General features: G+C 42.8%; 2 protein-coding genes across 5 annotated transcripts; one reads left to right on the top strand and one right to left on the bottom strand.

Annotated features, from left to right (window-relative positions):
• Window positions 1-8,075: 8,075 nt before the first annotated feature.
• Window positions 8,076-10,884, top strand: cited4b (Cbp/p300-interacting transactivator, with Glu/Asp-rich carboxy-terminal domain, 4b). Its single transcript, XM_047599505.1, has 2 exons — window positions 8,076-8,322; window positions 9,237-10,884. The coding sequence occupies exon 2, from the start codon at window positions 9,246-9,248 to the stop codon at window positions 9,990-9,992; it is 747 nt and encodes a 248-aa protein (XP_047455461.1). The 5' UTR covers window positions 8,076-8,322; window positions 9,237-9,245; the 3' UTR covers window positions 9,993-10,884.
• A 7,545-nt stretch (window positions 10,885-18,429) lies between these two features.
• Window positions 18,430-40,324, bottom strand: LOC125016840 (polycomb protein SCMH1). 4 transcript variants are annotated; one of them, XM_047599575.1, is made up of 17 exons: window positions 40,123-40,324; window positions 39,438-39,562; window positions 37,614-37,682; window positions 37,232-37,309; window positions 37,012-37,082; window positions 36,692-36,926; window positions 35,440-35,528; window positions 34,940-35,186; window positions 31,780-32,024; window positions 31,298-31,510; window positions 30,692-30,818; window positions 27,907-28,107; window positions 27,583-27,753; window positions 27,070-27,192; window positions 21,299-21,430; window positions 19,360-19,487; window positions 18,430-19,265 (listed from the first exon to the last, which is right to left on the bottom strand). In XM_047599575.1, the coding sequence occupies exons 3-17, from the start codon at window positions 37,636-37,638 to the stop codon at window positions 19,146-19,148; spliced, it is 2,205 nt and encodes a 734-aa protein (XP_047455531.1). In that variant the 5' UTR covers window positions 37,639-37,682; window positions 39,438-39,562; window positions 40,123-40,324; the 3' UTR covers window positions 18,430-19,145. The 4 variants fall into 4 exon arrangements, with proteins under 4 accessions (XP_047455531.1, XP_047455530.1, XP_047455533.1 ...); XM_047599574.1 differs by having other exon boundaries at window positions 39,442-39,562; XM_047599577.1 differs by having other exon boundaries at window positions 34,940-35,183; window positions 39,442-39,562.
• Window positions 40,325-72,089: the final 31,765 nt, after the last annotated feature.

The following is a 72,089-nucleotide window of genomic DNA, read 5'->3' as shown; positions in this document are numbered from 1 at the left end:
GGGTGAGTGGAAAAACAGGAAGAGGACAGGCGGACTATAGGCAGCTTTAGTGGGCAGTGGATTGGCCTGTGTACGTGTGTGTACGCGTTTGTGTCTGCGCTCAGGCCTTGTGCATGTGCAGACACAGCATGTGTGTTAAGCTAAGACATGTGCTCACCAGGACATTGCTCAACACTTAAAGGCAATGGTGGTGTAACGCAGATAGGCGTCTCGGTCAGGAAGGAGAACTTGTTGTTTCCTGGTGGGGACGTCTGTCAGCGTGTGTGTAGGAGTGGGATGTTGCTCTACCATTAACAGACCTCATGAGGGGAGGCCAATGAGCAAAGGCCACTGGGGGAACTTCAGTCAGTTGCAGAGCTTTTGGGGGAACTCAATAATGTATTATTTGTGTTTTCTTGGTAGAACAGCATGATTCCCGAATGTGCCTCTGGAGAGGACGAATATCTCTGAAAATGTACAGATCCCCCAACTATTACAGTGGATACAACAATGTGCCTTTCAGAAACTGGTTGTACTTTTGTCACCACCCCAGAGATGCAGAGAGTTCACCCATTCTACCTTGTGTCCGGCGCTTAAATGGAGCACCACTGCAGCTCAAGCAATATGTTTCTTGTTCACTTTCTCTCCTAATTATTTTGCTGCTGTCAGAGATGTCGTAACTGACTGCTTGAATGCTAACTGTTTGTCCAAACAGACTTCTGCTGTGAATGAGTCATTTGGTAAATATAGGGAATGACAGCACCGACTTTCAATTTGGGCTCAGCTGTTTAGCAGTGTAGTTGAAACGCACAAGCGCACGAACACGATGACAAAGGCGCGCACGCACACACAGCTGTCAGAGGTTTGGGTGTTCAGAGGAGACATTTGAATTCTAGAGAGCATACATGTAGGAGTTGAAATTGCAGTGGGCAAACATGGTGTGACATGAAACCTTGGCTCGGAAATAGGTCATGTTAGGGTGTTTGAAGTGTTATTGCACCGATGTATCAGTAGATGAGAGCCGCTTTAGCTTGACAGCCAGAGAGGCTCCCCAGATGGTAAAGAGAAAAATGAAATTAGGCCCAGAACAATCTGGATTTGTAGTGTCCACAAAAGGCAGCTATGTGTTTTGTAAGGCTCAGCTGCAGTCAAAGCTGTCTTACAGCTCACTGTCAGATTTATGCCTAGAGATTTATTTTGGAGAAGTGAACAAAGCCTACCTCCAATTCCCCTGGCCGACACCGAGAGATATCTGTTTACTGAGGAGGTGTGTGTGAAAGAAACAGACTGTAAGGCCACAGGTACCCGTGCACGCAAATGTGCATGTGTATCTTCCCGAGCATGAATCTTCGTTATGGGGCGTTATGTTTGTTTGCAAAGAGGAAAAAGTGTCAAATGGGTGCTCTAGATCCACACAAACCTGACTTCTCCTGACATATGTGAGTCAATTAGCTGACTGAAGAAAAAAAACATCCCTGCCCCCTCTCTCCCATTCCTCCCCTCTTCCCTTCCTCCACCAAACAACTCCAACCAACCAGCCAGCCAGTTGGGTAGCATAGCAGCTCCTGTCTGCCCTGACTGGTAAGAGGCACTGGGGGGAAGGGTGCTAGTCAGGGCCAGGGGTGGGAGGGTAGTGGGGGTGATGAGGTTGGATGTCAAGAATGTGGCTCATGGTCTGCTCTTTTGTGTGCTTTGTGCAAGATGAATAGGCCCATGGCAGGCTTGGGTGCTAGCCGGCCACAGTTCCCCGTTGACTTGTGTGTCAGAAAGGCCTGAAGGCCCTGGCCTGCCCCTCTTGAAATGAGACAGACAGATAATGGTGGCTGCTGGGTGAACAACTTAAACGCCCACTATGCGTGGACGCAACTTTTTCAATGTGTTATTTCCTGCTTGGCTCATTCCTGTCTCAATATTGTGCATAGCTTTATCATCTCTCTTCTCCTCTGTCTGTCTCTATCTTCCTATCCGTGCCTCCCAGAGCCTCCTATCAGGATAGTTATTGTTTGCTAAGCTGGTGTGGGGGCTGTTCTTTTTTGGTGCCTGGTGCATCCCATATTCCATTCCCCAGTCGTCCCCAATGCCCTGCACGTCCTCAGGCAACTGCTATGGAAATATGCTTCAGTCACATTGCTAATTATTTAAGAGTCGTCACCTCATTAACAGTGCTGGGAGATAATGAATGATTAATAGGTCATTCTTCACATCATCACTGTGCTCTGCCACTCTCTCCCACTTCCTTCTTCCTTAATAGCTACTTGTTTGACAGGTTGTGATGGCTCTTGTTGTCCATTTAGTCTGTGCATCCCCCTAACACTCCAGGCTGTGTGCGCATGTTCTTAGAGGTAACTGGTATTGTCACTAGTGGCTGTAAGACAGGAAGTGTGGTGAGGAGGACTTGATTACTGTTTGTATCAACAATGATCCCTGAGGCTGATAAATGCTGAAGAATGCTGTTGCCCAGAAATGCAGGCAGTGGGCTCGTGTGACTGACTGTAAATGCCTGACATTACTTGGTAATGAGCCAAGAGTAGATGCATGACACCAGAGAGGACTCCAGTCAGATATTTGCATTAGGTCATCACTGAAGGGTCAGCCATCATGATAGGTAAGCTTACCATTCCCAGATATAACAGACACGTTTTTTTTTGTGCTGTATCTAAATGAACATACATAGAGGAAGAGACTTGTAGTAACGTGATGACAAGACACATCAGGTTTTATTGAAATTCAGCGAGTTGTAAGAATGTCAAGTGTGAGGTAAGGCGATTTAAGCCGTTGAGTATTGGGGAAAAAAACTGATTGAGCAAGAGCGTTGTTTATTTGCAGCGACAGCAAAAATAAGTAAAGCTACATACACTACAATACTTTCTCTCATGTTTCACTCATTTGTTATGGGAAGTATACAGGATGGCTACCTAGGCAACCACAGTCTGGGACATCCACTAGTGTCCAAGGCCACGTTTACACAAATACAATTTTTGGTGAAACGGCATAAGACTTTCACGTTTCTGAATCCAGGTCCCAGCGGGGAAAAGACAAATACGGAGCCTGTGCGGATTCTGTTTTTAAAACACGTGAATGCTAGCCCCCGATGTCTCATAACAGCAACAACATCATCGGTGGAGTACAGGCTTGTGACGGTGCTGCTTCACATATTGACCCTTGTTGGTTGGCAATATATGCTGTTACTCCACCACTACAATGAGCCAAAAAGGATAACGCACTGCATGTTTACATACGGTGAGCAAGGTTGATGTGCATGCTCTGCTGTGTTCTGATGGATCGATGTTTGCGGAGAAATTCTCGAAAAGACGCCAAAGCGAAACAAGCAAATTGCCTTATATGTGGACAAGGCTTCAGACATTAAGTCCTGATCTTGAATTACCTGGTTAGAACTCCTGACTCATGATATGTTGTCTGACTACACCTTAAGGGAAAGGTGTTCATAACTGCACCACACTTGAAGATGGCGGCGAGGAGGCTGGCTACACATAGATGGGGTTAGGGAATGAAGGACAATGTGACAGATGGCACGAAAATCTCGCATCTTTAGCGAAACAATGTGCTGGCTTGCGACATAAGTAATTGTTTGGGAAATTACAAAAGAGTGGGAGCATGAGAGAAATATTCAGGCCCTACCTTTCTTTCACGCCTCTGCCTACCTGGACCTCTACTCCGCAAATGAGTCACAATTTACTGCTTAAACCTCAAATTAACAACTTTTGGCTTGTCCTTGCCACACATGTTTCTGACCTCAGAACTGCGGAGGCTGCAACCAGTAATTTCTCCAACATAACCAGCAAACACCAGTCTGGAGAAAGATAGTCATTTGATTGGCATTGCTATTAAATACGTGTTGTACAGGGGAAACAAATGTTCATGTACTTTCACTCAAGCATCACCCCCCACTTGTGGCCTCTGGTGCGCGAATTGCAGCTACCAGGTTTCTCCCCCTCTCTCACTTCTAAAGTCCCTCACCCACTTCTTCATACAATATACTTGAGTCAGACCCTCCCCCTCTACTTCCCCCTTAGCCTTGACTCAGGCTTATTGCCCTCTCTCAGCTGCTCAGCTGAACACTGACAGTTGATTGGTGGTTGAGAGGAGAAGGAAGCCTTGGGAGTATTTATAGAGACTCTCTCATTTACCAGAACAATAACAGCCCTCCCCCACACCGAGTGAGAGAGTGGCAAACTGACTTTTGGTTTCGCATCTCAAGGGAAATGTACATACTAGGACACACTTTGTCCTGTTGAACGGGTAGACTTTCAATTTGTGTCAACCTCATGGCAAGGATGACAGCAGACTGAAAGTTAGCACAGATTACACATTTAATACACCATTCATGTTGGGAATTCAGATTTAGAGTGCAAACTACTAAGATGTTTTTGAAATGTGTGTTATCCATTTATATTTAATGTCTCAAGCATTTATACCAGCCTGGACGACTCCAGTGAGTGCACCAACTGAAAAGACACACATTCAAAAGTCTCTTAAATTACACACAGCAGAAGTAAGTAGTTTAAAGTTTGTTTTGATTCTATTAGTTTTTCTTTCAGCTAAATACTGGAGCCCACGTGCACAGGATCCTTGAACATATGGTCAATTAAGTTTCAGGTATTTACAATTCATGCATTGCATGAGTTGTGTCCATATAATGACATCAATGCAGGGATGTAAGCAAGACAAATTTGTTTTTTTGAATGTGGCAGCCTCTCCTGAGTACTCAATCAAATAACTCCACCTCCATAAACCCACATGTCTGGCCTCTATACAACTGTAAGATTGGTAGTCGTTACTGGCAGAGGCTCTGTCGGGAGGATTAGTCAGGTACAGTAGGTGCTATAGGATTGAGTCAGCTGGTCTTAGATCCGTATTCATTAGTTGGTGGTGACAGAGATTAAAGATGACTTCTGTGAATGCTTTAGTGTAAACTGGTGGTTGACTACTGTTGCTCAGTGTCATTAGTCTGTCCATCTGACCATGTAGTTCTGTAAAGGCATCGTAAACTCTTCTGTGGTTGCAAAATGTAGAAAGTGGCATCTCTGACTGCATTCAGATTTAATCATAATACGCATGCAGGATGTGGCTTTAAGCAAGTATGATGTTTAATGTTACTACTTTATATGTTTTTCTGAAAGAAGTGTCTGCATGCAATGATTGCATTCAGCTGAATATAGTGCATCTCATCATCTTTTCTTTTCTCGTCAATTGTAAACCATTTCCTAATTAACTAATCCTAGTGAAATACATGGGTCATTGGTCGTAGCTTGAAGGAGCAATAATAAATATTATTCAGAGACTATCTGGCCTGCAAAAAAGACTTGTGAACAGTATGCCAAAAACTATATCTTGTTCAATCACTTCCTCGTTCCTTGCTCGCAAGATTTCTTTTCCACAACAGACCTTTACAACCAACGATGACCCTGGGATCGAGTGGTACATCTTCATTCCTAGGAATTCCTTTTTGTTTACCTCACTGTAGTCCAGTTAGTGCCTTTGCTTCAAAGGTGGGTGGAGTAGAAATGAACAATGGTCAGTCTGCTGTCTCTCTTCAAGTCTGAATTGATCTCATTAGTCAACATCACATGCGCTACTAAGTTGTTAGAGTCGCTGGAACTGGTGCAACCATCTTAGACGGTGGGAATTACACACCGAGTCCCTAGGCAGATGAAGCACAGGAGACGGTAGAGCTGAGCCCTTTTCAGAAATGAAACACGTGACATCACTGACTCCTTCGTGCTGGTATGATTCAAGGGACAGCTTTGTATCATTCAGGAATGTGTGACGTTTAAATGAACATTACTCATGGCTTAATTCAGACATGGCAGCACATGTAGAGGCATAATTGCGTGCTAGTGTAATATTTGGCACTTAAAGCACAACATTGTGCTGGGAGAAGAAAGTCAGAGAGAAGAGTGAATTTAAAAAAAGAAAAAGTGATAATAAGGATGAAGATTGTTTTCCATTTTCACTCATACTGCATCGCTGATGAAACATTTTTTCTATAGCTGGGTTAACAGTGAAACTGCTGACACATTTGACACGAATTGAATCAGTTAATATTATTCAACAGTAAAACTGTTGCGTGCTACTTTGTGACATCAGTGCTTGCGCTAGAGTTGAGTAACTTGATGTTAGGTTGAGATTGGTAAATCATTCCTATTTATCCACGCGCTGTTCATTTATTGACCCACACAATGATGAATGAATATTTACAACCCATGGAGAGAGTACTATGGTCACATTATTACATCCTATGATTACCCCTGCCTCATGTGCTGCTGCAATGTTTACATTAATCCACCCCATTCAATACAGGCTAATACCCTGGAGCAAGTAACAAGTAGGTCTTCATCATACTCCAAGATTGATTCATATTGCCAGCTGGTTTGCACAGGCTTCTAAACACGAGGCAATAATGTGCAGAAAAACAAGAAAACCTTCCAACAGCAGGAAGAAGAGCTCTTTTGTTGCTACACTGCACAAAAAGTATCTGTTTTACTTTGCTAGCACAGCCTGTGGAAACCCTGGTGGGTTGATTGCTATGAAAAAACATATACTACACAGTCTTCTGACAAAGCAGTTGTAGGTTATCTTGTTGTCTGCCCTACCCAAAAAGGTGTGAGTAAGGAAGGTAAAAGCTTTTTTCTAGGAGGGAGCGACTCAAAAGTTTAAATGAGAATGCATGAATACAAACATGTGAATCACCAATTCTTGAAACCAGTTGGGGGGGAAAACCTGCACTCATCCTGCAACTGCAGCACTTTTATTGCATGTTTTATAGTGTGGCACAGGGGTGTGTCTCAGCTGTGTCTAAACACTTACAGGCTATTGCTCCTATAAACACAGTCACAGGAACTCACAGGTCTCACTTGGTGAAATGCAACATGTCAACATGCACACTCACATAGAACCATAGATATTAAGAAATGGCAAGGTGTGTGGAGGCTACTCCCACAATCATGGTTGACTAGTATTTCATAAAAACATCTTGCATTTAAAATACTGTAAAGTGATGTTGTTTGTGAGCTCCAGAGGGTTTGGACACATTCCCCGTGCTGCTAATGCAAATGACGCCATTATGAGCTCCTTGGCCTAGGGATAAAAAAAGATAATGACATGCATTTTAAAATGCCTGTTTGCTGTATTGTCAGAGGAACTTTCTCACATTTGTTCTGTCCATTGCATCACAGTCTGTGTTGATTCTATGTTTTGTTTGGACTGACTGGCTGGGTGAGTTCCTCCAAAGCACCTACACCTGGGAGTGGCTTATTAACATTTGCTTATAGTTGTCGGACAATGTCGAACAATGACAAGCGCCGGGCCTGCGGTTGCCCATTTATAGAGAAATTCCCTGGACAATAGATTGGCCGGCGCCCCACAAAGTGGCTCCATTCATTTGCAATTGGAGGCAAGAGGTTGTTGTCCTGAAGTGGTCAATCTGGGAGGCGCGTTCGCATCCGAGGAGTCGATGTACACGGATGCAAGCGTGCAGGTATACACGTGTAGGCTACTTAAAGTCACGTAAACACCCAAATGAGGCAAACACACATCCACGCACGGCGGCAGTTACGCTGGTGCTGCAGCCCGAGAATAGCACACCGGCTACATTCCTCTGCCCTCCCTCCGCTGCCTCACTGAGGGCAGCACACAGCAGACGGGTAGGTCACATGGAGCAAAAGTGATCTCAGTGATCTTGGAGATGAAGTGTACACACGCAGGGCGGCAATGAACCTGCACATGCAAGTACAAGTAGGCACAGACATAGTGGGTACATAGATTTTCTTCACCAATGGTGACATCTATCTATCTATCTATCTATCTATCTATCTATCTATCTATCTATCTATCTATCTATCTATCTATCTATCTATCTATAATACAATAGCATTAGCTACTTATGAGTAACTGATGTGGACAAACAAGATGTCTAAATAATCTTTCAAAAAGAAACAGTGGGGAGGAGGATATTTAAATTGGCCACAGTGTCACAACTCTCCAGCAGCCCCCCCTTTTTTTTTTTCTACGCCCATGCACAATTATATTAAGTAGGGCCAATAGGAACAAAGAAGAGGCAGGACCGAGGCTCCACCTCTCCCCGACTGCCTTCCTCTGAGCTTTTTAGATGTACATAATCCCTGAGTTGACCCAGAAAATAGGCAGTCGTTTCAAGATCTGATGCGGCAGTCTTTGTGCACACCGTCCCCGCTTGAGCATGAAGCGTAACCCCGTGGAATACATACAGTAATTCAGAGGAGCTTCACCTTGCAGAGGAAAACACTTTACAAAGACGGAGGCGAAGCAAAGTCGCGCAACTTTGAGAAAACGAAGAGGATACGGGTAAGAGATTTCTTTCTTTTCTTTTTTTTTCTTTCTTTCTTTTCTTTTTTTTTTTTTTTTTTTTTTTTTAAATCGGGTTTATTCGCTGGGACTGTGGTGGTCTCGGGGACTGCCGCTGCTGCTGCTCCATTGTTTGCGTTCCCTTGTTCCAAAGTCGAGATGAGCAAAATGGATAATATTGTGGTGCTGCGTGGGGAAAACGGTCGAATAGAAACATTTTAAACAAATGTATCGGTGTGATCGGAGCAAACGCGAAGCTTGTGGTTGATCGCGGGGCTTGTTAGAATTGTGGTGATTCAGCTGTTGGGGAGATGTTGCATGATGTCAGTGTTCTTTGTTGCAACCTTACGTGCGTAAAATGTAACAGATTTTTCCCCCCTGCCCCATCCGTCATGCAACACGGATGGGATTTAAGCATTGCATTACGTGATGCACGCGTTTTTCCTCCGTTTTGTCGACCCCATTGTGCACGAATTATCCCGCTGAAAAAAAATGTACCCAAACAATGTATGTTAACCTGTAATTTCGACCTGGGCGTTCATTCATTGCTACAAAGAGGGGTTGGTTGGTTTTAGGAAGACTAAACACACCAGCGAGGTTTCCAGTGTTCGCCAATTGGCAAAGCAACGGTGCCGTTGTTTTTTCTCCCCGGAAGCGGAATTCTGTGGTTTAACTTGAGGTGGAATTGTGACATTACAAGGATCTTTGTTTGATGGCGAGCAGTGCGGTCAATAAAAGGAGAAGTCAGTTGGTTGTGTATGAAATTGTTTTTTGTTTTATTTTGTTTATTTATTTTTTTGCCACTGCCTTCTTCCACACAAGTACTTGAACATGTTTAACGTGCCTGTATGTTGCTGCTTCCAAACCTTGTGTGGCCCTTGCATTATGGTAATGGTGTCTGTCTCTGCCCACAGACAGGAGGCATGGCTGATCATCTGATGATGCCCATGAATCACAGCTCAGCGGGCACCAGTATCCACGGTTACAGGATGGGCATGAATGGTGGCCTGCAGGCAGGTCACCAGCAGCATGCCAACCAGCAGGGCATGCGGACACTGCCCAACGGCCAGATGATGCACTATGGCGGTGCCCAGGCCAACATGGAGACGGCCATGAGGCAGCGACAGGGCATGGTGGGCGGGCCCATGAATGGACAGCTGAATGGGGCCCAGATGGGTCACCACCAGATGACCTCTGGTAACATGATGTACAACGGCCAGCCCCAGCAGCAACAGCATCACCCCGCGCAGCAGCATCACATGCACCCGCAGCAGCACCAGCAACAGGCCCAGCACCCACAGCAGCAGCAACAGTTCATGAATGGAGGGTTAACGTCTCAGCAGCTCATGGCGAGCATGCAGCTCCAGAAACTCAACACCCAGTACCACGGACATCCACTGGGTCCTATGGGTGGGAACCACATGGGGCCCACAACCCAGTACCGCATGAACCCAGCTCAGCTTGCTAACATGCAGCACGTGGCCGGACCGGCATTGGCCCTGAATGGCATGGATGCGGATATGATCGACGAGGACGTCCTGACCTCGCTGGTTATGGAACTGGGCTTGGACAGGGTCCAGGAGCTGCCAGAACTCTTCCTGGGCCAGAACGAATTTGACTTCATCTCGGACTTTGTCAGCAAACAACAGCCGAGCACTGTTAGTTGCTGAGAGGACGCTACTTGCCAAGGCACAAATGGAGACAGAAGAGTGTGAATTGTCCAGGAGGGGATGAAGAGGGCTCATCTTTTCACTTTTTTGTTGTGAGCCCCTCCCTGTACAACTAAACAAGTTGCAGAGCAGGATGCACAGAAGAAAACTCTGGATACCCACAATGACCGCACAGGGCTTGAGTCTCACATGTGCGTGTGACCAGAGGTGGCTGGTTTTAAGGCCTAGTTCAACTTCTCCTACTTCCTGGACATGAATGTAATAAAGTAATGCTGAAATTCTTAAAAGCCACTCTGAACAATGCTATGACACTATGTAGCCTCTAAGTCTGGACTCCAAGACAGTTTACCAGTGAAAAGGTGTATTTATTTATTACTATCTGAGAAAGCCCATATAAAGAGAAACCACCTTCCCCCTGTTTTTTTTGGATCAAAGTGGTTTTAATGTTTTTTTTTTTTTTTTTCTGAGATTAAGTTAAGAGAGAACATTTAAAATTAAGTTCTCTCCTCATGGTTTCCTCACTGTTTTATTTGGCTTAATATTAAAATAAGCTGAGATGACAATGTCTTCTAAAAAGCGCCCAACTTTTCTATCACAAAAGTACAATGTTTTCTCATTTGAACGCGGCTGTCATCCAGAAATGGTTCACTTTTGGTAAAGTGTTGCCTTTTTAGACGTGATGTTCTCAAGAAATCTACTGCTTGTACTGTATGAAGCTGTATAACTCCAAAATGTCCACACTGTTGTGTTCTATTGGAGATGTAGAACCGCCTTAATCGCGCAGATTCTTATTTATTGGTTGTTTATATTGTCCCCTTTTTTGTGGTCAAGATTTGGGGGATGGTCTTTGTGAAAGGGGTTTTGAGGATCAATAAAAACGGCCTGGATAGAAGTGTGGCCTGCTTTTCCATTCATTGCATAGCTCTTCCCTCAGGCAGTGGAGAGCTGGATAAGTGCTTGGGTTAACCTGTGGGTGAAGGGAAATCTCAGTTTTCTGTCCAGACTGTGATGCAAATTTTTAAAGGGATCCAATATTTATGCTTTTTAGAAGAGTTTCAACTTGAGATCTCCCTGGGATTCTAGTTTCCTGGAATTTGCCATCCTTATTGCTAGAAACTCAATGTCACAGATAAGACCGTGATTGGCATTTGGTGATAATTATGCTTCTCTGCTGGCTGGCAGAAGAAGAGGAGCTGTATAACATGTCAGTGTACATCTGATCTGACATCTCAGGAAGTGATATCCAGTCTGTATTCACAGCTCAACATTTTTTTGTCTCTCTGATTATCTAAGAAAATGCCATGAAGTTGACATATGACAAACGCTGGTTTCCCCGCAGAACCCCAAACAGTTGTTTGGCTAAATGTTTGGAAACCCTGAGACGGTGCTGCAATTTTCCCAGCTCACACAAAGGATGGCCAAAGAAATAAGCTGTTTGCTGTAAACATTAACCGAACAAATGACTTGCATAACTTCAAAACAGCCCCTCTAGCCTGTGCCACAGCCAGTTGAAAGAGTAAAACAATCCTAATATAATTGTGTTCGTTGTGAAATGAGGGTAAAGAGATTCTCAGTGGTGGCTGAGTTTGCTGAATTGTTTGGTGCCTCCAGGCTATGAAAATGTTTGATTGGTTGTTGGGATTGTCATCACCACGATTAGCTTTTCACGTTGTAAACGGAGGCGTCTTCAGAGGAAATAGGAGCACTGTTGGCTGATTGCTTAGTTTTTAAGTCACCTCGGTTCTTAAGGCAGTCTCCACTTGTGTTGTGTTAAGGGCCGACATGCTCTATTTGAAACGCTGTATTATGGGTGACACAAACTAAAATATCTAACTAAATGCAGGGCTTGTTTCGAGTAACAAAGACCTGTTTAACGGTGCATGTCTGTATGTGTAGATTTTTTATTTTTTATTTTTTTGGCTTGACACCGACAAGAGAATGGCTCCTAAGTAGGCCAGCAGCCTTGGCACAGTCCTTGGTAACGGTTGCAGGTCCTTTACCCAGTGCCAGTCTGGTCCAATGGTCTTCTGGTGTGTGGCACATGGGGCGTGCTGGCACACTGTCAGACCTCTGTCGCCTCATACATTTTGTAATTGTACGCTGCAGCATGAGCTCCTTGTTATCAATTTGCAGGTTTTGTTTCTTGACTGTAACTCCCTAGACAAATGGCAAACTACGCCAACAGCCCTGTTTGCTCTCCCAATCCCTTGTTATGACTCCAGTCTGCCTTACGTAGGCCAGTCTAGACGCAGGCTAAGCAGGGTGGGACCCTCAGAGACGTCTACAGTTACCTCTCTTCTCTCGTTTTCAGCTCACCCACAGCAACTGCTCAAAACAACGCCGTGTCTTCCTGTGGCAGCTTGCCGTTTTCTCAATATAAGTCAGAAACCAAAAGCCACACTCTGATAGACCTGCAGACAGGCAAAGTGAAAGAGACAAAAGATAACACGGGGCGAAGAAAACGTAAGGATCTCTTGAGTTTACAATTAGAAATTAGGTGGAGGGATTTTTTTTTAGTTCTAGCTCTTGGGGATTTCTTAGCTGGGTTTTCCCAGGGCACCTTTATGATTCCTCTGAAAACCCTTCAATAAACATCAAGCAGGCACACTAAATGGAATCCAGTTTACATTCCTCTTTATAGTTAAAGATCTATGTGTCAGCTCTATATGTCTACACAGTTCTCTCTCTGCAGGCTCTGGTCCAGCTGGTGCCAAGCCTGAGCTCATGTTAATCTCCAGCCCAAGCGCCAGTGACGGATAGGTGGTCATTTGCCGTTGCCACGCATGGCCAGGTCCTCACATGCACGCACACACATACCACGCAGCGTCTGCACACAACCTGATCAAACAAGCTAGACGGGATACCTTGATATCAGGCCACAGCCAGGCGAAGATAAAGGATTTATGTCTAATCTCTGGTCATTGTGATCTTTAAACCCTCAGCTGGTAAACTAAGGTGGATCTGTGTCAGAGAAAACCCCAGTGGTGAAAGAACATCCACGAGCTGTTAACAGTGTTGTAATTTGGAAACCGTGTGACTAAAGTAAGCTTTTCATTTCAATTCCAATTCTGAGCTTTATTTTAAAAAGAATAAATAAAATAAATTTCAGTCAAGTTTCCCAGATGACAGGATGAGTTATTTAGTGACATCAAAGGGGATGTTTCTATCTGTGTGTCTGAATAATATGTAAAGGGGATACATGCTGGAACTTGACTGCTTTAACAAGAGAGTTTGGAGTTTTTTTGGCATGCTTCGTGTCAACCTTGTGTGTGTCTGCTTGTTGGCAGGGGGGCAAATAAACAGCAGATCCCTCTGGGCAGGGTTCATACGGTGGACACGTTGCTCAATCCGAACTTCCTGATTTTCTAGCTGAGCAGTCGCCCTGTGACTTGACATGTGGTCATAATGGACACTGCTCTTTCCCCTTCACATAAAAACTAGCATATACTGTAGAGTGACCTGGAGGAAAAATTGTTCCTATTCCACGTGAATCACGCAGACGAGGCCTTTAAATGTGAACGTGTTCCTTGTGCGTGCAGCCTCCAGAGGTAAGTAGTTGATTCTGGCGTGTCGGGGCAGGTGACACAGGGGTTGCCTAGTGACTAGCAACTCCTCCGACAAACCCCCTCCCTCCCAAAATCTGGGGTGGAATGGCTTGCCAGCTCTTTGAAGTTGAGGGATGGAGTGTAAATAATTTATTTTCCTGCTCACAGCTGACACGTCTCACTTGAGGCGGCTCAGACACCAAGGTGCCCCAACAATGTCTAAAGGTGGTAAATAAATGAAGGGTTACGTGATTTACACGGTTGACACAAAGTGAGCAGTTGCACAACGGCGGCAGAAAGTTGACCCAGGTGTCGGAGCATGTCCACTGGAGTGGAACTTGTATTTGGCGATTATTTTGTATTTTTTATCATTTTATCTTTAATTCACCAGCGTAAGACCGGCGTTTTTCTTCTCTCTCTCTCGCTCTCTCTCTCTCTCTCTTTTGTTTTTTTACCATGTAACCTTTCAAACTGGTCAGCAGTCCAGTGTGACAAACAGATTATGACATCTAACATTTAACGGGGAGTTGCTTAAGCAAAAGCAATAGTTGCGCAATGCAACACAAAAACAAAAGACATGCGACTAATATCATCCTTTGGCTTATAATGTTACATTTTAGTTAAAACGGGCAGATTAAGCCGTTCATTAGGCAGATTTGCAACGACTGGGCATTTTAAGCTTCAGGAAATGCGCTTCATTGTGGCAGCGCTTTATCATTGGGTTGTATACATAGTGAGGGAGTTCACATTGTCGTGTTCAGCGCCTGCACTTTATGCGATTTATTTGACCTGTTTAATGTCAGCTGGCAAATAATGTGAGCCAACTCTGGAGAGTTATAGATTCACAGGCTAGAATAGAGGGAAACTGTTTAAGCAAAGTCTATGCTCTGGACACGGTGTCTTTGTGAGCAGGGCTTTAAGCCTGTGTGCTAATCTGGTGACAGTGGCAAGCACATGCTACCAAAGAACGAGCAACAGGCTTGGGGGTGGGGTGCGACGGGGGGGTTGTCAAATCCTGCTTCATTTAATGTAGCATCAGTGAGTTAACCACGAGAAGGCAGCGGGGCGTGCGTTTTGATGGATTATTCCAGTCAATATTCTGTTGCATCAATATTTTAAGTCGTGTATTTGCTCTGCTTTTTGAGTGTTTATGTGTGATCTCATGGACAGACATTACTCTCTCTGGTGGAATATACTCTCTCGCAGGAAAATCTTTGACCATCTGTAGGCGGGGAGGGGGGAGGGCTGTCAAGGCGAGAGTTCTCAGCCGATATCATCTCCTAATCAGATGTCACTGGAGAACCATAAGCATCACATCTGAAATATCTGCGTGTAGACGGGGACGTCAGCCGACGTAAGTTGCCGGTCAAAGAGAGGGTGAGGAGTACTCGGGAAGTGTGAACACACTTCCTTTTCCATCCCTCATAAGCTGGTTATATAAGTCCCCAGAGATGTTGTTCTAAGACTGACCAGTCACATGCAGAACCCAGCAGCTGAGTTTCAAAGTAAAATAATAACTCTCAATCAGTGGCTGTTAGGGATTACCAGATAGCGCATTCAGAGTTTCCCGGTTCGAAAGAATGACGCAAAGATCGACCCAACAAAGACATTCAAGCAAACCGTTTCATAATCGGAGGCCTCCGGGCTTCGGTGTCGCACCAGGGCCTTCACTCTCACCGAAAGCGCCTCAGCTGGCATGCTGGGAATTCTGCGGGGCGAAGGTGGTGAGCTGAGCACCTTATTATTTGCATCGCTTCTCTCCAACTGTGCCCACACTTGTCTGCGGAGTGCGACGTGCCGAGCTCGTTCCCTAGAACAACATGGCTTTTCTGTGCCGTAACATGACAACTGAAGCAAAGAACTGAGAAAGCCGTTTGTTGTTTTTTTTTTTCTTTTTTTTTTTTCTCACAGTTACGAGCAATATGCGAGCCCACAAAACTTCCTTTCATACATATCGAAACTGTCTCGCTGCTGTGTATGGTGTATGACTGTTAGGGCCACGATGGTGGAGGACTGAGGAGCTTTGTACGGCGTAATCGGTAAATATCAACCCCAGGATTTCCCCGGTTACCGTTGTTTGTCACGACAAGCACCCTGTCACTTGTGTTGGATGCACCATAACACACAGAGACAGATTATTTTAACAGTAAAAAGGAAGTAAAAAGAAAAACAGACTTAAAAACATTTGAAAAGCCAGCATCTAAGAGCTGTTATTGCTATAAATAGCACCGGCTTTGTGCACAACACATTGGCTACTATTACACATCAACAAGCCCAGGCATCAGCCACGAGCTCTGAGCTTGTCACATGTGCCTGAGCATAACTCGCAAACACAGCCCAGATTGTGCGTGTCATATGCTCACACACACAGACAAACACATTCATACTCAAACGCGTCTCTTACTGTAGTGGGTTTGGTCACTGTGAACAGCCCTGTGCGAGACACTTTCCTGTTTTCACTGGAAGGATGTGGTTACACTTTTCTGTGTTGTGCTGAGTTGTTTCTGTAGTAAGTAGTTTGTCACCGGCTTGCCTAATAATCCTTTTGTGATCTGACAGAAACAATGACAGCAATGTTTACCAGAAATGGAACGAACAGTACACTCGCACAGTAGCACATGAGGGTCTTTAAAGGCCGCCTTGAATTTACAGTCATTTGAAGAAAAAAAAAGAAAAAGCACATTCAGTGGAAATTGTTGACTTTTTCCAGCTCATTTAAACAAGTGCAATCTTCCAATCGGAGCCTGCTGATGACGGGAAATTGAAATCTTGTGGTCAGTTTTCACGAAGGAAACTGAAAAAAAAGTATTTATCACACCTTGAAACTGATCAGATTAGAATTCAGAGATTGCAATGATTTGGGAGTAACAGAGTCATAATGCCACGCTTTAAAGGCTTTAAAGGAAAGCAAAATAAATCAATTACAGGTGGCGTAAATTTTAAACAGCTTCGGCAAATTCCAGCCACGGAGCAGACATGATGCAAAATCTTCTTCTTCTTCTTCTTCTCCAAGAACAGAACCAGTTCAAAAGACAGGGTCAGGAGAGTTGATTTAGGAGTGAAAAGCAAAATTTAATCAAGTAACAAGATCTTGTGGGCGTAAATGTTTTGCCAGTTAGACTCCGATGAGTCCCAGGTGAAGACACTAGACATGGACAGGGATGACGTCTAGACGCTGGTGCTGTTGGAGCAGATAGAAGGACGCTGGCAAAAGAGAGACTGCCATCACGGACTCAACTACTGCATTCATTCTGCATTTCATCAAAGACTGCTTAAACATCATTTGAGGCTACCTATCTGAAAGTGGAAGTGGACCTTTCACAACGGGAGAAAAGTACATCAATCCATCAAGGAATGACTAAAAAAGAGTCAATGGAGTTTTATGGGAAAGGCCAAGGGAATGACTACATTTGAATCCTATTCAAAAGTTGTGTGGAATTTGAAGCAGGCAGCACATGCAAGAGAACCTTCTAGCCCCTTGCAAATGAAAGAGTTTTGCATGGAAGAGCGGTAATACATTTTAGCAAGTCAGCGTCAGAGACTGGTGGACAATTCTGCTAAAACGCCTACAATAAGTTATTTCTGCTGAGAGGAGCCGTACAAGTGTCACAGGGCCAAGGGTGTAGCTACTTTATTTTCCACAGAAGAATATTATATCTGCTGATGTTCTTGTTGAACCCCTGGCGAACTGTTCAGGGTGTACCCTGCCTCTTGCCCGCTGACAGCTGGGATAGGCTCCAGCAACCCCCTGCGATCCTGCTGAGGATAAGTGGCAGCAGAAGATGAGATGAGATGAGATATTCTCGTTGAATAAATGATTGCAAATCCACCACCTTCACCTGGAGGCTCTGATTCAAAGAGGGCAAGTGTTTGCTTGTATGTCAAGAATTCAAAGGAATGCAGTAAAAGGGAAACCTCACAAGAAATGATCAAGATTTTCCACTCCCAAGATTAATATAAAGCAAGAGGGGTTCAGATAAGATTACACAGTGCATACAACCAAAGGCAGCGATGTGGTGAATTAAGTGAGTTATATAACACACTGACTTATTCTGCTTTGTTCCCATGTCTGTACAGTGTGGTCAGAGTACAGGTGTTTTGAAATTCTCAAGCTGAATTTAACCTTGACCTGTCCGAGTTTAAGGTTCAGTGTGAGCAGTATTGCCAGTGTGGGAGTCCAATCCAGTCCAATAGTCAACTGAACCAAGTGCCATGTGGAAACCTGAGGCCAGCATTGCACAAACACTGACATTGGGCATCCAGTGACATAAAGGATATTTGCATATTCAACAATTCTTTATGTTTCAGGGCACAGATGTCATCTTAGAAATTACTAACAAGATGACTGAGCATTTTTAATGGAAAACACCACTTAGACACAAATAATTTTGTTTCTATTCAAGTATGACTGAGGGGATCTTTATATTAGAGAGAATCACATAGCAGTGTGTAGAAATACCGACAACCACCCAAAGTAGTCTTTAGATGGTATAAAAATATCAGTGAGATTATCATGCAGAGTCTACCAGATGGAGATATGGCCACCCATGGTAGTGAATGTCAGTGAGTCCCAAGGAGACTTTGCAAGGAGACGTAACCGAAAGGGTAGATATGATTGTGCTGCCCCCTGTTGGAGGACTTCTGTCAATGGAAGAACTAAACGTGTTCCTCAAAAGGGAATGAAATAATGAAAATGTTAATTCCAAGATTATTATTATTATTTTTTTTTACCAATAGTATAGTCTTCTATAACATAAATGTGGCAACTAGAGCCTACGTGAAAAGGTCAAGCAACTTAAGAGGAGAAATATTTTAATTTAAATAATTGAATAGAAAATATTTTATACAACCACAGAAGGTGAGGACAAAATAACCCCATACTGACAAAAACAAACTATTATATTATTTATTGAACAATGTTAAGTATGATAGGGTTTCTCCACGTAGGAATTCTAATAATATAGTATAAAAAATTGAAAAAGTACAAATAACAAAGACAAGACAAGGCATTGTAAACAACATCCAGAATGAGAGAAAAAACAGATTTCCTCATGGCAGTATTTTCAGAATAAAGTTTTTTTTTCTTTCATAAAACATGTTTTTCTAACTATGATTAACTTTATGTAGTTGCAAAAACATGCCTCAAACCGAGACTAATCGGAGGAACTCCCAACTATTGGGATGAATGTAGTGTTTTTTTTTTTTTCTTTTAGCATATTCCAGCACAAAACCTTGAAAAAGTACAAAACATGACATGTACAGATTAAATGTAACATAATAAAAGCAGGCCACAAAGACTCTTACAGTTAAATGGCCACATATGAAACTTCAAGTTATACTGAAATGCAAATGGCCTGATGGACAATTGGGTGAGCCTACGTATCCCATGCTGCCTTAAGGCTGGATTGTGCTACACAAAATAAGCATTCCTCATTGGATGAGGTCAGGACAGGGGTATGGATATCAGATATGGTGGTCTGATGGAAGCTGCTACTTGTAAATGGTCAGTATATGTTCATTATGAAGTGCACGATATACTGATCCCAGAACAGGGCGGTGGGGCTGGAGTTGAGTCCTTTGGAAGCTTACGTCTAGCTGGCTGACGTCCTCAAGCCCGTTTGAGCTTATCGATGTGGAAGGTGAGTTTGAGGGCAGGGCCAAGCTTCAAACCCATGTATTTCATCATCATGTCGCTGCGCAGCAACAGGAGTGCTTTGCCATCAATCTCCTGTAGCAAAGGAGGAGGAGAAGTTGAGAGTTGCAAAAAAAAAAAAAAGCAGTAAAAGTTTGTTTTCAGCCCTTTAGCATCCAACTGTACATACATGTTTTCGGAAAAGATCAGCATGTGGGGCCAGCACCGGGTCGATGTCTCTGATATACTGCATAACTTCCTCTACAGTCCACAGGTTGGGGTCCTGAGCGCTGGGCCTTGGGCTCTCCCTGAAACTGCCTGAGAGCAAAAGCACAAACTCAGATTTATAAAGACAGTAAATGACTCAGTGTGTTTACATGCAGAGCTTAATCGAGATATGCTCAAAATTCGACATTCAACAGTCCTTGTCCCAGTTTACATGTAGCAGAGAAAATCGAATGACTGTTCTCCTCCTCCACACTAGGTGGCGATATGTGTCTTTTCAGCTGGATAATACCACGTTAATACGGCCTGATTTTCAGTTGAGCTATTATGCGATATAATACACAAGAGTCGTCCATGCGGCGGACTGGCATTTCAAACAACAACCAGACGGATAATAGTACATTTTTTAATCTCGTACGTAACGTTCGTGCTACTTCTGGTACAGGTAAGATCCACACTATCCCTCAGACGGTTCTTCTAGCAGCTCCGTTTCTCTTCTTCTTCTGCGACCGGCTTTCTTGGAGGTTTTTGTTCCGGGGTCACACGCCAGCGCCGCGGTTGTGGAGCATGCGCACACGCATTATCCAATTGGAAACTCTGATTCCAATCGTATTATCTGGGTGTCTCAATCGGATAATGAGAACTCCGATTTTAATCGGAGTAACGTGTTTACATGCACTAAAGTTCTCCTGTTATAGTCCGATTCAGGCAATAATTTGTTTTTTTTCACGTGCATGTAAATGCACTGACTGATAGCTGATGAAGCTTTACTGGATCCTTACGTTGAACCTGTATGTGTAGCCTTTTTCAAAAACAATTAGGTTCAAATTAAATGTGTTTGCACCCACATGACTATAAGAGCCAATGTGAGGTCTTACTTAGCAACGTCTGCTGAACAAGTCCAAAATGTGTAACTGCACAGACTGTATATGCAGACCAACATCCATGCACATGGAAACAGAATATAGCGTAAACACAACCATCCACTGTTTATGGAATATGTCAGCCACTTTAACCTCCAGGAATGTCCAGATGTCTGCAATGTTTGAAAGCTTTAAATCTTTAAATGTTACTCGTTTTGTAAAGATATTACTTTTGTAGCCAACTGAATTTCTTTGGTATTCACCAGCTGTGAAATAAGCCTTCACACCAAGATCATCTTCAATAAAACTGTATTGCTTAAAGTCTACTTACAATTCATTCAGTATGATCGTGATTCTAAGGTGTGAAAACGTGTTTAACAACTGCACCAGGGTGATAATTTTTATTTATGCATTTACCAAAACAGTAGAAACGAGGTGTATAATAAGTTTTGTGGAGTTATTTTTAACATCCATGAGGAGGGAGGGGAGCTGGGAGGGGTGGGGGAGCCCAGGAAGAGAGCACCCATCTGCGGTTTAAAGTCCTCACGGAGGAAGTCTCATTGAAAGAAGCTTATTTTGACGCTTCGCATTGACACACGCTGTTTCTTGAGTTTTTAATTAACAGGAATACATGCTTTTCATCAGGTTTTAATATAATATGTTTTAAAGGAGAAAAAAAAGGAGGGGAGCTGGTGTGGAACAGAGCCCAGCAAGAGGACACCCATCTTGGGCTTTAAGTCCCTGGAAGGACTTGTCCTTGTAAGCACCGTTTCTGCCATTTACTGTGTGATCTTGTATTTTACAGACAAAAGGCAAAATGATCGCTGTTAACATCACTTAACAAACGTTCTAATTTCCCTACGCTCTAATAACTCCTGGTGTGTTTAGCTGTCTGATAAGCCTGCCAAAGAAATATATTTGGATTTTCCGCATTTCTTTATTTTATTTACACTGGCTATTTTTTTTCACTTGCCTTTCAATTACACTGAAGTGCAAACGTGTGATATGGAGACGGTTATTCATTTTCCTATCACAGTTTACCTGTAGAGTTGTCACGCTGCAGCAGCTTGGAGGGAGACCTCATGCCAGATGTTAGTCCTATAGAGTTTGGGGGGAGAGGACTCTTCTTTAAGTGCTCTGACACCGCAACACTGTTCTCCAAGAAGGAATCACCTAGAGATAAAACAACAACAAAAGATTCACAAGTGAGATAAAATAATCACTCAAATGCTTAAATAATCCCAAAATAATAGACAGCAAAAAATATCCAACAATAAAGAAGTTGTGATGTAAAAACTATATTTCATTGTGATATAACTGGAACTCATGCAGTGATTTTAGTGTGTTATGGGCTTCAGTAAAAGTGGAAGGGCCTTCCTTCAAGGGTGATATTACCCTTTTACATAAATCTCTTCAAATATTCCATTAACTTAATTAAAACCTCAGGAAATTGAAAGATGATTAAATGATTACCCTCCTGCCCCAGAACTTAATACACTTGCTCCTGAGCCAAGAGTGTCTCTGTTTAACTGCCTCCTTTTATATGATTATATAAGACTTTACTGGACAAGTCAGAGCAGTCAATTATTAGAATGAAATGTTTTCCATAAAATGTGACATAGCATTGGAGTCGAGAGCCACTACTTATATGAACAAATACTACACATACGAGGAGGAAGTCTTGTTCAATCAGCGGAATCCTTTGATCTACGCATATTACTGTTCATTTTCACCCATAAGGCATTTTTCAAAAGAGAAATTTACTACCCAGAAGCAGGATACAAAAGCGATAACATAGTGCCATACCAGGGTTTCTACAGGTTTGAACAAATTAAATTTAAGACTATTCAAGACCCTTTTAAAACCATTATGAGTTAAATTTAAAACCTACACTAAGAACGAAAAATAAAGATAATCAGAGACCCAGAATTACTTTAAAAATAACTAAATTTATTGGCATTCAACTATCAACTCAGGGCATCCGTGGGGTGGGCTCACTAATGAGGAACAGAAACATAATAGGCCGGGGCCGGATGGGTTCATAGTGCAAATGAAGCGGTAAATGAATGTAAGGATTTAAGACCAGGAAAAATGTGGATTATCAGATCAAATTAAGAACAACTGTGCTCAACAATGATCCATACGAACTACCAAATAACAAGTGGTCCACAAACACTAAAGCTGGATTTCCATACACGACCCACCTCTACACCACACCACACCACCCACTTTAAATCGCCATTTCCATTGCTAGAAGGTGGATGGAACGAGGCCAAAGGGATACTTTTCTGGGTGCTTTTTAGTCCCTCCTCTGTGGTCTGTCCGAAGTAGGTGAATTGGGGACGAAAATGTGATGTAGAACGCTGCTGTTTGGTCAGAAAAGAATCGTCACGATGCAGCGCCAGGTACAAAGCAGGATGTTTTGACTGGAGAGATGAGTGTTTGACTGCTTACTTTTAACTTTCTGCTCTTGTGTTGGTATATTATAATGACTGGAAAAGCAATGTTGTTGTGGACCAACCCAGAGGTGAGGGCTTTTCTGTCCTTGCTGGAAGGTGAGAGTATACAGCGGGAGTTGGACTCGGAACGACAACGTTTTCCAGCGGCTGAGATGGCCAAACTTGGCTTTATCAGGATGGTAAAACAAATAAGGGCGAAGCTTAAAAAATTGAAGGCTGGTTATCGGGCAGCCAGGGGGCACAACAACACGAGTGGTGCTGACCAAAAGGTCCCGAAATGGTATGAGGAGATGGATGCAGTATACAGCCACAGACCAGGGAGCGGCGGTAGGGAAGCTTGCCTTGAATCCATTACACCGTCGCCGCAGTCCTCCGCTAAGTTTTTATCTTTTATTACGTTCATGGTCTTCTGCTTGAAAGCTCATAACTGCATTACGTTCTCTTTCATTCACTGGTTGTTAGAACATAGCTTCACTGTGTAGCCCACTGTTGCTAGTAGCAACAAGCATGGGTTTTAATAATAAAGCCTGCAAAACCGGAGGGGGGGGGGGCTCACTCCTAAAGCGTTAATAGTTTATTTTCATGAATTAACAAAATGCAGTGAATGATCCCAGACACACTCCATCATGTTGAGGTTTGGGTTTGTGGCTGCAACTCTTCCATGAAGACCATTTCTGGCCAGACTTCTGAAGATAGTAGATGGGTGTACCTGGGTCCCACCGGTTTCTGCCAGTTCTGAGCTCTGCTGGGCATCTACCGATTTATAGGAGAAATAAGCTTCCTTTGCCAACCACTGTGTCTACGATCCTACAAAATCTTGGACTTTGTGGAAGAGTACCTATTGCTTCTTCCAGTTACTTCTCTTTTCTTTGGCTTTCGGGAGCCTGTAAAAATATATCTCCGACTGCTTTTCAAATCTGTTGGTACAGCCAATCGCGCAACAGTTCTTCCACCCAAAACAAATCTATCAGCCTTCTTTAGATAAAAAAAAATAATTGAAGATAAACATGGAACATTACCAGGCCTGGGGCCTTTATCATCAAATACAAAGACATTTATTGCGATAAGTAACATGGGACGTAACATGCCCACAATGAAATCATTAGCCTACTCTAATTACTAGTGCAATAAACAGGACAAAACATGCCTGGAATTAAATCAGTACCACACTTACCAGTGCAATAAACGAAGTAGCAAAACTTGCCCCCATTAATCACACAGACTTCAGTCATGCAACATATACCGGGGTCGAATCCACCTTGGTAAAAAGATAATCATTTACCCAAGTTCTGAATTTTAATTTGCCTGTGTGCCACTGGCTAACACCCTCCATCTGAATCCTCTCATTTGCTGCTGGTCTTCTTCACCTCGCAATATTTGAGCAGGCGGGATCCCAACAGCGCCACCCTACCATCAATGTATCACAATGCTATTCTCTGGTCAGGAGTGGAAGTGCGCCAATAAATAATGAAGGAGAGTAAGTGCAGCCAAGGAACAAAGATTCCGAGTGCTGGGAAAAAATTATACAGTGCGCAAGGTGCGGGCCAAATATAATTGGTGACAGGCCAAGTTTGGCCCATGGACACCAAATTAGGCTTCAAACTAATGCTGCTAATCTCCATGTTCAACTGTCACTTTTTGCCATTCTTTGGCCGTAACCACGGAGACTTCCGCCTGCTGTGACGTCACGGGCATACCCTCCGTATATATCTATGCAGACCCTCGATGGGAGAGAGGAACCCTACGTCACTGAAATGGCCCAACCCCCTTATGGTTGAAAACAAAGCAGAACATAGAATAGAAAAAGAGTTTCTCTGCAAGCCTCAGTGACAACAAAGAGCTGCTGTCTGAGAGAAACAAGATGGAGGAAGAGAAGGAAGCTCTGGAGGAGTTGAAGAACCAGCTGGAAGAAGAGAAGACAGAACTGAAAACGCTAAAGGAAAAGAGAGAACTGCTTACTAGTATAGCAGACAAGAAGGACAAAGAACATGAAGATCCAGCAGAGATGAACAAACAAATGAAGAAAAAGAAAAATTTGGAAGATAAGAATTAAGAACTGGACGAAAAAATTCAGAGCTCAAGGAGACTACCAAAGAAACGGAGATAAAAAGTGCAGAACTGAGGATGACACATCTTCAGTTGGAGCAAGGGCGAACTGGACTCCAAAACCATATGTCTAGAGGTCACCTAGGGCGTGTTCACACCAGACTCGTTTAGTCCGCTTGAAACGGACCTTTTCTCTGGTGCAGACTCTGATGCGGACCAAACAAGTGAACCGAGACCACCTCTGCAGCTGGGACTCGGTTCACTTGTTTCGTCCGCACCAGAGTCCATAACGAACCCTGGTATGCTACGTTTGTCCTGTGATTGCAAACTGATCCCATTCCGAACCAAACATCTGAGCGACTTTTTGGACTAAATGGGCTTCCGTTTGTAACAATTCACCATACACACAAGGGGGATCTTTTCCAGACAAGAGCACCTTTTATTAATATCTTACAGAAAAACAGACCACGCCTTTGAAACCACCAACACAACACACAAAAGACGGACATGCACGAAAAATCTTAAATTTGCCCCATTCAACCCACTGTTAAAATGTTTAATGTTTAAATTCATTCGCTACACGTGTCCAAAGGAAAAATAAACGACAGTTTTGTCCGCAAAAACAAGAAAAAAACAAAAATGTGTGATTGATCGCTAACTGGCATACCAGGAACAAAAAAGTTACAAAAAAGGTTGTGATTGGTCATCGGTCATTTCATTCATTCATTCATTTGTTTCTATTTTATACCAAGAATGAGCCATGGATCAACGTGGGGTACAAAAGAGACCCACTGCCTCCTCGATATATGGTCGGAGGAGAGCATATATCAGCTGCTTGACGCACAAAAATGCTGACGTCTGTGGCCAAATCGCTGAGAGAATGTGTGAAGCAGGGTTTACCCGGACTCTGACGCAGTGTCGGTTTTAAACTGAACCAATTTTTGATTTTTAAAGATCTGGACCAAAGCAAGTGAACTATCACTTTCCTGGTGTGAAAACCACCTTAATAACAGGCAAGAAAGTGCTGAAGGAGAAAAATGAATAAGTGGTGAAGCGCAAGAAAGAAAACGAGGAGAAAAAAAAGACCTGGAAGAATGGAAAATAAGAATGGAGGAGAAGAATGAGTTTTAGAGCAAAAGAAGCAGAGGAATAATCAAATGCAGGAGAGAAATGAAGAGCTGAAGGAGAACAATCACGAAATGATGGAGAAGAATAAAGAATTGAGGGAGAAGAAGAGAGAATTTGCAGAAAAATACAAAGAACTTAAGGAGAAGATGAGAGAAATGAAAAAGGAAAAGAAAGACATAGACAGGAGAAATGCTACCCTGGAAGAAAGGAATAGAGGACTTGAGGCAAAGAAAGAGGTGGACACAGAGAAGACCGAAATCTATCGAAGTCCATCTTCCTTCTAACCACCTTCTTTCAACCTTCCTCCATCTTAATCATCCTCACCTCTCCATGTCTGCTTCTCTAAACAAAGTACAGCTGCAACACATTTCTTTTTTGTTCTAGTTAGTGTTAAAATATTTAACTGTAGAATTAGTCAGTGGATTTGGGAAATGATATGTAAGGAGCTACAACGGATACTAGGATATGAAGTACATAAGACCTGTTTGGTGCTTTACTTATGCAAGTTCTCAGAAGAGACTGTTACTACCCGTGATGGTTACTTGATCAAAATACATGAGTAACTGGGCAAAGGAAACGCCACCAATGAAAGATCAATGGATAAAAATTGTGGAAGAAATCCTCAAGCAGGACTGGACAGAAAATGGGAAAATTGGCCCACATACAAGATTCAAAATGATGATACTAGGCCTGATCAATAATCGATGGATGCACTAATCTGTATGATTCTAATATTTGCTCTCAACAAGCTGTTGCTTAAAATAGGACCCCAGCCTGAATCTCACCATGTATCCTGTTTTGTCTTTGTCACATGCGAATGTCCTCGCAATGTCCGAATCCAGAAACATTGACTTCAAGAGACTCCTTCATTGGAGTTAAACGAGTGGTGACTGTGAAGACACCAAATAACCTTGGTGTGCATTGTTGGTCTGCTGCCTAGTGCTGCCCCTTACTGGATTTATTCCCAAACCATCCCAACACTTCTCTTTTTTTTTTGCTGTATTTCCATTGCTCGACAGGCCTTATCCACTCTTAAACTCACATGTTGCACAGTTACGCACAGAGCCCCAAGGTCGCGTGTTTGTGTTCATGTGGCTCTGACTATTACAAACAGGGGAAAGAAAATCATTCCGCATACCTCTAAATACAAAAAAGGCAAGAATGAATAAATCAGCATACCATCAGTGGAGAGTCGGTGGATCTTTGCCAGCTTCTGAGACAAGGGACTGTTGAACTTCTGAAGAAAGCGCTTGGTGCCTCGGCCTGGACCTGTTGTCAGGTTGTCTCCAAAACTTCTTCTCTCTAAGTATTGAGGACAGAGTAATTGATACAATTAGAAGCCTTGGTAAAGGCTTAAGGAACAATACAAGTCAAATGTGTATCAATTAATATAATCTGTGATAAAATTTCTGGCTGTATGCCTCATCCTACTACTGTGTAAAACATGGACAGAACCTTGCAAAATGCATAATGCACATCCCCTGAACCGTTAGAAGACTGGTTTCTAAGAAGAAATGCCCAGAACTTCAGTGTCACAACTTCAGTAGACAAATAACGTACAGTATAAATGCATTCAGGTATCAGGGATCTCATTAAAATAAGGCTAACAGCTGATTTAGATAATAGAGCCTCATCAAGATTATCCAACTGATGTGCATGTAACCAGACAATGAAACAACAGTTCATCCTGACCTGTAGTGTAAGTGTGACTATCGTAGTGAAGACCTCCTCTGGCTACAGGCTGGCTGCCAAACAGAGGATCGCAGTGAAGGTTGTGGCAGAGTTTTTCCAGGAACCGGAGGACGTAAGTGACACTGCTGACTGTGGGCAGGGTCAGGGTGTGCTGCTGCTTGTCAAAATGGGCTAGATGAGACACAGGGGTAAAAGGATGGTGAATCACATGCTCCAAAATCGAGGGCACACTCTTTCGCTTGACACAACATCTCTTGTCATCTCAATGAACCCCACGTTCTATGAGCCAGTATATAAAATGACTGACGTTAGTTGAATCCACACCTGAAATGACTTCACCTCCTTGTCCAGACTTGAGGCAGGAAAAGACTGTGCCTTGGTTATAAGCAGAGTCCACACAAGCCTGGACACACTGCTGAAGCACAGAAGAGGCTCGACCAGGCCCAAAGTGGTCTGGAAGCAGCTGGATACGTCTCTGGTCCATATGGGGTCCCACCTTGCCGTACTTGTTTAGGTACACACAAACTACAGGACAGAGGACAGACAAATACCAATGTGTTACATGAATTATTAAACTCCATATACTTCACCACAAATAACAAATGAAATCGAGCTATTACACACTTGTGTGAATGTGAGATTCTTTTGCTAAAACAGCATAAATTCAGTGACGATATACACTGCCTGGCCAATAAACGGTCACACACTCTAATATTTTGCTGTAAAATTTGATTCCAGCAGCATTCACTGTGGCCCTGTTTCAGTAAGCTTCTGAAATGTTACAATATTTATTTCCATCCAGTTTTCTTCTCCAGCACATCCCAGAGATTCTCAATGGGGTTCAGGTCTGGACTCTGTGTTAGTCAATCTATGTGTGAAAATGTTGTGAGCCCCATAAATCCTGGCATTATCATCTTGGAATATGCCCGTGCCATCAGGGAAGAATATACCCATTAATGCATAACCTGGTCATTCAGTATATTTAGGTAGTCAGATGACTTAATTCTTTAGACATAATGTTGCTGAACCTAGACCTGAGCAACAGCAGCAACCCCAGTTCATAGCACTGCCTCCACAGGATGGTTCAGTAGGTACTAGACATGATCAGTGTATCAGTTCATCTTCCTCTCTTTTTACCCTGATGCCCCATCACTTCATCAGACCACATGCCCTTCTTCCATTGCTCCAGAGTCCAATCTTTATGCTCCATAGCAAACTGAAGTCTTTCTTTGAGCTCCCTTTCACTTTCACTATGAAATGTGGCCCTGAGCTCTATTGTTGTTTTTCTTCGTTTAAGTGATCGCCGATCATGATCAATTGGGATTTCGTCCAAACACATTTCTTCCTGGAAGATAACAGTTTTTAATAATGCGTTGGACAGTTATAAACCCAATTTTAGTAGTTTCTCCTTAGATGTTTTCTCTACTTGATGCATGCCAATGATTTGACCCTTCTCAAATGGACCACTGCATGTTTTTCCATATGGTTGTTTAAGAAATGAGAAGCTACTAATTGCATCAGTTGGGGATAAATAACTTGTTGCTATGCAGTAATTATCCAACAGGAGGCCCGTTCTTATTTTAGAGTATATACAGGAATCCTAAGTTAATTTTTATACCTTTTTAAGACATTTTTTTAAGACCTTAATATTTTTTAATATCTCACTGCCACTTCCAATTGTAACCATTTACATCAGTAACACCTTTAACTTAACAGTTTTAGTTTACAATAAAGACTATAGACCACTATAAAACAAGGGGTGTAACGATTACCGGTTTCATGATAAACTGCAGTAAAATTCCTGGTGGTTAGTAATAACTTTCAATAGTTTTTATCATTAAAACCGTGTCTGATTATTATAGTTTTGTTTTTGTTTTTTTTTTCAAAATACAATTTGGTTAAATAATTTTAATTTCAGTGTGGGTGTATAAGTACTTTTAGAACATTTTGAGCACATTTCAACAATACCATGATTATAATGATAACCGTGGTAATTTTGGTCAAAATAATCATGAAATTTAATTTTCATACTGTTACATCTCTACATAAACAGAATTCTAATAGGCTGGGAGAATAAATCAAAGGTAAAGTTTGAACAAATGTTTAGTGTAAACACTTGTATAACACGTGTATAAACTCAAAACTAGTTTACAAACAGCGTTGCTGTGCCACCCAGAGCCAATCTGATGTTGGTAAAGATGACGAGATAGTCCTACTAGCCGAGGTTTTAGCTGTCGCTTCAGGTGCGACTACCAGTGGCGGTGTAATGTTAACATGTGGTGGCGCAACAGTACTGGCACAGAAGTTAGCAATGGATAGCTACTGCTCGCAGTGGGTAACAGTGGCCTTCTGGCTAGCGCCACGACATAGGGTGAGGTTGTGTTATGCGTGTTTAAAGGAACCCAGTCTTGGAACTCACATTAGAAACTGTGATATCATATCACGTTTAAAAAGGCCCTTAAACAGTGGTTGAAAACAAGCCATGAGTAACTTCTTATCTTTTCTATCTTGTGTATGGACTTTTAACCTTAATTTGACTTATTTTTTTGTGGAAGATTTTTACAAGTTATGTCTATTTGTCATGGTGTATCGTCTGTATGTTTTTTAAGACACCTATATGTACGTTAATGTGCATTGTCCTAAATAAATAGATAAATAGATAAAAATAAAATTCTGTCCGCATCCATTCTGGTGCTCACAGAGACAATTAATGAACACACCCACAGTAGTTCAGTTTTAATGTTACGGGTTCATCTTTGTGTTTTTTTAATAAACAAATAAAATCACAAGCTTTTTTAATGTTTTTGGACTCAAATGCAAATTTTACTTTTAAAATATCTTCAAATTTTAAGACCTCATAAAATCATGATAAGACTTTTTAATACTTTTTAAGGGTCTTAATTTCACCAAAATTGAATTATCAACTTTTAATTCATTTCAAGACCCCACGGATATGCTGTATTTGCTTAGTTGAATCCAGGTGGTCACCTTGTTTTTTGGCCAGGCAGTGTATGTATACAACAGCACTGTATGACAGTGTAAAATATACTCAACATCCCAGACAAAAAAACCTTAATGGTGTTCATTATGGCCTGTGGCTGCTGAGTACCTGTGGGAGCCTGTAGTGCAGAGTTGGGGATGGTGGCGTTGTCCAGGGGTACAGTGCTGGTGTCAGGCTCTGGGGTGCTGCTGGTGGGAGACGTGGGGACTGGATTAGGTACCACTCGTGGTTTTCTCTGTATACAAACACAGCACATTTTACAGCATTTTTATCGTTTAATGGTTTATTTTATTATTATTTTTCTTTCATATTTTTACTATATGAAATATGGTGCTACAATAGGAAACACAACATTAATTTACATTAATCTCCTCTCAAGACATTATTGGGACCTGATGAGTGCAGCTACTTGTTTTGCCAACATTTGTTCAAGACAACCACTACGTTTTTGTAACCATTTGTGCCTTTGAAATGGATACCAACTTCCTTAATTTAAAAATACAAACAAATATCTTATCTACTACATAAATTACAAGAAAAAGCAAAAATAACATGAATTAACTTGATAACTATTCCCAGTAAAATAGACGAGCGCTAGCTTCGTTCCCAATAAATGAAGTACTATGAGAATGAATATACTGGATAAATTCCCTTGGTCACATTTTTCATTTCTGTTTCTAATGTGACATGTAGTGATCTGTACTGGATGGCTACCTTGCTGCCAGGCTTGGGCCCTCTTTTCTTTGGGATCTTGATAGGTTCTGCCTGAGTCTGGGCCTGCTGCAGACCTATCCTTTGTGCCCAGTTGGCAGGCAGTCTGCCCCTGGTTCGTCCTGGGCCAGCCACCGGCCGTCCTGGGCCAGTTACGGGCCGTCCTGGGCCAGGCATGGCTTCGTCCAACCAGCCAGCTCTCTTTGCCCAGCCCAGCTGCAAACAAAGAGGAGGAGACACAGGGTCAAGTAGGGCTGCATTTTCATTCATAATGCTTACCATGCACAAATCAGCATCTCCTAATCTGCAACTATCAAAACCTAATGTGAAAGGAAACAGTCTCTATGAAGCCTAAGCCTTTTTTTCTCCTCAAACACCTCAAAGCTTTAAATAAGAATACCAGCTTTTTCTAATTAGGTAACTGACCTTGCAAATAAAGCCAACCATCTCACCTCAATGGTATTTCTGAACCATTTTGTGCCTACCTTACTGCCAGGCTTAGGTCCTCGCTTCTTGGGGATCTTAATGGGCTCCAGGACTTTGCCGGTTTGGATGCTCTGTGGTCCCAGTGCTGAGCCCTTCTGACTCCAGGCCCCCGTCACTTTGGTTTTCCTGCGTCCTGGCTTACGTCCTCTCTGACCAGGAGGTCTGCCCACCGCGGGGGTGGGATGCATGGCTGGACTCTCCACACTTCCGTCTGTCAGTGCTCCAAGGCTCTTGGGCAACACCACTGAACAGGCAAAAATGAACAAGGAAAAGGTACTTAATGAAAAACACTCAGCTCCATACGCCCCCTCCTTTCAACACACATTTCTTTACCTCTGACGTATTCAATCTGATATCCAAGCTGCAGGCTGTCATATGTGGTTACATCATATGAACAGCAGAAATAGAATGTATTCAAAATCTAATATCCACCTCACCACGCACCTGCCATGTAACATGTACATGAAATTCCCAGCTCAGCGGAATGAGTTATGAGCACAACTGCACACGCATTCAAGCCTTTGTGCTCTCGGCTGTAATGCCCTCAGTTGACTCCAGCTGCAGCCGACCAAGAAGTGAGCCATTCATAGGCATTAGACACTCACACTACATGCGGGGAATTAAGTGTCCTTTCCTCCATCTCTGAAGAACGAGTAATGCACCACATTTCCACAATTATTATTTTTGTGAAATGCAGATAAAAATCCAAAGCTGGTAGCTTCTCATCTGCAGCAGGGAAGGTCAGACATGCTGCTTTTCCTCTATTAAACCTCCTCCTTTTGTTAAAAAGTCTTTTCAAACTCTAGTGTGAGAGGGTGAACGTGGAGTGAGAAAGAAACTGGGCATGAGGTTACATCAAGGTGTATATGCTCCTGTTCATTTTGTAACAGTGCTCCCTTATTGAATTTGACTTTCAATAAGCTCTAAAAGGTTAACTGGTCGTTTTCTGCATACAAACAGGTACATCAAAAAGTGACTGCTTGAATCAGACAGAAAAATCATACTGCAATGTTCTCAGATAACACGAAAAGCACCAGGGAAAATGTGCATCAGTGGGGCGGCTACAGTCTGCAACTACAGTATTGTATTGTGAAATCAGACAAATATGCATTGTGGGCACAAACTGCCATCCATTACATCCAACAAAAGAGGAAGCAGAGGAAAAACAAGGACTGAAAGGCATCAGGTAAGACATGAAGGAGGAATGTAATCGAACATGAATCTTCTTTTTTTACCCAACTCCCGTTGTTGAATCCCTAATGGCTAGAATCAAAAGAAGAAGCACGACAATACCTAGCCTCAAGATTAAAAACAAAGACGCGAGCTCCTGACATCTGTGAGACCGACTCGGAATTTACTTCAAGAACTCCCGCAAATTAACGCAAGCCCTTCATTTCTTGATGGGAACAATTTCGGGGAATATGCACATGGTAGAAACATGCACAGAGAGCGAGCGAGAGAGAGAGAGAGAGAGAGAGCTTAAATTAAATACATAAAAACAAGCAAACTTTAGTCTAAGCCACGACTTCTGGCAAAACATCAAGAATGTGTGCGTGCAAAAACAACTGTGCAGAAAAATCTAGAGTTTACCGAGGATGTCTGGCTTCACATGCACCTGCAAGCCTACATACACTTAGACACACACACACACATACACAAACACACACTGCACAAACCAAAATGCACTGGTATTCATCCTGGATCAACCAGACAGATTTATGAGAGGAATAGCCACATTCATTAGTGCAGGTCTTGGCCCGTGGGGCTGTATTTATTAAACACACTTTCACACAGGCACACCAATCAATGCAAAGCTCAATCTCTGTAGGCTACAGTTTCACAAGGCAGCCACAGCAAGGCAAAGGACTAAAAAAAGGCACCTGATTGATCCTAAACAGATTGGGTGAATCCTTGGTAATATGTTCAAAGGTTTAAACAGCTCGAGGTTACAATCAATTGCAGTGCTAAATACAGCCATATGAATTCGTAACAAGCAGGCCCCTGTTTTTTTTTCTTTTCCTCTCCCCTGAGTGCATCGAGTTCATTGAGTTCACAAAACCACCACTGCCAAGCTTCCTATTACAGCAACGGAACTTCTCAAAGAGCTTTTAATCTATCACTCTACCACTGCATTTCTGTGATTTCATTCATTTTACTCACCCTCTTTCTCAAATGAATGTTAAGTGTTTGGTTGCCTGCAAAGCTGTCCTCAGATTCACCCTCTCCTCCTGCCCTGTCCTCCTCTCCCACTCTTCCTCTGCGTTGCTCCTCCTCTCCTTCTTTTTCCTCCCTTTCGCTTCTTCTCTCCTCCTACCATTCGCCGACAATGTAAACAATCCACCTTTCACAGCGCACGCCTGTTTTTCCTCTTCATTGCCAACCCCTCTCTTAATTCTTTCCAAGGTCTAATCAGACTCTGGAAGCCAGGGTGCCAAAGAGAGGCCTGCGGAGGGGGGCACCCAGGCTTCAACCGCGTCATGGCCCGACTCAGCCAGCTGGGTCAGTGCCAGGTCTCCATAAAACACTAGCAGGCTACAAAGACATGTCCTGCCTCCCCATTTCCCTCCTTCCTTCCACTCCTTTCACATGCTGTGGATTCTACGGATGAGGACAGTTGCCCCTGTGGCTGATAACCTTTGTATCCACATCTTTCTTTCAGGCTCCTTGTATAACAAACTGCTAACTCTGGTTCCCAGCTCTGCTTCTGGCTCTTAAATCCTGACGTTAAAAAGTAAAAGGCAACATATTTAAGGGAGCAGAGACTGACTGGGACTTGTTTTATGAATGGGAAAACAAAGAAACTATCTATCATGAAGAAGTGTCAGATGTGTTGAAAACAGTGTTTGAGAAGAAAAGCAAACCCACAGGCATGCTGACTTTAACATTTTAGAAAATGGGCAAGATGTTAGTGAATACTAGAGGGCAACGAGCAAGCATAGCTCAAATGAACATACTACATGGCAATACTGTAAACTCTATATGTCTCATTAGTAATTTGATTTGCTGTACAAATGGGTATCATTCTGTTCTATTGGGACGAATGTGAAAATATTAAAAATATATATTTTTTAAGTCTTATTCAGAGTATACAGTTCAAAGTTTGTTCAGACACGGTGGCATCGAGTCGAATCTATGTTAACAACGGTGTGAGATCCAGACCTTTGGTGCCGGGCGGCTGAAGGTTGTCTCCGGTGAGGGAGCACCAGCCGACGGGGAAGATGTCACGCGAGTCATAGCGGCAGTAGTAATCAAAGGCTCCCCGCCAGCCGTCAAAGGTGACCAGCACCTCGACGCCACGCAGAGCGCCTACTGTGGCAGGGCAGATGAAGTGGGGATTTTTCCGGTCCACGGCCTCCAGCTTCATGCCCACCTGGAACGAGTTCTGCTCTGGTGCGGGAGGCTCCTGCTGGGGAATACGGAGAGAAAGAATAGGTGGGTCAGATATAGAGGTATCTGTTCAATCTTCTGTAACAGGGAAGCACGGTAAAATGAAGCTAATGCTGGTGAAAAAGTGACACGTTTCTTATTGTAATATACATTATATATATTATAATTATATATATTACTCATTTATACTAATGTATAATCCATGACTAATAAATAAACATGCTTGTTTTCTCCCCAATATTTTGTAGTTTTTTAGAGCCTTGTACAGGTACCTTGTGAAAGATGCGAAAAGGAGCCATCTCAGCACCATTTAGTGTTTTCAGAAGGAACATGGGCCAGGAGGATGCATTCAGACGGAAACCTGCAAATGGGAATCATTGTTGTCAGAACTAAACGTAATGTAAACTGAATCTCTCCAAGTTATGAGCTGTGGGAGTAAGTGAGAAGAGAATCAAAGAAAATAATCTTGTTTGCAGGACTAAACTCTATCAACAAATCTGTGGTAACAAAGACAGACGGAACAAACAGTCAGCCCACACAGTTGTTTTTCCCCATGTGTATTAGACACAGAAATGTCCGAGGTAGATGGCTTTATATGCATTAACTTCACACACTGAAATTCTGTGCTGTCAGTCACTGACATCTAGTGGGCATAATAAGAAATCTATTAACAAGAAAAGATAAGAAGCACATTATATGAACGTATTTGTGATAATTATTGACTTTAGGTGTTTTAATCAGACTCGTTGCCGCATGTGTGTAGAGACAAGCACCTAGTAACGCTGTCTCCATTTGCAAACACTGGTGATACAAAATGGGTTGTTCTGCTCAGAGTGACAACTGTGGTTCTGTGATTGGATGTCACTTGTTAGTGATATTATTAGAAAGTGGAAAGTGTTTAGGAAAAATAGCAACTCAGCCATAAAGTGGAAGACAGCGTAACATCACATTGTGGGGTCAATGGCTACTGAGGCGCATGGTGCGTAACAACTGCCGTCGCTCTGCTGATTCCATAGCCGAAGAACCTCCGCTGGCTTTAATGTACGCAGAAAAACTTTGCGGTGGTACAGCAAGTAAGGATATAAAGACAGGGTTTGTTGAATCTGGTGTGGAACAACTTGACTGGCCTGCGCAGAGCCCTGACTTCAACCCCATCAAGCACCTTTGGGATGAGCTGTAACTGAGGTTGTAAGCCAGGCGTTCTTGTATAACATCACCTGCCTGACCTCATAAATGCACTACAGAATGAATGGGCACATAGGCCCACAGAACCCGAAAAAACCCTTGCAGTTGAAGCAGCAAAAGAGTGGGGGGGAATCTATCTTCTTCTTTTCCTTTTAGCTCTTCCTTTCAGGAGTAGCCACAGCAAAACATCTGCTTCTATATGTATTTAATACAATGTCATTATAGTCCAGATGTGGTCAGATGTGGCCAAATGCTTTTGTCCATGCAGTGTAACATAGTGACCAACACATCAGACAGAACCACCTAAATAATAACAGACTAATGTATTTGTGTCCTTACCGAGTGGTGGCTGCAGCATGCCTCCGTTCTTTTCACAGTTACCAATAGGCTGGATCTCTGAGGAATCCACCAGGCGCCAGAAGTCGTTCTTATTGTCAGACCCATCCAAGCGCAGCCGCAGCCGGGAGCCTGTCAGGCCCACCACTGTGGCGATGCAGGTGGACGTGGTGTTCCGTGGGTCCTGCGCCTCCAGCTTCATGCCCGCCTTGAACTCATTAACTGGAGGTGTGAGGCTCTAGAAGGCGATGATGGACAAGTTATTAGTTGGAGAGCGGTAGCCAAATAACAGCAGGGAGGCAAGAATCCATCAATCTGCTCACCTGTCTGAAACATGAAGCAGGGGCAGCAATAGCACCAGTCTCTTTCAAGTATTTCTCCCAACTGAAATGCCCTACAGAAGAAAAAGAACAGTGGGTAAAATAACCTTTATGGTGTGTACGGACTGTCAGAATGTACTATATGGATATGTTTGGCATAAGCAGAGATGACAAAATTAAAAAGAAAAAAAAAAAGGGCCTCTGTAAGAAGCAGGTTATTTACCTTGGTACTGTGAAGGCACCCGGGAGGGCCGTCCACTCCGGGCATGCTTGATCCTCCGGGCATCTTTCCACTCTATAGCTGGAGGAGCCAAAGAACAGAGAGAACAAGCTTTCAATTATGGGTAATTTTCCTCATCAGTCAATACCTTGCAATACCTGCTACAATCAGTGCTCCCAACACGGGCATGAGTTACAGAACTATTACAAGATAATATGTGAGTCTGTCTGCACAGACAGACAAAGGGCTCGGTTGAGGTGAGCTCAGCTAGGGTTAGGGTTATACAGCATTTCTAACTTTCCCAACAAGCCACAGCAAACATGCGCATTACAGACATTTGAAAATAAAACTGTTATCATACTGTGAATGGTATAAAGCCTCTTACCTTTCTGAGGCACCGGTTTCCTCATGCTCCCACAATTCTGACCGACTAATAACACAACAGTGGCCTCCACTATAAAAACAAGAAAAAACATAGAAGATGTTACAGCTGTATAAACCAGGCAAGGCTTGGTAAAATCTAATTTTTTGTGGCAGATGAATCATGTCACAATCTAAACATTTCTAGCTCTATTCCCATGTGGCTAATATTACAGTGGGATGACATGTAATTGAAAAATTACATCCATGTTTCATGTGGCGCATTCACATGGAATAAGCAAACTGTGTGTTTTACTTAAATTTATTATACACAGTTGTGATTTATTCATGCTATTTTTCACTTCACTGAACTACAAGCTTTATTTACTTTGGATTAATAACAAGAAAATATATTTTTAGAAATAAAACATGTGACGATACTGTATTGATCCTGGGGGAGAATATACAAAGTACCTGGAAGTACTGAAATCAGCCCATCCTTTACCAATGTAATGTACACATTAATGATTCACTTAATAATAAATACTGAAGAATAATTAAACAATAAGAAACATTCTGCCATCTTCACAATTTTGTTCCTCTGATGCTTTGAGTTTGCTTTTTTTGGTAAATGGGTCTGCATGCTATGCAGCGACATTTTTTTCTCAAACGGCTGTCCAAACTTTGATTTATAACACAGTCTTTATGGTTACTAAGTAAAAAGAGGCAAAAATTACTATGCTTTACATTAGTAATTACATAGATAAAAGTAAAAGTAGGTAAAAGTAGTCCTGTGCAGAAGTCCTGCAAAAAAGTGTAGATATTTCTAAATATTTTCACTAAGATTGTACAGTGCTATCAATAGATAAATTATATGCATAAGAAGTGAAAACTTATATTTTAGGATGTAAACAAAAAGGTAACGGAAACTATTAGATTATTCATTCCCTCAAAAAGCTCAACACGCAAATAGAAATTTAGAAGTATTCAAACTAAATTTCAGGCCACCACATATAAATTGTAGGGCTGTGTTTCGAAGGGCGCCCTGCGCTTGTTACGCTAGCAGCTCACTGGTCTCTCTCTCAGACAAGGGGTCGTCATCGTGGGCAAACAGGTCAAGTTCAGCAAAGACGGCCAAGATCATGCCACGTGTATTTCATTTACCCTCAGATTCACTTTAAGATCGGAAGACATTAAAGTGTGGACAGAATATGTTTGGCATAAGTTCAGGTAAAATATCACAATATCAAAGCCCAAACTATGGGCTGACTACAGCATAACGTCCACTCATCGACTCTCTGAAGATCAAACTGTTTTCAGCTCAGATTATCATTCAGTTCTGCATAACTTTAGCTGAATGACCTCATTGGTAATTACATCTATTTTTTTGTCTTGAGCACAGAAGATTGCACGTTTTATTAAAGATTCAAATTTAAAATGAAAACAAAACAAACAATAAACATCTAAATGGTTTCTCACCATGAGTCAGCAGGCAGAAATCTGAAGCTACGTGACCCCTAACACGCAGACCTCAGTTCACCAACTGCCCCAGACACAACATCCAGGTCATCAGGTCAAACTGATATAAACAAGTGCTGCATTTATGAACCTGTTTCTAGAAACAGGTTCATGGAGCATGAACGTAATCCAAATGGAATAAACACAAGTTAAAAACAGACTGATGTGCAAGATTTCTTACCTAACATCACAGCGCATTTAAGGGAAATAATAATAAAAAAAAACGCATCCAGACTAACACACAATACACAACAATACTTGTGCCACATATCTGAATATTTGGAGAGAATATTTTGCAATGTAAAGGAGGTGGCTGCTCACATAAACATACCTACCTTAAAACTTCATAACCGTTTAGCAGCGTCTCTCCTCTCCCGGATGAGTTCCCTGTTCAATAGAATTGCGCCTTTTTCCTCCGCCAAGGGGGATGGCGTCCAAGTTAAAGCGACCGGCTCCCTGTTTTCAAGGCGGGCAGAGGGACAGCGGGTCTGGAGTTAGCGCACTGATGAGGGAGTAACAGACAGCAGCATTCCTCCTGTTGCTAACTCGGTCCCGGGGGCGATTCTCCGGAACTCCGGCTAGTAATACCGCTTGTCTGGCGTCAACATGGAGCGATACGTTTCTTTTTTTTATAGACAGCAAAACGCGGCACATTACCGAAATCACGACGAGCTCCATTCAAAACACTAAGCTTACACATGGGGACCCCCCTTCTCCCCTTTCGCTGCCTTCTGCATATTTATCAGTGCATTGTATGTTCAGACGGCGGCGCTCATTGTGTTGCTGAATGTTATGAATTAACAATGCATTAACCGCTACCCGATAACTGACATTAGTGAATGAGAGTCGAGCATGGAGCCAGCGCAGCTGTGCAGACACCCAGCATGCTATGCTACACCCACACATACACACACATGCCCACTGCCTAGGATAGGCTAGCTTAGCATGCTAGGTGGCTCGCTAGCTCGTTGACCCTATGGATTCTAAATATTAGCATTAGCATAACGGGAACATACCAGCACAGTGACGTTGCCTAGCGGTGACCTCGGCTCAACGCTGAAGGCGAACATAAAAGGAGGTGTTTCCCGGTGTTCCCGAGGATGTTTACCTCGCTTTGTAACGTGTGTGTTTGTTTCTGATGTGGATTTAGCGCCTGTCCGCCATTTTTCCCCCTGCACGATGAGGAGGGGGTGTTTTGCCAACATTTCTTGTTGGGCAGCCAGTCAGGCAGACGGGCAAGCTAGGTTGAGGGAAGGAGAAAGGGCAAACAACGACCCCTGGCGACCAAATGGGAGTATTGTCAGTACGACATACCGTATCAATAATAATAATCATGAACTATACAAGTGTAATGAGGGCGGCACAGCGGCTCAGTGGTTGGCACTGATGCCTTCCAGTGAGAAGGTCCGGCTCGGGCCTTTCTCGGTGGAGTCTGCATGTTCTCCCTGTGTCTGTGTGGGTTTTCTCCGGGTACTCCCGTTTCCTCTCTCCTGCCACAGACTGGCGACCTGTCCAGGGTGTACAGCGCCTCTCGCCCGATGACAGCTGGGACAGGCTCCAGCAACCCCCGAGAACCTAGTGAGCGTTTATATATCTATGGTAGTAGAAGATGAGATAAGATTGCAACTTTAATGAAAAATATAATTGATTTTATATGATCTGTTTGTAATAATGCATAATAGAACATTAATTTCATTTATTTGGCACATTTTAAAGGACAACAACAACAATGGAAGTACAACATAAGCAATTATTTATTTATTTATTTTAAAGGATGTACTTTCTCCTCTTTCTTAGTTATCTATTAATTTTATTTATTTAACCTCTATGTAACCAGATAAAATCCCACTGAGATCAGGATCTCTTTCACAAGGGTGACCTGGCCAAGAGGTCAGCAGCACATGTCTGAAACACAGTTACACCATTATGTTTAATAGAAGAAAGTGACAGTACAGATGACAACATACAATTTTAGAGGTGCAGTGGTATTGTAGGTATTATGAAACAACAAACAACAATTTAAGATTTAAAATACAGGCACTGTGCAATGGTCTCATGCCATCTCAAATAAAGTAGTGTGTATTTATCACAATGTTACTACAATATCTTTATAAATTACTTCCAAATTTAATTGTACTCAGTTTTGGGCTATATATAATTTATTTAATTTAAGTTCTGACTTATCAGCATACTGAGAATACAACTGTTGCACTGTTTTGTTTTCAAAATGTTGATCCAGTGTGGGACTGTTGTTTTGTTAAAAAAAAAAAAAAAAAAAACTATTAACACTATTATAACAAAAATGTTAACATAGTGCATTGTTTATGAGATATTTTGATACCTTTACGGGGTTTTTTGTAGGTTAGGATCACAGTTTAAATTTACAATGTCTGTGTAAACCTGCAAGTGAGTCTGCATTATGCGTTTATGTTACAATGAAATCAAAAGTTCATAATTAAATGCACCAAGATATAGAATAAGTTTGCTAACATAAAATATTAAATGTAGTTCATGATTATCTTATTTGATAAATAAATCATACTTTTTCATGTCCTGTCAACTATGACACCATGCTGTCAACTAAGATACCATTATGTTTAATAAAAAAAAGGTATATTTAATTGTTCCCTTTGTGAGAAAATATGTAGACTGTTTGACTGCATTCTGTGAATTTTTTTAATGCAGAAAAAAGCTCCAGTTTCTTTATTAATTGGGGATTATAATTAAAATGTAGGTAAGTGAACCATATTCTTCCAAGAACAATGATTTGTTTAAATAGCAGACATTTATCCAAAGTTAAAACTTTACAGTTTTTGTCCATAACATAACTGACCAAATAATGAGTAAACATATCCGTTTTTTAAATAAGTATCTAAAAACACTTAGACATGAGGTTGGCAATTACTGAAAACACAATATTTCAGGACTTTTTAAAAATACTAATGTATTAGGGAAAAAAATCCAGAATACTTCAAACTCAAAAAGTCCCGCAATTATATATAGAAGTAAATTTCAATGAATAGTTACTGCTGTAACTTCATATTCAGCTTGAAGGTGGTAGTGCCACATTCTCTGGACCTGGACACCCCTATTTTACTCATTTATACTGTATATTGCAGTTATACTTGAAATATAGACATGTACATAAACAATGTATTAAATTCTCTATAGATTTGAATATGCATGTCTGTAGATACAATAGGAGCTGTAAATATACAGTATATTTGCGTATCTTTGCTGCTGTTGTTATCTTGCTTTGATGTATATTCCTAGCACTGTGGGCAACTACACAAAGAGAATAAAACCTCCTTATATTGGATAAAGCCATAACATACTGTATATGAAATTTTATTCTGAAAGTATAGGCAAATTTCATTGATAAAATGGATTTTGATCATTTGTACAGATCATTGTGTTGGGAGATGTTAATGGACAACACATCTGTCGAAAGAAAAAAAGTCTGTTTTTATAAATCCATTTTTTATTTAATGAAATGTGTAAGTATTTAGAAAGTCACAGCAAATGTAACACAAAAATAAATGAGCAAAAAAAATATTAAAATAACACAAATAAGTGGAATTTTAGCTGATGCTGTTACTGAAGCGGCGCAGAGAACTGCTCTAGTTTCATTTAAACTCTGCTCCAGTGTTGTGTGTTTGATTAGAAATGTGGGGTATTTGCCTTGAGCATAACATGAATGAAATTTGATTATCAGTGCACACAAAGCTTCACTTATTAAACACTATTTGTTCCAGTTAAGATTATTACAACACTCGGAACTGAATTATGGAATCATCAGAATGTAAAACAAATAGGAAAAATCTATTATATAATTATATAAATTATAAATTATAGCCAACAAAATCCACACACTCCCAAAGTGAAGTCAGTCACAAATATAACTGAAATCCAGTATTTTTGCAGAAGTGTAAAAGACGCTGCGCTGTGTGATTTTTTCGAAAGATATTTTCAGAAAAGCTGTGTAGGTGTGAAAATTAGAAATAGGAGCCATTTGGTAATGCCATGCCAATTAGGTCTGAGTAGCAATATGTGATTTGGAGAAACACCCAGCAGTTCAATTGTGTGTAATGGTCACCTGGCAGCACTGATAATGCCCATTTCAGCCTACGCTGGGCAGGCCATGGCCTGGTGGCCCCCCGCACCCCAGGCAATTATGTTTGGTTTCACACGGTGAAAAGGGTTAATTGGCGGCGCCCACGTGCCTGATTGGACCTGTTTCACGCTTGTCAGCCTTCATCGCATCAAAGGAAGCCTCAGTCCACCAGCCTCCATTATTAGAACGCGCGCACGTACCCACACCTCATGGACATGCACTGCACACAGACTCTGAGCTGCATATATTCAGCCAATGGAGGGGGGGGGAAACAGCACACACACTCTCCACACACAAAGAAACACACTGATATAGACGCATTGTACCACACATTATTATTCACATTGCAGAGATGTTCACACTTGCGTGGACTCAGACGTGCAAATCACTTTCTGGACGATCCTCAGTGGTATCACTAGGGGTCAGTGTTGTTTTACGCAAAGCAGGGTCGCATCACCCTGCCCCTCTTGTTCATTCCCTCTCATGACTTCCCCATGGTGTAGTATATGAGCGTTTCCCTGACCACAGCACAAAACCATTCATCATCATCATCATCATCATCAACACTCGCTGTCATTTTCAGACTCTTGAGAAAAAATATAATCTTCTTTTATCATGTAAAATGATTTGGTTTGATTTTCTTCTTAGACGGCATTGTATTAGAAACCCATTGTATTCTAATTTCTTTAGCCAATCAGTGTGTGTCCTTGTCCGTTTCTCAGGATTTGCGTGGTTGTGTTTTCTTTCTTTCTTTCTTTTTTTTGCTTTTTAACAAGGCTTCAACCACTGAGGCACCAGCAGTCTATGAAAGTCCATCAGCCATTATACAAGCTAGTTTGACTGGCAAATAACAACGGTGACAATGTTTCCCATTCAACAGTCCGCTCTCTATAAATCACACTTCCTTTAGTTGTAAGAGAATGGACGCACAAACCCCGTTACAACCGTAGCTTTGTTTTGCAAAACAGAATTGTCACGAAAGACTGAAGGGTGTCCGCGGGTACGCAGAAATTTGTTTTTCAAATTCTAAGTAACATTTGCAGACAGAATGCTCTTCACTGATTCAATAAAATCATTATAAAAACAAAGGACAACTCTCGTAAAGAAAAGATAAGGAAATTAGGAGGCAGTATGTGACTCTGTAACAACGTGACAAAGCGAGGCATTTGATAAAGGTATTACAGACAAGATAAACAAGATAATCTGCTCTTATTATTTTTTTTTATGTTTTGTGGGTTGAAAACACTGAAAATGTCAGTTAAATGTGATTCTACACACTCAAAACACATGCAGATTATTTATACAAACTGCCTTTGATAGCTGTCTTCGGAAGAAATTTTAGAAGTAATTTCCTCTTATATTGTTAGCACGCGTATAATGCAGATATACAAAGAACATGCACATGTACAACCGCGACACAGGCCTGTTGTGCCAAAGCGAATGTAAATTCTCACATTAGTCCTTGCTCTTTTCTTTTGGGAGCGGTGCCAGCTCTGGGTCCGTTTGGAATGTCTAACTTTTTGCTCTTTTCATTTTATCGCACTAATTGAATCTGGCTCTCGTAGCTGGCAATGTGTTTTTGGATTTCCAAACATGTTGCTGAAGGTGTCCACTCGCCAATGGCATGGCTCCACCGCCGTGGTCTGTTCCTGCACATGCAAGGATCTTCTCCCACTGTGCCTCCTTGTCACTTTCAGCACTTTGGCACGCTCCAGCAAAGTCGCCCTTCTCACACATAGAGAAATGCCCAGACACACATAAACAGACGCACACGCGCGCAATGCAGGCACATGTACACACAGTACGAGTCGGATTGTGTGTGTTCCTTCCCGACTGCGCCTCGGAGGACGGTGCACTTTTTTCCACAGACGAGGACACGCGTGTGTGCACAAACACACACACACACACACACACACACACGCACACACACACACACACACACACACACATACAGACTCCTGATACACACTTCCCATCTCTGCTGGCATCCTGGGAGGGACGTGCAAGAGAGAGAGCGAGAGCATATGTTGGATAGACGTTTGTTGAGGGGGGATATTTCTCTTTGGATGTTGTCTTACAAGCTCTGACGGCATGGCGCAGAAAGAAGGCATTTTTTCGTCCAATTTATTAATCCTTTTAGGCAATGTTCTCTGTTCAGAAATGCAAATTGAATCAATCTGAGGCTGACTTTAAGACTTTTCAAGTGGGATTTAATTAGAAGCCAAGGCCTGCAGTTTTTAATGAGAGAGGGGGTGGAGAGATGGAGAAAGAGAGAGAGGTGGAGAGAGAGAAAGAGAGAGAGGGAGAGGCATGGGGAGGGAGAGTGGGTTGCGGTTTTGATCTGGGGGTCCTGCTGGAGAATGGATACACAAACACCCACAACATGCTCGCACACACGCCAACGTACACACGTGCGCGCACAAACACAACTGCGCCACGTAGAGCTAAGTGTGAGGATGCCCGCTGCTTTTTCTTCACTTCCTTCAGCTTCGGTCTTGTGAGAGTTCAACCAGAGATCTCGTTACTTTGGAGTACGTCTCAAACCCTTCCACAGACCTACCCTATATAAGTGTAGCTTCACACCGCTCTGGTCGGATCTGCTGGAAGCCCTCAAGTTAAGGCAAGGCTGTTCCCCAGTGTGAAGGCATGTAAAGCTGTAAATCTGAATTTAGTTTGCGTGTAAGAAACACACGGCGAGCATCCTGAGCATCCAGAGGATGCTCAGCCCGGAGAAACAAGTCGAAGCCTCGAAGGATAGTCCAGCTTTACAGCATGAACAGCAGCGCTACGAACGACTGCACGTACGGTATATACTGTATCACAGTGATAAGTGCAACTATGAATTTTTCAGATATTTCACTATTAAGAATGGATGGCCGGCTACGAGAGTAGGGATCCTTTATATAGTGATGCAATGACATGATCAGCAGTTTAAGTTAAACCTGCAAATAATGTCACTGAAAAAGACACAAGACTCTCTCGGTGGTTTCCACATTAAACATACGCGTGTTAACTGCAAGTTAGGGGCAAGTTATCCAAAGAGTGATTTTAGCTTTTCAAGTCATGTCAAGTCATGTCCATTTTAAAATTCTACCCTGCCAAGGACCATTACTTCATGTGATAGATTAGTTTTTTCTCTTATTTCCTGCCCAGTTTGTCACGTTAACCTTATAAATATAATAATAATAATAATTATAATATAATTAATAATAATATTCTGGCTCCCTACGCCGAGTTTGGAAACCACTACATAAGCAAATTTTTCTCATTCTTGCTCATATGTGAACATGTGTGCATGCATATTCCCACAATCCTACGTATCTTTATGCGCCTGAGTGTGCATTAAGTCATCTTTAAGTTATTTTTTTACTTATGATGATGTGGACAGTTAGAGATCTCCTTGACACTCCCTCTTAAATGAGTCTAGCAGACAGCTCTTGCCTCAAGAGTAAAACTTGTCCCTTGATTTATCAGAGATTTCGCTGCCATTTGGCTATCACATGCTGCATCTGATACATTTTGGGGAAATATGGTGCTGTAAAAAAGGGTGAAGTCGGTCTGTGGTGTCGGTATGTGGTTTGAGAGCTCACGCTCTCCTAAGGCTCTGCCTTCTTTCTTTCTTCCCTCACTGTTTCCCGTCACCCGCTCAAATTGGGACTGGAGAGCTCTGAGTGGTGTTTTTCGGGGACTGGTGTCACATCTTCAAGGCCACCATATCTATTTTTCTCTTTCTATATTTTCACTGTTGTATTTACATTCACTAGGAGGGGGGGTGGGGTTGAGGGGGAGGGGTGGGGTTGTTTCGTCCGTGCTCCAAACTCGACCACTTCCACTTGGAGAGCTTTTCCGAGTGCCGCTGTCTGTCATAAAAGTTTGTCTGTGTGGCGGAAAAGCAGCGAAAGATAAATGTCAAGAGGATTACATCTAGCTTGGGAATTTTAATGTAGGTAGGAAAAAACACGAGATGATACGCATGAAAACAACAATTTCGCATGCCAGTGGAGTTGATGTACAGTATTGAAGGAGCGGTGGAAGGAGGTTGAAAAGATGTGAAGAGATGACTTTTAGGCTGCCACAGTGAAACACGAATTTACCCATTAAAAGCGAGAGCTCTAGTGTGTGCCTCACAACATGCTTGACAACTAGTTGATACTGTCAATGTTTAAATAATACTAATTAATCTCCATTATTGAAACATGTAATTAATCTCTTTCTCACCCTCGCTTGCTGTCTTTCTGTCTCGTTCTCGCTCACATTTAATGGAACATGAAAGGGAAACCCAAAGAGCAAATGCTGTGTTGTGGTCCTTGCGGGGAGCTCATTGAGGGACTCACATCAGAGGAGATAACAGGCAAAGAGACAGACGGGTGGACATGTTTTGACAAACAGACAGTTGGTCCAGGACTCCTCCCTATCCTACCGCTCTGCGCCGGCTCTCCCTCTCTGTCTCACTGTGTGTGTCTTTGAACTCAGGTCTTCATTAACAATCTGCTGATTAACAGGCTTGGGAACACAGGGGGTAGATGGATCAGAAGTAGAAAGAGAAATGAGGGATGAGAGAAACAGACAGAAAAGGAGGGGGGGGATGCAAATTAGAATACATCCACAGTAAGCCCACGTTCAGACCAACATGCTCTCATACATAAACGACAGAGTTCGTCAGCTGCCAACTCCAAAACTCACTCTTTTTCAAAACACTGAATGACGAGTTGCAAATGTGCCAGCAAGCGACATTCACAAGCGGAGATCGTAGCGTCTTCATAAACCTTTGACAGGCCACCATCCTCCTCAAAACCTCTCTCATCTGCAAGAGTCTTCACCCTTTTCTTGACTACAAATTCAGCTTTTACTCATCCGTACGGCAACAAAAGGTCATCTGCGCTCATATCCTAATTCCTTGGAAGGAGTAAATGATTGTTTTGTGATGACTCTCCAGTCGTAGCATCCATCGTTTGTATTATAAACCACAGCTAAGTGCACTCCTTAAAACGAGGCCATCTTTCACAAAAAAGCAGTCCTCCTGGATCATTTTTCTTCATCTCAATAGTACTGGAAGCAATAGGGCAAACTTTCTGTGGACATTATCTAGAGTGAATAAATCTGCCAGTCTCAGATTTTAGCGTGACATGCTAATGCTACACGAGTACAGCTTCAAATGTCAACTAAAGCAACAGCATTTGAAATGTCACTTAAACTAAACTCAACCACCAGACAACTAAATGCTGCGCTGCTCTCTTCTAAAGACCAGCAATCATGTTTTCCTATCTATGAGAAGTTCCTCCGTTGGGATTTATTCATTTGCAGTCATTCATACAGTGTCATTTATTTAATTTCAATTCGTTTTTAAGTGAAGAAACTACATAACCTGCTCATAATAAGTGTGTTATTTGGGAAACAGCCTGGTTAGGGCTGTGTAGCAGTTAAGTTTAGAGGTTGCTGTCATTTGTATTCTCATCACAAGCACACACAAACGAATCTTTACCAAGTTAACAAATAGCATTTGTGAGAGCTAACAAAGTAACCAGCTTTACGATGGGATGACTGTGGTATGAAGAAGACAGCAGTGAAAAACACTTTTCTGCAACATGTAATTTTAAGACAAAAACAGCATTTTCTTTATTAGTTTTCGTAGTGTGGACGTAGAATTGAAGTTAGAAAAGAAAGAAAATGCAATGCTGGGCAACCCAGAGACAGCAGAGAGAGGAAAAAAAAAAAGGAGACATTGACTGAGAATGGGTGAGACTGCAAAACACAGAGAGGGGAAGACAGACTGACACAGAGACAGTGGCAGAAAGTCGGACTGATGGGCAGAGACAGAGTGAGAGGCCGCCTGATGGACAGAGAGATAGAGACAGACTGACAGAGGAAGAGAACGAGCGATGGGCCTGTTCTGAATTAATGATTGCTCTCATCAGAAGATGAATGTTCTCCCGCTCTCCCCTCGGGACGCAGCTTGCAAATAAAAAGAAAGTCAGTTCAACAAATAATGAATACACGAATAAATAAATAAGCCAATAAATAAATGAATAAACGTGAAAGGCAGATTATGACTGATGCACACACTCACTGGGGCACATTTGTGAGTTTTTGTAAATCCGTTACTTCTTCTTTTGTGTTTTATGGCTACTGTATGTGCAGCTATGTATTCACACTGTGATGTTTTGGGCGATGCGAATGCGCACGTCTCAGTTTGTGCGTGTCCTTCGCGTGCACACGTGCGCGGTGAGTGCGCGCTCATCGGCCTCCGCACTTCCGTTGACGGCCGTGCGAGTTTGCGGTTGTGAGTTTTTGTTTGTGTGTTTGCGCTGGTATTTGCTTGCATGTGGGTTCGTCAGTGTGGCTTTGTGATGGTGGGTGCACAGATCCATTTTTATTAGTGCGAGTTTGTGTATGTGTGTGAGTTGGGGGGTGTGGGGGTGGGGGTGGGAGGGGGGTTGGGGGGGCTCTCTGGTGAGTCTCCTTAACATCAAACAGCTGGAAGTAATAAAATATTTAGGAAGCGCTGGGAGTCTGTGAATATTAATACTGCCTTTTCCTTCTGTCTCTCAAATCTCCCTCTCTTTTTCCCTTCTTTCTACTTCTCTTTTTCGCTCCCAGAGCCTCCTTCTCCCAGACTCACCCAGCCTCGGTGTCTCTTCCTCCGCTGCCACATCTCTCGTCCCCTTCCCTCTCGCTTCAAACTCTTTGACTCCCCCGAACTCTCCGTTTCCAGCCGCTTTGACCTTGTTTATCAGGGAAACACAGCTTTGTAATTGGGGGTCCAGTCGGCCTGCTGGCACTCAGCGTGATGGAGGGAGAAGAGAGGAGTTGACCTATGCCATTCTGTCATGGTTGCGGCGTGAGGGTCTCGCTGCGCGTGGGGATAAGCAGTGTCACGAGTCCTCTGCGCCACCAGGCAGCAGAGTTCACCACAGTGCGCTCCGCCATGTCAAACATGAGGGTGGACCAACAGGCAAACGGATCCAGGGGCCCCAGAACAAGGAGGGCCACAGAACCTTTTGGCTTGACTACAACAGAGGGCTACGGCTGTCATTGTTCAGGACTGTGTTCATCTTAAAGGTTTGTATCTTAATGACATTCGTAAATATACATTATAATCATCATTCTGCATTCAGTATTAAGCTAATCAAATAATACACAGGTTCAAATATTTTTATTTTTTTTATTTCAAAGGTGCCACAGTAAGGTGGCACCTTTGTGGCCATAAACTTAAACATACCTGACATAAACATGCACACTGGGCATGTCCGAGCTGGACTGTTAGCTTCTCTTCTGCTAATACTGCCGCGTACTTCTGTATTTCTCATGGGGACGTGACAGGCTTTTGGTCAATTGTGGGGAACCTGACAGAGTCAGCGTGTAATATGCGGCCTCGTCATTGGCTCAGCAGTGATGGGGCGGGGCTATAGGAAGCTTAGATTGACGGGTCTGGGGTAGTGTGGCGCTCTGTGTGAAACGGTGGGCTGCTGAGACAGCTCCTGTGTCGCTGAATGAATGAAGTGCTCAGTGAAAGATAATGTCTTCTGCCTCCATTTATCCCTTTGCGAAAATATGTTGGTTTCATGTGTGAATATATATTTATATATTTAAAGAAATTTAAATTTGTGAGGGAAACCTATATCTATATCTTAAATCAATTAAATTTACATTTGAGCAGAATGCCCTAAACTTTAGTGCTTTGTCAATAATTTTCTTTGGCTAGGATTAACCTTATAATGTTTATAAAGTATTCACAGGATATGCCTCTGCGTCAGATCTGCCTCTAGACGCACACCTCCCAAGAAATGTCGCAGCACCTCTTGACGACGCCGACCACGCAACTGTCGTTCAACATTTATTAGCTGCAAATTCATATTCTTTCAGGTACAAGAAACTCAACACACTGGCATCGAAATCACACCACCAACTAGCATTTGAGAATTACAGAATGACGTGAACTTACCAGCCCACGGGCAGAAATGCTCACAGTGACGTGCAGAAGTGACATGTTTTTTTGTTTTATTTTCCCCCAAAAAAATAAAAGGATTTGCAGGTAATCGTGCATGTCTGTATTAATCCAATTTCTTTACTCTGCCACAGACCGACGTGAATGAGCCTGCACCCAAAGGCTGTCTTACAGCCGCAGATTGTGAAAGGGAAGTTTTATGTTGCACAAGGTCAGTCAATACAACAAACACTACATTCATACAACGTTAGACAGGGACGCAAACAGAACGACAGCGAATTCCTAGACGAGGCAGACGGGAAGCGGGACGGTGGAGCCTAGCAGATGGTTGTGGATCGCACCAAGGTCGTTTGTTCTGACTTGACAAACCGAGGCTCGTCCTCTTCAGCGGATGAAATTCCTATATGTGTAAGAGGAAAATGCAAAGCAACGGATAATTGCACTTCCCGTTTCATTGTACGCAAAAGGAAACAAAGACAACGCTTTAATTCACAGACACTGATGGACAGGCGGAGAGAAGACACACAGCAGTAACAGAGGAACACTGAAAGGACACGGTCCAGTTGACAGCGAGACAGGCTTTGGGCAAAAGACAAAGAGATATAGTCATACTGAAGGACAAGCAGATAGGAGGGCTGGCTGTTGTCAGCATCAGTGGCAACAACAACAGCAATGTAATTATACCCTCTCTGATTAAAATCAATCTCATTTCTGCCATTCACGACTCATTTTGTCTGCTGAAAAGATCCGTGCCTCTCTGACACCTCGGCCATTGAGAGAAAGGGAAGGAAGTCAAGGTGGACAGATGGGCTGGAAGGAAAAAAAAATTAAGTTGCATTGTTGAAGAGTTTCGAGAATTTCTTCAGTGCTTTCACTGTGCGGCTTTCTGCAGACTTTCTGGCAGTAAACTAGGAGCTCAGTTAGATGGTGCTATTGTGTATGTTCAGACACGGTGGCCATGTTCAGTCATGTTTTAGTATTATCTGAGCACAACTCTGGCCAGCATAAATTTCCAGTTACACACAAATAGCCTGTGATTGTTACGCCTCTAAAGTTTTCTCTGGTCTTTCCTGTTGTTCTCGAGCCCCCAGTGACGAATAAAGCCTGCTATATTTCTACACATAGCAGGTTGTGGCCTGGACTCAACTTTAGTGGTTGAAATACTTTCAAAACATAATAGTGTTAGTGTGCGTGTTTGCAGCCGATGCCACTCCCCCACCCACCCCCCACCCCCACCTCCATGAATTAGTCCGTAAGTCTACGCTCAGAAACCTAGACGGTTGCAAATTGCTCATATGACAGACTTGTGGTATTTGAATATTTCACAAGTGAAAACTCCCTTTTCCCAGAAGCTATGGAGACAAAGACATGCAAATCAAGGGAGACAAAACAGAGGAACACATACAGAGTGGAAAAAAGAGAAAAGACATTGGAATAGAGACGGAGAGACAGAGGGGAAAAGGCGTCAGTGTGGAGAGGATTTATGAGTGGGGCCTGTCTGTTGGCTACAGGCCTGGTCCCTCTGTGGTCCACTCCTCTGTAATATTCACCGCTCCTCAGGCTCCCATGTGTCTGCCTCTGGGTGCAATGTACACACATGCACGCACGCACACTCTTGCATGCACACGTATACTGTACAAATACTGTACAACCGCAGTTTGCATGTACATATAGGCCATATAGTGCTTCAGAGGAATCCACTCACTACAATTTCCCATTTGTTGTGTCACTGGGCGGTTAACATCTGACTCACTTCCCACCTCTTTATCAGGCCCTTTACATTATCCCAACTGTCTACTCCAGTGGAAAGGCACTGTAAACTGCGAGTAAAACTTTTGACGGATGGGTGAACATAACTCCAGGACGAACAAAGAAGAAAAAGTAGTTCAGTCAGACCGTCAGCAGGTTTTGATGTGGTTGAAATTAATTTCTCCTAGTATTCAAAGAATCCATGAGTATTCTGCCCACACAACAGCAACTCGGTGAAGAAGGACACTAGGACAATGGAAGGAGCGGCATCGGTCATCAGTGCCAAGGCCGCCTTACGCACTTCAGTATAAATACAATGAAAACTATGTATAACAACAAGCTTGTCCGAACAACAGTAAACACAAGGCCTCATTTCTGTTTCCTAACCACAAGCATCAGAACAAGCCCAAAAGGAGAGCAATCAAATCACGGTGGTGTCTTTACACGAGTGTCACACGCATCGACTGCATGTATGGAGGGAAAACAAAACCTCTGTGATGTCACCCATTTCAACACTGAAGCTCAATGTGGGTGACACCCTCTAATGGCATCTTGGCAGAACCTGACTCAGATTGATCCCCCGCCAGCTAATTCAGAAATGGGCAAAGAGACAAAGCTTGAGTGGAGCTGAGTGACGCTAAGACAGGCAGCCAGTAACCTGAGAGGGCGCCCACCTGTCACTCAAAGCAGCCTCAACCTTAATTATGCATATAACTTTAAGCCTTGATTAAAGGAACAACATGCATGATCAAGGCTCCCTGAGCAGTCACAAATACAGAAACTATCCATATGGACTAAAAACATTTGGTACGTTGTCTGTTGGACTTTCTACCAAGTTGTGAATTCATTTCAGTTGCACAGTGGGGCATTTCAACATGAGGGTCAACGGCGGCCACTTACATGTGACTGAAACCTGGAATGTGTCATGCACCAATTAAGCTGATCTGGTCAGGACGTAGGTTCGAAACAGAAACCGATACGTGAATGACACCGATGCTGATTCACTTGTCATACAGCCCAGACAACCATGTTCCAGCCCTAAGTGTCTGAGCTTTACAAAGCAGAGCCGAAAGCTAAATGGGATTTGTTTGGTTCAAACCGGAGTTTAAAATTTGACACGCGTCTAGAGGCGCATTCAACCTGCAAATAACTTGCATGGGGGAACTGCTGGCTGTCACAGACGCAAACACACTGTCAAAATACAGTAGAAAGTATTTGAAGTGTTTTTATAGAAAAGGAAGAAAAATCTGTCCAAATGCACTAAGAATACTATACCCACAACAGTTTATGTGCACTGTCACTGCACTGCAACACTGCATACACCAACATGTGCATGGACACAGATACACATTCAGAGGCAAATCTGTGTACTGTATTAACTGTACACACGTGCACTTCAGAAGAACCATGACCTTGTAATTTGTCATTTTCTTGAGATTTGTACTGTCAGTAACAGATGCAGTGTGCTTGACATATACATGTTACATTGAGAGGGAGGGGGGCTGGATGGGGATTTCTCTGCAGTGACCCTGGTCAATAAGCCCACAGCGGGCTGCTACGCCAGCCACCGCAGAGACCAGCAGGATCAAAGACCGGGAGGAAGGAGTTAAGACATGAGGAAGAGGAGGACGGAAAGAAGGGAAAATAGGCAGAGGACGTGAATGGAACTGTTTAGGGAGGACTGGGACATCTAGGGAAAGGAAGGTTGTGAATGGATACATTTTACAAAAGACAGAGAAGACAAACTGATGGGAGAGAGAAAAGGTGATGAGTGATGGGATCGGGGGGGGGGGGTCATGAGGTGTTAGGGGAGGGAAGAGTACCTGTGTGTTTATGGGTTTAAGAGTGTGCCTCCACACATTCCATTCAAAGAAAGTGCACGAGGGATTTGTCAGTAAGAAAGAAAGAAGTAGAAAAAGGAAAGGAAGATAAAAAAAAAACACCAGTGGCATCAAAGCAACGAAAAGAAGAGACAGAAAACTTTGAAAATAGCCCGAAAAATGTGTGTTTGTGTGTGAGAGGCTGCAATGTTTGTCCCGTGCAGCTGCCAGCGCCGAGCCTTTCTGACTGGGACAATTTTAGAGGACACTGGGAGACAAACAGATCACAAGCAGATTCACATAGTGTTTGTTGGGATCCTGGGATGGCTGACTCAGTCGTACACAAATCAGATGCAATGTAGGGTTTTCCCACAGTGTTTTATCGCAGATGTGGGCCACCATAACCCTCACTACAAAGAGAGATACATTTATTTTTAAGGGAGAACACCATAAGTTTTATCCTGTGATCCTGAGTGATAAAGCTTAAATATTATCTCAGAGGCTTCACATGTTATGAGCAGTAAGTACTTTTTATTGAATTTGATGATGGTGTCATTTTTAGATGAATATTGACTGAATATTGATTGATTGATATCTAAAATCCATAAAATATTGGTACGCACCACCATTCACCATTTAATGACTATTGTCAACAAGAAAGATTGATCAGTAAGTGGCTGTTGTGTTAGTGAGTGTCGTGGGAATATACATCTGTTTATAAAGTCACATTGTGGGGGGGCAAACTTGCTTTCAGTCAAAGAATTAAGACGAGGTGAATCTTTACATTTTTGTATGGTTTTGTAAGATTCGGTTTAAATATTACAAGGTAAAGGTTATGTTTAGGCAAATCAAAGTTACGACTGGGGTTGTTCAGGAAATTACCACAAGAAAAGAGATGTCCTCTTAAGTGACAGAAACACAACTGTGTGCGTGCGTGACGAAGGGTTCACTTATGTAACAACCACAAGACACAGACAGTGGGAGGCTGAATTCGAATTACAAATTGAGGAAGAGGGTTAGAATGAAAGAGAGACAATGAGACAGATGGGAACCACAGACTGAGCTTTTTATACTGAGACAGCATTTGCAAGAAAGCCTTAAGAGGGTCTTTTTTTCTTCTTAAATGACTCAATAAGAATAGTTACTATAAATAAAAGGAAACTACATTTGGTCTTAGCAAGAGCCAAAATACTGGAAGAAAGTGGCGATGCTGCTTCTGATAACCGAGCTGAATTACAAGAGTCACTCGACAGACAGTGAGACAGACAGACAGACAGACAGACAGAAAGCCCTCGTGGAGACTCGGTGCTCAGAAGTGGCCTTCTGTGATCCTTGCCACTTCCAAACAGCATCAGGAAAGAGTGTTGCTCTGGCCGCCAGCCGGGCTGTCGCCATAGGGACCCCATTCAAAGAACCCCCAGCCAAACCATTTGAAAGCTGAGGAAGGGGGGGATCGAGGATGCTAAGACCCAACTGTGTGGAATCATTGCTTAAACAGCTCGTGCGCTGCCATCACCCGGCCCACTAATCAAAGCCCTCAGTTTCTCTTTGCCTCCCCTGTGTTTTCCTCTGTCTTTTCTCTATTATCTCCCATTTCTTTCCTTCTGTTGTGGACTTTGAAGCTGCATAAAGTGAGATGAGAATCCCAAATTTTCCCTTTGAGTTGACGTGTGTCTCTGGCTCTCTCTCGCTGTGTCTTGTCCCCCCCTCCCCACCCCAACCCCTTAGCCCGGAGAGAAGAATTCAAAGTGTACTCTTAATGGCTTACATGTGTTTCGATTAAGAAGCTGGCATGCAGTTCCCATTTAATGGGCTTTCTGTGCTCTTAGTTCACTACTGGCCTGGGCTATGTGGTGGGGATTTGGAGGTAACGGCTTTTAATCGCCAGGCTATGGCAGGAATGTGGTTTGTCAGATGGCAGGAACGCAGCGTGGTGCGCACACACACATGCACACACATATTTTCTGACACAGATGCTCAAACACTACCCGCTAAAACACAACGCTCCAAGAAGACACGTGAGGTAAAAGACTATGCACACTTTAAACTGAGGTTTTACTTTAAATTCTATTCTTCTTTTTGTATTAGCAGGATGAGACGTTCTGCTGTTGTTCTGATAACAGACATTTGGACACACAGCCTTGACAGTGAGCGCAGGCCTCTTCAGTGAGCTCTTGAATTCAGCTCCTTAGACGCGAACGTAAAGTACAGTGTTTTAGAGTACAAATCACACATTGCATCCATTTAGAAGACTGCTCAAGTTATTTGGGTGGAAATTACATTTTTTCGCCTGCACTCTCTGATTTCTTACGTGCCAAATGAAATTGGGTTAACTTAAGGTGACTCGATAAATGTGTACGTGTGGAATAAAGGATCCAAAGTAGGAAAATGCACCATAAAAATGCAAACTTTAAATTACATTCGACAAAACTATCAAGCCACAGCTTAAAGTCTTTTAAGAAAAATGCTGTTGTATATCTTTTGCTCGGCGATGTGCGCATGAAAAATGCTAATTCAAGTCTCATAAAACGGGCACTGTATAAAAAATGTTGGAAAATGTGTGCACAAAGACCCTCTAACTCACTCTGTTTTCACTCTGTTTTTCTCTCTCTCTCCTTTTCCCCTCTGTAAAATACTTTGTAGGCCCAAACCACCCGGCGGTTAAATAAAGAAAAAGAAAAAAAAAAAAGAAACACACTGGGTGTAAAATGATCCCAGTCCTGTAAAATTAGAAAAAGGGGAGGAAGAAAAACGAGTGCACCCAATGTGGCATGTGAACTAATGATGGCTTGGTGAGTGTGTGGGTTTTGGCGGAGGAGCGAGGAGACCGGCGATGCGTGTGATGCAATCATCACCTTTCGTCCAGTGCGTGGTTAGGGTGGGCCGCACCCTGGCAGTTTGCGGTGAGCCCGCAGGGTCATGCCAGGGCATGTGTGGCGTGCTCGTCCAGCGGAGGCAGGGATGGGGAGAAGGATGAAGTGGCGAGGCTGGATGAGGAGCGGGAGGGTTTTATTTGGTGCAACAACAGGTGACGTGAGGACAGTGGGGAAGACAATGGACAATGAACGGAGGGAGGAAACAGACGCGGCCGATGCGCACATAAACACATGCGTCCGGACAAACACGAGCACACACACGCACTCACAACCACTCCAAGTCACCCTATTATTATCATTATGCAAGTGTGACTGCAAATGGTCCCCCTGAGCAACAACAGGACTGAGCAATGAGCCCATAAACAGACATGTGTAGCAGTGTTGGCATTTTTGATGAGGCAGCAACCGCACACACGCACGCACACACACACACTCCTCTTTCCCTTCGACCTCTGCTCTCTGAGGGAAGACAGTGCGAGCACACAGCGCGCCGTAGGGACTGAGCGACAGCGTGCCCAGCTGCATGCCAACTGCGCCCGCGGGCTGCCCTAACCCGTGCACCCAAGGGAGCAAACAGCCTCTACTACTCTCTACTTCACCATCTCTTCATTTCCTTCTCTTCTCCTCCCTCCGAGCCTCTCGCTGTCCTTCTCCCTTTCCCAGTTGTTAATCTCTCCTCTTCGTCTCTCTGCATGCTCTCTCATTCTTATTCTTTCTTTCTACACCCCATCCTCTTTCCATCTTACTCTTACTTCCAGTCCCAGGCAATGAGTGACAGGCTGTGAATTGCTCTGAGGCTATACCCAGATAAAAGGCTAGGAATGCACAAGCGCACACATAGACAGGCACACACACACTTCATGGGGAATCACATCCACTGTCACATAGACAGACACAAGTCCTGCCATCCCCTGTGTTGGTGAGAGCAATACACACTCCATACACTCAATGTGGAGTGACAATCTCTTTGTCCAGTCTCCCCCCTGATGCCCGTGTGCTTGGTCACTCACTGTAATGGTACTCAGCATCCATCTGTGTGTGTGTGTGTGTGTGTGTGTGTGTGAGGGAGGGAGAGAAAGAGGGAGAGAGAAAGCGGGGGTGTGCGACCAAGACAGACAAAGACAGGGAGAAAGAGAGACAGATTGGGAAAGAGAGTTTGTGTGTGTGTGTGCATGATGTGCATATGTGTGTGCTCGTATGTGTGTGTGTGTGTGTGTGTGAGAGAGAGAGAGAGAGAGAGAGGGAGAGCTATTGCGTCTCACAGTGTGCGGTGTCAGGTCTGGCTGTGTGAGCTGACACTGATTATAGTTTTCACAGCTCACTCCCATCACAGGCAACTATAGCCACGGCCAAAGCCCTATATTTCAAAAAGTTGCAACACTGTGCAGGATCCAGAATTGCTTTTATGCCTCCAGCAGTTCGGCCGTTGGCTTCCCGGAACGTAGATTTTGAAGTCATACTGTCCAAACTGCTTGGCATGAAAACAGACCACTTAAACCTAATCTATATAAAGTAAATAGTGTAATGTTAGACCTGAGAATAGCATGAAATATTGCGGAACGGATTTAATTTAATCTTCATTCTGATGATAATTGTTAGTCCGTTTCCTGAGGAGTTGCTCGTACCACCGCATCTACCATATATGGATGGGTAAAGAAACGTGCTGCTGTCAGAATGTGCCTTGTCTATTTAATACAATTTATCCACGTCTTGGTTAGAAAGTTCATTTTGTTACACCACAGCATCTTGTATGCATTCTGCATAAAGGGAGTTGTTCGTGATTTCAGTCAAAATGAGGCATACAAAATGGTATTGATTTGATATGGGATCATACATAAAATATAACTGATAACCATGCATAAAAAAAAACAAACACATTTTTATCAGTTACTGTATATGTGGTCAATGTGTACGTATATATGACTAACTTACTCATTCATCATCCCCAACAGTTTTCTATGTGAAAGTGTTCAGGCCTGCTCATGTTGAGACACATGCTCCTGTCTTTTGTGCCAAATGATAGGCCGTACTGCAGAGTGTATAATTATTGTAACAAGCCTTCTGTCTTGCCCTGTATACACCGATGACGAGAAACCCTCCAGAAAAAAAAAGACACAAACAGCGACACTGATGACTGATGCCTACTCCCAGACGCTCACATTTAAAGGCTACCAAACGATAGCCCCTCTTTTCGCCTCTTTTCTCCGTGTGGACTTTTTTTTTTCTCCCCCTTTTCATGCGCTCTCTCTTTTCAGTGTCATTGACTGCTTTACGCCAGATATAAAAAGCAATGCATGGCCAACGAAGCGCATAATGGGCAGATTTGACTAACGTGTCAGTGCAGAGGAGTGAAAAAGCAGAGGGAGGGAGGGAGCGGGAGAGGAGGGAGAGGAGGGAGGGTGAGGAAGGTGAGAGGAGGAGGGGGGAGGCAGAAAGACTCCAGGAGAGGTAAAAGTAAAAACAGAGGAGGGGAGAGACGGAGACAGAGGGGTGGTGACCTGTGCCCTACCCTACAACAGAGGTAGCCGCCCTGGCATCTGCAGGCGCAGCAGGCATCAGATGACATGCAGCACGACTCTCAGCCTGTGACTGAAGCAGATTGGACCGGCACATTCACGCTGAGCCGTGGCGGAGAAACTCTGCTGTCAGATAAAGTGACTCTCTGTCAAATGAAAACAGATGATAAACCGAGTGGACGTCCAGTCTGAATCACAACTGAAGCAACTATGAGCCAAATCCGGGCAGGCGCTGCTGAGAATTGAGAGATTCTTTGAGTCAAAACCCGCGCGGGGCTCGATGAGAGATCGAACAGAACAGGCATTGAGAGTCCAACCATGCATAACCCCCTCAACCTGACTCACCCAGATTCGATTGAAGCTGACGTGACCGGAGCTGCGGACCCCATTGAGAATCTTCGCTCTGAGCCTAATTCTGCACTCTGCCATGTGAATCACGTACACCATGAGCGTAGTTGACTCCAGCTGATGTGTGCTGACATGTAAGTGCCCATAGTGTGAATGTTAAATCCGGCACTGCGCTTCTATCATCCATGTGTAAACTCCATGCTGTGCGTCTGTACAGTGCATTAATCCCTACTGGAGATGATGTAACTGGAATTCAACACAGGTCAAGCATTGTCCATTGCTAACTACTGGCCTCCACATAATGTAATGAATGCATTAGTTACATCATCACGTAAGAGTCCTCATAATGTCAAACATCAACACGCCTTAGGCTTACAGATGTACAGAATAAAGTCACTTGTATTCACATAGATCGCCATCTTTTATTGCATCCTTATAAAGCGCACAAGATGTTAAACTTCACAATTTTTATCATCCTGCTCCAACTGGTGACATCATTCGAAAGTAACATTCCACCAAAAGCTGTGTTAGTCATAATTCTGCAGAAAGGACAAGAAAGCAGAAGTTGTCGTGGAATACACAAAAGACCATAAACAATCTCTAGAAACTAGACTTAGACTTAGATTTTAATGATCCACGAGGGAAATTACTTTGTCACCGTAGCTTCGTTGCAGATAAAAGTAAACACTCTTAAAAACCACAAGAAAGATAAAATAAAATGAGATTAGATTAAAGTAAATTAAAAATAAGTATTATCCAGTAAAAATAAATCAATATAGAATTAGCATTATGAAGAAATATACAAAAGAAGTTGGCAAAAAGTGTCCAAGGTGATGTGGTAGTCTCTAGTACTGAATTTACTGGTGACAGGCTATATCATCTGTTATGTGCTTAATATAAAATCCAAGACTTTCATTTAAAGCAAACAAAGAATCTCTCGTATAATATCTGTCACAGATGTTCCAATCTTCATTCTGCAACCCGTCAACTCCCTCCTCGTTTCTCGTGTTCTCTCCGCAACCCCTCCATCATCGCACTTAGAAAATTAGCTTATTTTCACACCTTTCCAGACATGGTCAACTGCACCAGAAAGGTGACTGTCAGTTCTTCTTTTTTTCTTTCTTTCTTTTTTTTGAGAGTCAAAAAACACAGGCAAAAGTAAGCTCATTATCTGATCCTCATCCGACGTTTTATTTTTCGATCAAGTCAAAACATCGCATCTGAAAAACACTGCTTTAACACCCACACCTGCAGTATGATGTTAGCTATATAATTGTTTTCTGTCCTACAGTCAAAACCGGTGGTTCTGATAATATCATGAGCGACTCCATTTCATCTACAGATTTTTGTCCAATATCAGAAATCCTCAAAAATCCTAAAGTTTTTATTGAGTAGATTAATATGGATTTGATGGACATCACATTTCTGTCTCTGATCTTTAAGGGATTGTTCTGTCTTTGTTGGTGATTGCTGTAAAAAAAAAACAAAAAAACAACAACAAAAAAACACATTCTAAGGTAAACTGGTATTCCCCCTTCACTGCTGATGAACCGTTGTGTACTCCTGATTGGCTCCAGATGTTTGCCTTGTTGTCATTTTCCATGGGTGGCCACTGCACTGCATGAACACATAGTGGAAGAATACTGGTTTGCGGGCAGACAGACGTGCAAGGAGCAGGTGTATGGCGTAGCGGCGCAGTCCTGGTCTCCACCCCCGAGTACTCCGCTTTTTAATGACTGTGGTACAGCCCTCCACTGTGGCTTTGCCACACCCCTCATGCCTTTCTGAGCGTTTGAAATGTGCCAGCCAGATGTTCAGAGCTTACACCTGTAGGAGACACAGTCTTTGACATGGTCTCTGTGGATCCGCGATGAACACGCACACACACACACACACACACACACACACACACACACACACACACGTAGGCATCTATAAGCCCATATGCATGACTGTGGACTGAATCAGGATATAAATACGTCCATGTGCCAAGCAGGAGTGCATGCTCACACATATGCCAACAGATGGATCAGCAGACACGAGCCATCATGCAGACGCACTGGCAGACAGAATCAGTCACACACAAACAGCTCCATCTTTAACCCCTCATTCATCACCACGCGCTCACCCACAGCTTGGCTCCGCTGTGAATCTCAGGGCGCGGGTGGGGACAGCACGGCGTACAGTACATGCCACCTTGGTGCTATTCACCTCGCTCCCACATCTCGTCCTCCCTCCGCCTCCATTTCTCTTTCGATATTGTGTGCCATTACGCTTCAGCATTTTGTAACTGGAGACTAACTGTCTGGCTGGTGTAAGCTAATGGAGAGGAGCGAGTGTATGGACCGACTATAGGAGAGACAGTCTTGCCTCCTCGCACGCTGCTGTCAGAAAGCATACGGGCCTGATTAACGACAACAGCCACAATAGCTCTTTATGCATTCTCTCCCCACTGCTGGCCCGCTGCCAACTCACCCTGAGGGAAGGAGAGGTATACACAGTGTGAGCAGTGTATGTGTGTGAGACAGAGACAGACTGAGGAAGGTGAGATATGTAATGTGCTCCGATTTCGTGTGTATGAGGGCGCTAGGTGCGAGAGGGACCATTCAAAAAGTGCTAAAGTGAACAATCAGAAACTGCACATCCAATTCACAACTCTTGAATCTCCAGCCTTCTCTGTGAAATAACATAAAAGGTAAATAGCTATTTACCACGGCATCTTATATCTATAATGTCTATCAACAACTTGCAAAGTGACCTAAACGTAACCCTTGTTCTAAGCAGCGAAATGAGTCGGGGCTGTTGTACCAAATACGCGGGAGCTGAATGAAAATAGCCATGAAACCTCACATCTCTTTCAGGCTGCTTTTTGGGTCTGTGCAAATGCTGAATACTTGCGTGTGAGTGTTTGCATGGATGCGCTTGCGTGTGTGTGTGTGTGTGTGTAATTGTGTGTGTGGCTAGCTAGCAGCTATCTCCCCTCGCTCCTAACACAGAAAGGTTGAGAAGAGCCATCTTTCATCTCCACTGCATCATCACAGCGTCTGCATTATTAATGGCCCTGATTACTGTAATCAAAAATTCTTATTTATTTGGAGGAGTCGGAGGAGGGGGGGGGGGGGGGAGGCAACGAGGCCTGGGCTGCTCTCTTCAGACAAAAAACCTTTGGTCTCCTGCTTTAATTTTTCAGAAATAGAGATGCTGCAGTGCCCTATCTTCCCCAAGTTCGGAGCTAAGCTAGTTAGGCGCACATAAACATGCAAGTACTGAGGCACAGACAGTCAAAACTTTTTTTTTTTTCTTTCTCAGCCTTCACATCCTCAGCATCGTGCACATTTGCACACACAAACCCGCGGCGGCGCTGAGATGCACGTGTGCGCACACCCACAGATGTAACCGTCAATAATAGCATCTTAACGAAGGCAATCGCCTAGATTTCCAGACAGCCAAAACAATAAAAAACACAAATTCACTCATCCCTGCCTTTCATCCGAATTTGTGCTTCTATCCCGTCTCCTCACCCTCCTTCGGTAAAGTCCGCCTCTTTCCTTGCTTTCACCGTTCTCCTCCTCTCTTGCTTCCTCCACCATCCACTCCACCCTGTCTAATCTTTCCAGGCACTGCCATTTGCATGCAAATAGTCCATTACCCAGTGGCAGGGAGACACAGCCAGGAGCTCACTACTAGGTAATCAAGGACAAAAGGAGTGCAGGAGAGACGCAAGAAAGAAAGGGGCAAAAGAGAGAGAAAGGCAGCGGGGGAGAGAGTGGCGAAAGATCACAGGTGAATGAATGTTATAGAAAGGCGTCAGGTGACTTGGTAGAATAAAAGAATGAGGGAGACAAGAAAGAAAAGAGGCGAGGCGTACAGAAAAGAGAAGGAATACAGTGCAGCCAACAGAGAGACGAGTTTGAAGAGGTGACTGGAATCAAGGGTCTTTGTAACGTTAAAAGTTACAAGTTAAGTTGAAGGCCGGAATGAGCGCAGCTCTGAGCGTGAGAAGGATCAAAGGCCACTTTATTGCAGCCTGTCAGCCTGTCAATCTGCTGCAACTTCATGGAATAAAAGGCTGTTTCTCTGAAGTAAGCATCCAGAGGAAAGGTTTCTCCTTACATGTTGTGTCTGCATTTTGCAGCTTGCAACAAACAGTGTGTCACTGTGGCGGGGCCCTTAAAAGGCCAAATTTGTAGCATTTGAAAAAGGTACATTTCAAAGTGAACAAAGGCACACCTTGACATTTTGAATATATTTGTTTTCTGCTTTTTTTTAGTCAGTAGAAATTTGTCATATTAAAAAAAAAAACAAAAAAACAACAACAATAAAAAAAACAAAAAACAGCCATTCTGAAGTTTCCATAAACTGCGTTCACATTGTTAACATTCCTCGCAGGACCGGCTCTAATGTTGTGTTTTGAGGATCGTCAACTAACGCCACTGCATCCCTTTAAAGTACGACTTGAGATCCCCTGATGAGACAACAGTGCAAATGATGTTACGGATACAATATGGAGTACAATATAAGAATATGAGAAGAGCCAAAGTAATGATCTGATATTGTTTACTGATCAGAATTGTATATTGAGACATACTCATAAATATGTTTGTTTGTCTTCTCTCACCTCAACGGTAAAACCCCAAGAGGCTCAACAAGGTAAAGCACAACGATCCTCACATTTTAGAAGCGGGAACAGAAAATGTTGCTGAAACAAATTCTTATTAGCAGCTCTAGATAAAAGTAAATATTGTCTTTATTTCTTATTTGAAATGTGTCTCTTGCTGTTGAATTTCCAATCCCCCAAACCCCAGCACACCATCTTCTTGAGGACTGAAAACCAAGTGTCTACTAACTGTGAAAAAAATGCAGACGGTGACACTGGAAGGAAAAATTTCAACTAAAATAATTTAACTTGGCCAGCCAACCTGTATTGTCCTCCCGCCCATCTAAATACCTAAACCTAAACTAATAAACCACATGACCGTCTACACAACCTCTTTCAGCTTTTGTTCCACTTCCACATCTTTTTCACCCCACACCTTGTCTCACATCATTCAGTACCTCTCCATCTCTCAATAGATGCTTGAAGTAGCTAAACTTCTTCTTCTGGGAGAAGAAGAAATGCATTAACGTCAAAGGGAATGAGCCCCCCCCCCGACTGCCGCCACCACCTCCGAGCTCCTCCTGTCCCCTAAACCCCCTTCCTCCTCCTCTTCCTCCTCCTCCTCCTCCTCTGCGAAGCGCTTGATTGCGGCCCGTTTGATGTCCTAAACGCGGCGTGCTAAGATTTGCTCTCTGTTCCTCGCCGAGCCTGTTTGAAGCTCTGCGTGAGCGACACACATTTTCGACGTTACACTCTGCTAAAACGGGCAATTATTTTTTTCCCCCCCCTTTTATGTTCGGCTTTGGAATCGCAGAACATAAGGAGGTGGTGCAGGAGAGAGACAGGGAGCAATGACTTGCACCCACACAGTTCTCTAACTAAGATGTAAATATGCATGGTGCAAAGACCTTTCTTCCAAGACAGGCACTTTATCGTTTTCTAAACTTTTTTTTTTTTTTTTTGCTTTTTTCTGTCACAGGCATTACTGAAATTACACCTCCTGCAGATATCACCAGCATGCACCTATTAAGACCCATATATTAGTGTCAGTAGTGCTTGGTTGAACCTGCCTCAACCACCTCTCAGCATCCCTGAGCACTTTCATAAGCTTCCTGTGTCAGTCGTGGGAACATAAAAGAGTCTTCTGTGAAACAAGTTGTTGTAAAGGGGTTTATTCAATGTATGAAGCACATCTGAAGCTGCCCCAGGCTCATTTCTTTCTACACCCACTGCAGCAAGACAGTGGCTGGGAAAGAAATAAGAAATAAAAAACGTTCCAGCCTTGGACCTGCTCTTTACCCACCCACTCATCTCTATGTGAAGCGAGGTTACCACTTATGGAGATTTATCATTTTACAGACTTGCATTTAACATGTAGTCTATCCAGAGTTCCCTCAGACTGTGGTATCTGCTGGGCTCCAGGTTCAACTTGATGTGCTGTGGCACATTAGCCACATATGCCAACACACGCATGCTCGACATGCACGCACCCAAGCATGCGCACACCGAGACCCGAGCATGCAGACTCACAACTCTCTCTTCGCTTGGCCTGTGCCCAGCACTGCACTCCCCTTTTATGACCCTTGCTTTATGGTTTATTTAAAAAGTAACAGTCCCTTTATAGGTCATTAAAGCAGAAATAAAAGGCAGCAGACGGCCTGCAGTGGATTGAGGAGTGAGCAGACGCCAGTCAGATTAGCCCACAAACACACACAAGCACAAGTGTATGCAATGGTGCATTCAAGGCCAAGGGTTGTGACCCACCTTGTGAGAGTGAGTGGCCGCACATCATCACTTAACACATAATTACCCTGGGTCGTATACTGAGCTATAAAAAAAAAGGAGGGACAAACAAACACATGTACAGGACGCACATATACAGTATGTGCGCAGCATTGCGTGGACTGAATGCAAATTTGCAGATGATGCTATATAAAAATATATAGTGATTTCAGACACGTAAGCACACACATACAGCGAAGGGGTCGCTCACAGCAAACATCCTGGCAGGCATGCATGATTCACGTGCAATTTCATTCTTTTCAGGTCGTCTCTCCTTCTCCCCCTCTCTCGTACTTACCCTCTTCTCATTCACACACACTTTGACCTGTGCGTGATGGTAAAATGGGCATGATTAACTGTACAGAAATGCCAGCCGAGAATAATGGCTGAAATGTAATTACGGAGCGAATGCGGTCCATGGAGAGATGAGTAAGACGGAGAGGAAGGGAGAGACACAGGGTAGAGAGAGAGAGAGAGAAAAAAATACTGAGAGAGAAATTATACAATTGCATTCATTCAATATACTGGTTCTGTGCGTCTGTGTGTGTAGGACAGAGTCGTTAATGCATGGTGTAACCCAACATTGTGCCAACATTTTTGTTTTTCTCCAGTTTATGTGCTGCGATACTTATATTCGCGTGTTCATAAAAAAAGAGACTGCCAATTTTTATTTCTGCACACGCACACTAGTGTCTTGCGTGTTCCCAAACACACACGTGTTCGAATGACTTACGGAGTTAACGTGATTGATTGCGACTCCGTCGGAATTGCTTGTGTTTCTCTCCAGCATCCCTAATCCAAAGAGCAGATGCTCAGTGAACTGCACATACAATGGAAAGATTTGCTACTTAAGATCATGAACCGCGGTGCAATTGTGACAATTAGCAGTGAGAAATAATTGAGTGTTAGTTTGTATACAGAGGGTTAGTTCTGCCTCAGATATCTTAGCGGCTATAAATAAATCTCGGGCTGATTTAGTGTAACGTCCTTGGACTGATGTGTGGAGAACGGTGACGTGCATACATGTGGAACTGTGTGCGAAACAAAGACATGGGAAGAGGCCGTGACAGTGAGTGGGTGTGTGCATGTTACATGTAATACTAGTAGAGGGTGCATGGTGTGTTTATATGTGTGACAGAGAAAGCGAAAGATCGGGGGATCGCTATCGAAATCTTTTAAGACACTGTGTCCTCACAGGGACACAGCAGAGTGCTGCTTTGCTGTCGGTCTGTTAGATTCGTGTAATGTGTGCGTGTGCTGTGGTGTGCGTGGACACGTGGACAATTGTGAAATCGTTTGCTTTCAAAAGGCTCTCTCCCTCTCTGTGTATCTGCTCATCTCTGTCATCTAACCGACCATAGAGAGGAAAAGAGGCAGCAGAGAGCAAGGCCATAGTCTTATTAGTGATAATGAGAGAGAGCCACTCTGCCAATTTACATCCGTAATCTGATATTAGCTCTTGCCACCCGCACTAAGGGAGCACATGCACACGGATACGCAGTCAGCTGTAGACGGGCATGGACACATTTGGATAGCAGACACAGAAGCGCACACACTCAAATGTTTGCAATCAGTTACTCATACTTATGAAAAAGACAAAGGAAATATGTTCCAAATGCAGAAATACCCAAAACCACAGGACAAAGAGGGTAGTAACTGAGTGATGCTCATAAAATCAACAAGCAAGCAACTTATCACTCATCACCTCTCAGCACATTTCTAATTTTCTTATACATGTTTTGATATTTGCAGCAGATTTAAAGCAGTGGTCTATTTGTTTTTATATTTATATGTTTTCTAAAAAAAAAAAAAAAATGACCAATACAGAAAGACTTTGGAAACTGATGAAGCAATGTCCACGTGGAATACAGTACAGTACCATTAAAATACGTGGCACCATTTATAATCAAAGCTTGTATGTACAAGAAAAGCACTGGCAGCCGTGTGAATCAAAGAAAAAAATGTTTGAAACATATTCTGGTTCTGGTCAGACTTATGCCCCTTTAACATCAAAAGTACCGTGTAGACACAGGATTTTATGACTCTAATTGTGCAGTTTCTGTCTGGTCTAAAAGTTAAGTTAGTGATTTAAATGGTGGATAAATGTGAACGTCAGTGGAAGGTTAAAACTGAATAAACTACACTTTTTTAACATGTTTCAGTAATAAAATCCCAATGGATAACATGAGTATAAAGAAATGTAAGTGGTTTGTTTTCTGTCCTTGAATGCATGTATGCTGTAGGTTTTCCAATACAAAAACACATGGGTTTGAAATGGTGACCATGGGATTTATTTAAAGAGACAGGATACAATTGTCTGACTGAAAATAAGAAATCAACACAAGTATGATGTACTCAAGTGCATTCAGTACAGCCCATGTACACATTGAGCAACATACTGCAGCAGACAAATATTCATAGGGAACATCACATGCTCAGCAAACTGTATGATACACAGAGAGACATAGCCTCTGTCTCTATATCAGTCAACTAATGGATCCAGGAAACTGATGGATACAGGAGATTCTCCCGGGCGAACACTGAAGATTTTTTGTGAACATAATAAGTCCTGGCAAGATGTTAATGAATATTCCATCTACACTGGAGAGGCAAACCTTTCAATCACTCCCAATCCCTTGTGTTTCAATTAGATCCAAACCATCTAGAATCAACTAATTGTCGTAAGCACTTAAGCATGTATGGCAGGATCCCCACTGCTTATCCGCGGGCTACAATGTGGGTTTCAACTATGAGGGTGACAGAACATTATGCAAGCCAGAGGGGGGAACTTTTTAGCTGTAATATCATACACTTAAAGGCACTGTCATGTAAAGAAGCAACTCTGAGATCACATGCTTTCACTAAAGGCTGCGGTTACACTTCTCAATATCCGCATTGTTTCAACCGAAATTTCATCATCCATGCATGCCCGGCAGTCTGGTTTAAGTGCCATATGGATCTAGAAGCGGCACTGCACAGCATTATCTAATAACAGCACATCTTGCTCTAATCTAATCGACTCAGTTCCCCGGCCCTAAAAGCACTGTTGTTTTCGCAATGCAAATGAAGAGCAATCATGATTGTCATGTAAGTGCGCAGGATCCGGCTGTATGTTATTCAACACACCTGTCTCCTATTTGCAATTCCTCACAAAAGTGCAAATGAGGCATGAAATATATAGTTAAAATATTATTCTGTGTACATTTAATCGCTTATATCAGCAAGCTTTTCAATGCGGATGGCAATTAATTAACAGTTAGTACGGGCAATGTGTGCAACAGTCGCTTGTCACACATGCATGGTATACTACGTATTTTCTTGATGTTTGCACATTTGTGTATTTGAATCGAATATACAAATTAAGTCACTCGATTCAAACGATTTGTGTCTAGTCTGTTGTACGATGTTACTCAGCAGACAACAGGCTACATGCTCTCATTTCTATTTATACATGTGTACATGAGCCCAAACTCACAGTAAATGAAATAAATATTTAAAACATAAACTTTTTCCAAACCAACTTGATCCCACCTGCCAAATTCCCTGACCACCAAACCGACGGCTGAAAAACAAACAGGTTTAAATAATTGTCTGAAAAGATTCACGTGAAATTTTCAAGGAGGAATGTCAAAAGCTGTGTCATTTATCTTCTTTTTTTTTTTTTTTTTAAATTCAAATGATTATTGAAAGTACTACTTTGATGAAAACGGGTGAGGCTTTGTTACGCTTCATTTCTTCATTTCGTCATTAAATTTATAGCTGTAGTTTAGAACAGGTTCAAGAACACCAGTGTTTACTGATTCATTGTTTGGGGGCTGTTATTTTCTCCCGCATTTACAGATTTACAGCTTTTTAAATCTCTTATTCATAGAACCCAAGGTTGTTCATTTACAGTTGTAGAGATGCTACTGATTGACTTTGGGGATATTTTTTCAGGAGTAGGAATAATTGCCTGAGGCTTCAGGGATTAATTAGTCTATTAACAATTTAAAACAATGTTATATGTCATAGTTTCAGCAGATCAAACGAAAAAAATTAAACTGTCTTCTTTATCGTATGGGATACTAAAATCAGTATTTTTATGTTTTCAGTCATGGTTGGATGAAGCAATCAATATGAAGTTATCTTATCTCCTAGACTGAAATTATAACAGGACCTTTTTGTGATTTTATGACATTTTACAACTCAAATAATCGAGTTTTTCTCATGCCAGTAAACACTTTGATTAGTATTTTTGCCTCTTGTTCATATAAAACAATTACATGCAAACTAATTAACTTCTAGCCAAACTCTGCCTGAGCTTGAAAAACAAAAGTTATTTACTGGATGAAAAATACATGGATATAAAGTGATATTGCTATATCTAAAGGAAACCACAGATCTTGGAGCCATTCCGGTCTCAGCTTTCATCTCACTGCATTTATTTTGGAGCATATGTAAATGTGATGTATGTGGACAAAGATGTCTAGTCGTCTGTCAGCGCGCTGAGTCAGAGACTGGCTCCAAATTGGGAAATCCATCACGTATGGGAGAAAAGCACATTAACTGGATTAACTGGACATAAATGGAAAATGAATACGGTGTAGTTCGAAGGACAGTACATGACTTAAAGGCCCATGCTTCAGCAAACTGCCGGACTTTAATCACATTCATTATATTCAAGCTGTGACTTGTCCTCTAATATGGGCATTGTAGTTTGAAATAATCAGACACCTTATTAAAATCTGTTTTAATCTCACACTCTTAATTCTCCGGTTTTCCTTCAGCATTGACTGCATTAACATTACTTAGTGCCTAAACCCTCTCACTTTTGAGTGTGGAGAAAAATAAAGCCAGCCGGAGCATTGTGCCTGTGTGTGCACTGCATTCTCTGTTTGACTGAGAGTGACTTCTACTTCTACCTTTCAATATTGTGTGTGCCGTCTCGCCTGCACACTGCCAACGTACTGTACCACACACTCTTTCTCACCAATTACCTGTCTGTATCTCTCCGTCTGTGCTGTGTGATTGAGAGAGGGTGTGAGAGGAAGAGAAAGTGAGAATGTGTGTGCGCTTGGGCGCGCGTGTGCGCGTGCACCTGCATGTGTCAGTGTCTTCACATGCATCCATTCATGCGTGCGTGCGAATGCGTGTGCAAGAATGTGTGTCCGCGTCTCATTCTTCTGCCTCTGTTTCCCCTCCGGATCTCATGTATAATTTATGACACTTCTCATGAATATGCTAATTAGCCGACGTG

This window comes from Mugil cephalus, chromosome 11, assembly GCF_022458985.1.
Source record: "Mugil cephalus isolate CIBA_MC_2020 chromosome 11, CIBA_Mcephalus_1.1, whole genome shotgun sequence".
Lineage (NCBI taxonomy): Eukaryota > Metazoa > Chordata > Actinopteri > Mugiliformes > Mugilidae > Mugil > Mugil cephalus.
This window is presented reverse-complemented; position numbering and strand designations above follow the sequence as displayed.

Excerpts from the sequence above, each read along its gene's own strand:
- cited4b (XM_047599505.1), top strand. The coding sequence starts at position 9,246 with ATGGCTGATCATCTGATGATGCCCATGAATCACAGCTCAGCGGGCACC.
- LOC125016840 (XM_047599575.1), bottom strand. The coding sequence starts at position 37,638 with ATGAGGAAACCGGTGCCTCAGAAAG. Across the intron at positions 27,193-27,582 it reads TAGTCACACTTACACTACAG|AGAGAAGAAGTTTTGGAGAC; the intron begins GTCAGGATGAAC and ends CTCAATACTTAG. Across the intron at positions 19,488-21,298 it reads GCAGCGTGACAACTCTACAG|GCAGTTTCAGGGAGAGCCCA; the intron begins GTAAACTGTGAT and ends TTTTGCTCTCAG.